Source organism: Onychostoma macrolepis, chromosome 18 (assembly GCF_012432095.1).
Source record: "Onychostoma macrolepis isolate SWU-2019 chromosome 18, ASM1243209v1, whole genome shotgun sequence".
Classification (NCBI taxonomy): Eukaryota; Metazoa; Chordata; class Actinopteri; order Cypriniformes; family Cyprinidae; genus Onychostoma; species Onychostoma macrolepis.
Window position 1 is genome coordinate 12,108,476 of NC_081172.1, and position 57,512 is coordinate 12,165,987.

The 57,512-nt window shown below is 41.1% G+C and overlaps 1 protein-coding gene across 1 annotated transcript; it reads left to right on the forward strand.

The window, feature by feature from the left end:
• Positions 1 to 19,138: 19,138 nt before the first annotated feature.
• Positions 19,139 to 46,703, forward strand: tle3a (TLE family member 3, transcriptional corepressor a). Its single transcript, XM_058750927.1, is given in 21 exon segments — positions 19,139 to 19,651; positions 20,115 to 20,274; positions 20,933 to 21,033; positions 21,850 to 21,913; positions 23,324 to 23,368; positions 29,460 to 29,522; positions 29,678 to 29,782; positions 36,358 to 36,559; positions 37,060 to 37,067; positions 39,249 to 39,371; positions 39,464 to 39,514; positions 39,654 to 39,806; positions 40,465 to 40,594; positions 40,913 to 41,076; positions 42,246 to 42,319; positions 42,587 to 42,836; positions 43,008 to 43,255; positions 43,351 to 43,498; positions 44,375 to 44,525; positions 44,753 to 44,829; positions 45,256 to 46,703. Coding segments are annotated over 20 exon segments (2,289 nt in total). The 5' UTR covers positions 19,139 to 19,651; positions 20,115 to 20,250; the 3' UTR covers positions 45,364 to 46,703.
• Positions 46,704 to 57,512: the final 10,809 nt, after the last annotated feature.

The following is a 57,512-nucleotide window of genomic DNA, read 5'->3' on the forward strand; positions in this document are numbered from 1 at the left end:
TCATTAAATCCTCATCATTGTGTTTTTATCCTCCACACACCACTGACTGCCTCTGGTGACCTCCAAATGAAGCTGCACGTTGCACGGGTCGACACCGCCTGGCACAGAGGGCAAGCCGGTGGCACCTCTATTAAAGCAGTCTCTTCTGACATGGTAATTGTGGCAGTATGTTTTAGCGATAAGTTTTCAAGACTTCGCACATAAATTAGAATTGTATTCACCAAAATTCAACCGGTAACATTTTGGTGGCACTTTATTTTAAGGTGTCCATAATACAAAGTACTAAGCTACTAAGTACTTAATTAGGTAATTACTCTGTATTATGACACCTTACAGTGTTACTGATTGTTTATATGAACGTTAGTTAATGTAGTAGTTAACAAGAACTAACGATCAACAATCAGGGCTCTCAGGAGGATGTTCTTTTGTGTTTTTTGGAAAATTTTGGATTTTCTTTAAAAACATGTTACTGGTTACTCTAGAAAAGGATGCTGTATATATATATATCTATATCTATCTATAACAAATAATAATAAACAAACAAATATAAAAAAAACACTTGAAAAAAAAAAAACACACACAAAAAAAAAAAAACACTGGCCCTGGGCCAAGAGACTGCCTTTATTGTTTAACTCTGACTTTGAAATGCTTTTAAAAGATTGATTAATCATAATTAATGTTATTATTTATTGTTGTTTATTATTTAATTATTTATTTTATTTAAATTTGAATATGTTAACATTAGTTAATGCATTTAAAAAATATGAACAATAATATATTTATGCAATAAGATGATTTTTTTTTTTTTACATTTTATATGAAAGCATTATAAAATATACTTTTAAATAGTTATTTAAAAATATTAATTTTAAAAGTTTTTAGGACAAGCACCAATTTTCTTAAAAATAAGTAGATAAATAAATAAATCTAGCCTTTCTTTGCAATAGTGAATATGACAAATGGAAATCTTTTGCTCTTGCTAGCAGCATAATTGTTACAATTTTTTACTGTAATTTATAAGTCTAGACTGCATGAGTAACTAATATCGAGTTATTAAAATGCAGAATATTCCATAATTTGAAGTAGATAGACACATTCCTATTGCATAATGCATGCAGGGAAAGATCAAAGGGAAGTCATGTGTGAGACATGGTGAGATTGTCTCCTGTTGCTAACAGCCCCCGTGTAATGGTTTCTCTGGCTGTTAATGGAGGTTTTGCTCTCCTGCACTCCCCTGACTGTATACCTGGGGGGGAGGGGGAGAGTTTAGCACCTGATGAGCAAGAAGCCCCCTTTTTCTCTCTCTCTGGAGAGCACGGAGAGACTAGTCATCATGTAGCAATTCTTACAGGGACAAGAGATGTTGCCCCCTCTATCACGCCTCATGGGGAGGGAGGGGTGACAGCGGGGGCAAGGACGGATGTTGCAGGGATCAATAAAGCTGGAGGGGTGGAGGAAGTGCTGGGATGGCAAGGACAGGTGTGGGGGGTTGTTCTAATGCCATGCTCCATTAGAGACTGGAGACTCTCGTGGCTCACTAGCAGACAGCCTGATAAACAGCCTGGGCTCTGATAATAGTCTGTCTGATCAATAGCCTGTCCTCCCTCTCTGTTCCCTGGGGGGGGGGCTTGGGAGAGGGGCAGGGCTGGCTGATGACCCTGGGGTCAGAGGTCGTGGATGCTTAAGGAGTGGAGGTGAGAGGGAGGAGTCAGTCATAAACATCGCTCCAGGCCTGTTTCTCATCACACCACAGCTCTGATCACATGTTTTCTTAATGTCTCTGCGTCTCTCCCATATCCTTTTCCCACCGCACAATCATCTGTCCTTGTTATTATTGCTTCGCCCCTTTCAGCTTATTGATCATGTGATGAAGAGTCTTCTAAAGGAAGAAGAAGAGTCATCGTGGCTCCACTGATCTAATGGTTTTCATTTTGCCGCTGTGGATCTATGGCGCAGGTTATTGATGGATGTTCTCAGCTCCTCAGTCACTCCATCCATTTAGTTTATTTCCAGCACAGTTGTTGGTTTGTTGTGTTCTATCGCCATCCACCTGAGCCAAAATTCACAAAGTTTATATATAATCCACATTTAGACCACTTTAATGCGAAGTACAAAGTATTTAATTTTATGCGCGTTTTTAATCAAATTGTCAGTGGTATTGTGTATGAAGAGGATACAAATGTATCATATCAGGGCTAAATGGTAATTTTATTAAAAAGGGCATACGGTTTTACTACAAGTAGTTTACTTGTCCTGCAAACATTTTCAGTAGCCCCACCACAAAAGAATAATTGATTTGTATTTAGCAGTGCATTTTGGAGTTAAATATTTATATATTTTGTATGAAATGTTAAATTTTCTAACGTTTTTGTTTTTATTTTGCTTGTTTTTATTATTTTATTACTATCTGTTTATTATTTATGTATTTACCCTAGCGAAAAATAAATATAATAAATTTGAAATACATTTATTTCATGCTAAGTATACTACAAATACATTTCCTTATTTATGTACTTAATAAAAATACCCTGCAATTGTACTTTTAGTATACTAAATTGGTATACTTTATTTATGCAGTAATGCTGAGATCCAAATAGAGAAGTATATTTCAGTATATTTAAAGAGCGATATTATTCAAAGATCATACAATCCGCATCAAAAGTGACATTAAAACACATTTTAGGCTTAATATGAAGTTTAATTATAATTTTTATATCAGTAAGTCTCGAGTGATATGTCAGTAAATATATTAATAGATTTGTACTATACTTAGTATGAAATAAATGTATTTTAAATATACTACTGTATAATTATATAGTATATAATTATTTATTTTTATTCTTGACAAAAATGAAATAATATGTTAGAAAATATACAAATAGACTGTAATTCCATAAAGTCATAAACACATGGCACAAAAAGGCATACAATGCAAAACATTAAACTTAGTAGTTTGTATTTTTTAGTCTCAAACTGGATCTTATTGTTCAGCTCTATACTTGAGTGTTTCAATTAAAGTCAAATTTTAAAGATTAAATCCATAGATGTGTGAAATTTATTGATTTGTTTACAGAAGTCATGAAGGTCAGGCTGCATTTCCTCAAAATAGCCGATTATAAATTCTATGTCAATCTATGTGGGCACTAGTTTCAAAACAAACAAATTCATATAAGGCATTGTTTTTTTTTTATATAGAGATGTTCTGAACTTTCTGAACTGCTGGTAAACAACGGAGTTTATAATTAGATATTTCTGCGTTGGTTTAAAAAGGTCAGTATTTTGGTAGTTTTCACAATTTAATCAGGCATGCTCAAACATTGTGCAGTCAAAGTAGCAAGCGATTTCAAACCAAAGATGCACTTTAGTGGCCTCGCTGAGTCTGTGGAAAATTATTTGTCTCGTTTAATCGACTTAATGATGTTTTAGCATGCGTATTCAAAGAGGATGTCATATGTGGCACAGCAGTGCTCACCCCGCTGCTTGTTTTACATGGGCCGGATGGAAAAAAGTGAGTCAAAGAGGCCAGCACTTGTATCAAGTCATGTTGCGGTGTCAAAATCGTGAGTTTAGCAGAACTAACGAGGTTAAAAGAACAAGTTCCCTTTCTTGAGGGCAGAGTGTGGGAGGAAGTTAAATCTCCAGAGCGCGAGTTTGCAGCCTTGCACTATAACTCAGAACAGGAGGCGGAAAAAGCGCTAGCTCGCACAAGTACACAAGCTCGTGTTGTCGCTGAATGAGTTGCGACCGCAAGACTGTTTTTAAAGTCCCCCCCCCTTTTTTCCCCTTCTATCGCAATGCGCCGCTGTTATCTCTGAGTGACAGTTGTGGCTTGAACGGTGGCGATATATCCTGACTGGGAAAGTGAGACACCATATCTTGAGAGAGAGAGAGAGAGAGAGAGAAAAACAAGCCCACAGACCATAAACCACATGCGAGCAGCGTCTGTACTGCAGCGCGCCTCAACTTCAAACGCTAACAAGTTGGAATAACATTTTGCTTGGGGAGGCTTCTGCTGGCGGTGGTGGCAAGCTGATTTGAAAGAAGCCAGATTTATTACATGGCTTGTAGACCTCAGATGCAAGCAAAACCGCACTGCATAAATAGCGGGGGTTGGGGGCGAGGGGTGTCGCTGGTGGAGTTCCTGATTGCTCGACGCAGACCCTCAGTTTTTCACTTCCATTTCCCTGCATCTTTTTTGTTTGCTGTATATTAGGCCGGTCCTCTTGGGAGAAGGTGAACGCTTTCATTTCGAGCTGCGCGCAAAAACATAAAGGCGCGTTTTACTGGCGCATCCGACGAGAGAGAAAGAGTTCTAGGCGCGTCTGACTCTTTCTGAATATGCTGACAGGGAGGTAAATTATGCCGAAGGGGGGACTGGATGTGTCAACTCTCTGTGGCTAGGTCGCAGCTAGTTCTGTGACAGCATGGGGCAGAGTGCTAGGCTCCACACTAAATTCCACTTACGCTAACTGGCAGGGCTGTCTGTTGTCATGGCAACAGCCAAAAATTTTCACAACTGACCTCCCAGCATTTCTTGCCAGAGTGTACCGTTTACCACGCTTCACAGATTTCTATCTCTTTATCTCCTTTTATCTATGACTGCCTGTTCCTTAAGCTCACTCTCATTTCTCTCTCTCCACACCTCTTCCACTCACACAGTTTCTCTGATGTGATAACAGGAAGTCGGAGCCAATGGGATCCAAACGTCTCCGTGCACACACACATCGCAATCGTGCCATTGCACGTAAGAGCTTGCTCTCATCTGCACCCACATAAAAACCAAAGCAGCTAAACAGACAGCAGGGCCTAATGCGATAACTACTCGCACATGTCTGAACAAAGTTGCGGCTTTGCTGGTGGGACATCGACTCATGCGCCATCTGAGATGCCTGCGACACAGTACGGAGCAAGTGTGAAAAATGTAAGCGAGAACACGCTAGTTTAACCACACCACACTAAAGGAAGTGGCATGGAAAGTATGGTTGAGACGTAAATGCTGTTTGTTTTTGTTACAGAATAAGGTCAAGATCTGAGTGTGTTTTCGGTTCCTCTGTAATATGATTCTGATCTATTTATGTTTTTCCATCACACAACAAAAGACAGAGATCACACCACAGAGACAAGTGTAGCTTTACCTTCACCTCGGGCTTTGATAGTAAGGTTAAGACACAGTCTTTCAAGAACACTTCAGTTATTTGGAGATGCCTCCTTTTAGTGGATTGTGTATGTTGCAGTATGTACAATATGACATTCTTGAACCTTCGCCAAGTATCTCCGTAGCATGCCAGCGTAGTTCAAAAACGTTATAGACGTCTCTATTTAGATTCTTTTCTAAGGATGAAAAAGTAGGTAGAGGCTGGAAAAAGGCAGCGGAGGCAGCTTAGACCACCCACCTTGTGACGGAAGTATAAATCGGGCAGAGTGTGGTCTGGGTGAAATGAAGCCTCTAACCAGATAAGTCTGTGCTTTCATCAACCACATTAGAGGAACCTACATCTGCAGAACATTTCCGCCTTCATACAACTCAACAAAACTCTCCATTTAGACATCACAGAGTTGGAAATTAATGATTTTATTGATGGTGATAGGAAAAGGAGCACATTTAGTTTAATGCCCAAATGAACTCTGCTGATGTTTCCGGGTGTATACGAGTTTTAAGTCAGATAAGCATTTTCATTTATTTCATTCATTCATCTCAACTGAAGATCATGAGGGACATTCTGTGAAACAGTGTATTTTTAGGTTTGATAAGGTTTGGGACAGTATTCTGTCAGACAAGTAATGGTAAAATTACAGCAACAGGGCTCAAAAAAATTCTAAATCTTAAATGGCAGCATATAAACAAAATGTTAACTCTTATTTCCATATATTTTGATTTGATCAAAATGTGCGCTTTCTTTTTAAGAAACCACACGGGCAAGGATAGTACATCTTTATGACAACAGTAAGAGAAAAAAAATTGCTACTGCTGAAAATGCTACTGGATTTTTGTTGATTTTCTTTATCAACGGTAAAGGTTGACATCAGCTATTCACTAATAAAATTAGTTATATGCATATGATAGACACATATTGTCATTTCTGTACCACTAATAACTTTGTTTCATGCAGGTTTTCTGAAGATAATCTTACATTGGTTGGACAAACGCTGTTTCAGGTATATGAGGGATGGAGAACATCTTGTACATAAATGCAGGTGCCAACCTAGTTTTGAAATGAACTGTGTAATTTCTGCACTGCTACTGTTTCCAAACAGGTTTCCTGAACAAGTCTCACCCCAAACAAAAGTTATCGGCCTAGTTGGCATTCTCAAATGATAGCATCAAAAAGCCATTCGGGGAATGTTTTTGTTGTATTAATACAGGAGAAAAATTTTAAAAGGATTGTTTCCATTGTACTTTTCTTTCTTGCTTTCTCCTTTTTGTGAGGACAAAGACTATCTGCTAGGTTTTTCTAAAACTCTCTTGTCATGGGCAATCAATACACAGCCATGATTGTAGTGGTTAAGAGCTTCTCTGTTGACATGCTGAGACCTCTCCTATTCTTATTCTTGAGTGGTCACACCACAGTGTTCACTGTATTGGATGAATGGCCAAAGTTCAACCCAAAGTGGGTTGAAGACGGCAGAGAGATGAATTATGGGAGCTTGATGTCTGTGTGGTTTTTATCCTTTTCGTATTTCATTGATTTACAGCAGCGAGGCAGGCTCATTGTCCCAGCCACTAAAAATAACAGAGAAGGAAAACAACAACAGTGACACGGCAGCGGTATTGATTTTAATGGCCGGCCGCAGCCTCCCAGCCGCCCCAGGGTGCTTTTTATCGAGAGCAGTAAAATAACAAAGGAGATGGGCTGGAAGTTTTCCATGTATACCAATCAGAGTTTATAAATTGCTCCATTACCTTCATTTCCCTTGGTTACTCTGGGAACATTAGCAATTATTTTCTCGCGGGCTTCGCCCATGAAACTAATAATCTGGTGATTTAGTGCCTTGTGGCATAGTGCACCCTCTCCTGCCTGCCTTAATCCATTCATCTTGCCACCTATCAGTTTGACTTTTGTGGGGACAAATTGCTTTTCTGAGTACATCCAGGAGAAAATGGGTCAATAGGTGTCTTCATGATCAGTCTGAAGGTAATTTCTCTTATAAAGCAAGGAAATTGTTATGGACTGAAATCATTTTCTCACACTGTCCATCTCTCTCGAAGGAGAACCCCGACATTTCATAGCAAGAAACAAGATGCAGTTGTCCGTCTTCATGATTCAATCGTTTGGTGAGACATCCTTTTCGTATTTGTCACTGGCATCGAATTAGTTTTGTATTCGTTATAGTTGGCATGTTTTGAGTGAAAGTAGTGGTGGAAAACATTTTTATTGATTAAAGGAAATTGTGTGTGTCTCCCATATAGATCATATACAAGCAGAGAGGCTTATACATGGTCTGTTTGTTTTTGTGTGATTATCTGCGAGTACGCTAGTGTGCAGGGCAGCGGCTTATTTTAGTTCTGTTAGTACAGTAGATGGATAGCAGGCTGCGGGAGCGGAGAGGGCAGCTGCAGTGTTGTGGCTGCAGCATGCTGTCCCATTAGCACACCCCTGGGGAGGGACAGACCTGGAGGACAAGGAGACAAGCCTGGATTACCTCATAAATCACAGCCCGGGGGACCTACGAGAGGCTGTGACATCATCATTTAGAGACAGGCGACTGCTCCACACAACCCGGCTCACTGCACACTCTATCTATCTATCTATCTATCTATCTATCTATCTATCTATCTATCTATCGATCTATCTATCTATCGATCTATCGATCTGAATTAAGTAGCAAACAAGAACAACAATTTGATCATTTGAAATGCCTTGATGATACAAGGTTTATAGGCCTTAAGGACTGAGAGAATGATAGAACAATAGAATGATATCTATCTAATGTTCTATCTATCTATCTATCTATCTATCTATCTATCTATCACTCAATCGCTCTATCGTTCTATCATTCAATCGTTCTATCATTCTGTCTATCTATCTATCTATCTATCTATCTGAATTAAGTATCAAACAAGAACATGAATTTGATCATTTGAAATGCCTTGATATTACAAGGTTTATAGGCCTTATGGACTAAGAGAATGATAGAACAATAGAATGATATCTATCTATCTATCTATCTATCTATCTATCTATCTATCTATCCATCCATCCATCCATCCATCCATCCATCCATCGCTCTATCTATCGTTCTATCATTCTATCGTTCTATCATTCTGTCTATCTATCTATCTATCTATCTATCTATCTATCTATCTATCTATCTATCTATCTATCTATCTATCTATCTATCTATCTGAATTAAGTATCAAACAAGAACATGAATTTGGTCATTTGAAATGCCTTGATATTACAAGGTTTATAGGCCTTATGGACTAAGAGAATGATAGAATAATAGAACGATATCTATCTATCTATCTATCGTTCTATCTATCAATCATTCCATCCATCCATCCATCCAATTTTTCTATCATTCTCTCAGTCCATAAGGCCTATAAATTTTGTAATATCAAGGCATTTCAAATGACCAAATTACTGTTCTTATTTGCTACTTCATTCGAATACAAGAAATTAATTGGAATTTAAAAGGCATTCAGTTCAATTCTCAATTGCTATACAGTACATACAGAAGTCTGTGTAGATTGTAAATATTTATTTTGGAAGCTTTGAGGTGGATGTTTCAGTCCGTTTTTTTTTTTTTTTCTTTGACTAGGGGAGTTTGTGTTTAAGGTTGGTGTGCGGGATGTGTTTGTTTTTATGGAGGCCTCAAATTTGTCCAGTTCTCAGTCTGTAATAAGGCTTGTGGGTCTCCCTCCTTCACACAAACTCACACACATGGATCTGTGGTAAGAGAGTGATCCAGCGTTGGCTGACGGCCCTGACCTCAGCTCTTCCCAGGCTGGGTGGGATGGCGAGCGCTGCCAGGCCGCAGTTTTACCAAAATGGGCCGAGAGCTCAGACACCACAATGTGCGTATGTGTGTGTGTCCATAGCACAAGGGGATGTGGTTGTTCCACCAATGACCCTGTTATACCAATGCCACATACCAGGTTGGCCCACCCAGGAGCTCCTGAACACCAGTAACCTAATTACCCGCCCAGCACCTGGCAGCGCCACTGCAGCGGCTTGGTACGTGGCTGTGCATCAAAGGTAAAGGGCTTGAGCAAATGTGGTGCTTTCTGTCCACTGTAATTCATGTCACCTCCGAGGCCTCTGCGCTCACCGTAACAGCAGCACAGTGCTGTGGGATGAAGGCTCTGTGTATAATTGGAGTCGACACCCTGCTCTTATACCCATTGGCTGGGGGGTGATGGAGTGGAAGAGCGTTTCTCTCCTAGGTACCGCAGACCCAGATCTCTCATCGAGCCGTCTCAAGGCGCTGGGGGCAGAAACTGTGTGTCACCCAGGCACGACTCACCACTCTCTCTCTTCCCTCTCCCTACGGGTGCTGCCCTTTGTCCCTGTCATATTCTGTTGATAGAATCTCTCAGACTAAACTGTACATTTGCACAGGATCTAAGGCTGAGATAAAATTCCTCGAGGGTCTGACTTATCTGGAGGTATCAAAGGAGAAAAAGCAGGAGTCGAGCTAACTTATCTTCCCCCTTTGTCCCACTAGGCCTGCTGTGTTGTCTGACCATAAATGCAGTTTTTGTATAAAAAGAAGGAAAGAAGAGCTTGATATAAATATTAACAGCTGTCACAAGTTTACTGCACTGCACATTCCCACATGTAGGATTGTCTGCACAGTGTTTTCTGTGTGTTTGCAATGAGCGCAGATGAGAGACGAAAATGTCTGTCTGCCTCTGGGTTTGCAAGAGCTACTTTTTACAGCTTGCTACCATATGAAATATCAAAACAAAGTCTGAGCAGGAATGAAAATAAGACATCAGAGTTTAAGTAGCAACAGCACGCTCATCTGAATATATCCTGTGATCCTGATTCCTGTGGAATCATTATAATAGTCTATGTGTTACAGCCGAATCAGTCGCATAGCCATAGACATTGCACACAACCGCAGGGGCCCAGGCACCACTCAGCACTACCGCAGTCCCAAATACAGGGTAGCCGGCTCCACGCTAAACCCCATGTTAAGCGGCTTCCCGACCTCAGCGCTAGGGGTCAGAAGCGGGGAAAAAACATCACACAAGAGCCACAATTACAGCCCTCAGACATGAAAAGTGTCTCTTTTTATTCCCTGACAGGGCTCCCGTTGTTAATGGCCGGTTCTGCATGCTGCGTAAACAAACAGGCAAGCCGAGGCCCGGCCGCGTCTGTACTGGCTGCCAGCAGCAGCGGCAGTGGTTTCAGCGGTGGGGGCCAATTACAGGATGCAGCATGGGCTGTGGCTGAGATGGCACACAGTCCAGTCCACTTTGGGCTTCCGTCACATTGTAAAGTGCTGTCTATCTGTCTCTGTTTTTCTCTGACCCTCGGTCTCTCACATTCTCTCACTTCCTATTTCTTAATGTCTGTATTTATCCGTGGTTCTTGCTAAGGGAAACATCACTAGCTGCATTTACATGCACCCAAATAATCTGTTTATAATCACACTGATGGCTCAATCGAACTGAAAAGCCTTCATGTAAATGTCCCAGTCGATCTGATTGAAAGAGGTGGGCTTAAATAATACGATCAACAGGATTCGAAAACGTGCCGACTAGGCATTGTGCATGCACTGAATTTTTGTTGAGAATACATGTAATAAACATCTAAATGATTGTGTGAATTGGATTTCAATGTTCAGGGCTCATATAAACAGAACTCTCAAAGTCTGAAATCATATTAAATTCATTCTGACTGAAAATTAGTGCATGTAAACGTGATTATAGTTACTATTGGTCAAAAAAAAAAAAACTGAAATAGAACAACAACAACAAACCCCGAATGGTTTATGCTCAGATTATGCTGAGAAGAATTGTGGTATTATTTTTGTAATTTTTTTAAAATAAATTAATTTTAATGGGAATATCTGGTTGAAGTTCGGATGTTTTTTTGTTTTTTACTTTGAGGCTAGTAAACAATCACATAGCAATGCTCTAGCAACCACTCTAAATACTATAGCATCATAGAGGCAAATTTTGCAAAGCAAACACCACTCATATTTTCTTCAGAAAACTGGTTTTGCTTGATGTTTCTCTTTCTCTCTCTCACGTTCTCTCTCCCTCTCCCTACGGGTGCTGCCCTTTGTCCCTGTCATATTCTGTTGATAGAATCTCTCAGACTAAACTGTACATTTGCACAGGATCTAAGGCTGAGATAAAATTCCTCGAGGGTCTGACTTATCTGGAGGTATCAAAGGAGAAAAAGCAGGAGTCGAGCTAACTTATCTTCCCCCTTTGTCCCACTAGGCCTGCTGTGTTGTCTGACCATAAATGCAGTTTTTGTATAAAAAGAAGGAAAGAAGAGCTTGATATAAATATTAACAGCTGTCACAAGTTTACTGCACTGCACATTCCCACATGTAGGATTGTCTGCACAGTGTTTTCTGTGTGTTTGCAATGAGCGCAGATGAGAGACGAAAATGTCTGTCTGCCTCTGGGTTTGCAAGAGCTACTTTTTACAGCTTGCTACCATATGAAATATCAAAACAAAGTCTGAGCAGGAATGAAAATAAGACATCAGAGTTTAAGTAGCAACAGCACGCTCATCTGAATATATCCTGTGATCCTGATTCCTGTGGAATCATTATAATAGTCTATGTGTTACAGCCGAATCAGTCGCATAGCCATAGACATTGCACACAACCGCAGGGGCCCAGGCACCACTCAGCACTACCGCAGTCCCAAATACAGGGTAGCCGGCTCCACGCTAAACCCCATGTTAAGCGGCTTCCCGACCTCAGCGCTAGGGGTCAGAAGCGGGGAAAAAACATCACACAAGAGCCACAATTACAGCCCTCAGACATGAAAAGTGTCTCTTTTTATTCCCTGACAGGGCTCCCGTTGTTAATGGCCGGTTCTGCATGCTGCGTAAACAAACAGGCAAGCCGAGGCCCGGCCGCGTCTGTACTGGCTGCCAGCAGCAGCGGCAGTGGTTTCAGCGGTGGGGGCCAATTACAGGATGCAGCATGGGCTGTGGCTGAGATGGCACACAGTCCAGTCCACTTTGGGCTTCCGTCACATTGTAAAGTGCTGTCTATCTGTCTCTGTTTTTCTCTGACCCTCGGTCTCTCACATTCTCTCACTTCCTATTTCTTAATGTCTGTATTTATCCGTGGTTCTTGCTAAGGAAACATCACTAGCTGCATTTACATGCACCCAAATAATCTGTTTATAATCACACTGATGGCTCAATCGAACTGAAAAGCCTTCATGTAAATGTCCCAGTCGATCTGATTGAAAGAGGTGGGCTTAAATAATACGATCAACAGGATTCGGCGTGCCGACTAGGCATTGTGCATGCACTGAATTTTTGTTGAGAATACATGTAATAAACATCTAAATGATTGTGTGAATTGGATTTCAATGTTCAGGGCTCATATAAACAGAACTCTCAAAGTCTGAAATCATATTAAATTCATTCTGACTGAAAATTAGTGCATGTAAACGTGATTATAGTTACTATTGGTCAAAAAAAAAAAAACTGAAATAGAACAACAACAACAAACCCCGAATGGTTTATGCTCAGATTATGCTGAGAAGAATTGTGGTATTATTTTTGTAATTTTTAAAATAAATTAATTTTAATGGGAATATCTGGTTGAAGTTCGGATGTTTTTTTTTTTTTTTTTTTTTTTTTTTTTTTTTTTTTTTTTTTTTTTTTTTTTTTTTTTTTTTTTTTTTTTTTTTTTTTTTTTTTTTTTTTTTTTCAAATCTTAATGACAGCTTAAATAGGCCTCCTCACAACACCTATGGAAAATGTTTGATGTGGCTCGGATTGAATAAAAACTGAGTATTTTCATTTCTCTTTCTTTCAGTACTATGAGATGTCCTATGGGCTGAACATTGAAATGCACAAACAGGTATGTAGCCCTTTGATCCCTGTTCACACAATCTCTGAGTCACAGAGGATCCGTGCGCTGTGTGTGTAGATGTCAGTCAATGCAGTCACACTGGTGTGTTAGGAGACAAGTGAAGTGCACTCTGTAGAGATGATGAGAGAGACTGTGGACTGTGTTCTTTTGAGCAACAGTTAGAATCAGCCTAGAAGTCAGGACATTAAAGTACACACACACACCTCACTCACACACTCCCTTATCACATCTCCTCACAGATCCACACTCTGAGGCACAGCTCATAATTGGCTTGGCAGCTCTGTTGTGTTGGGGAGGGTAAGGTTGCAGGTTCAAATCCCAAGCGGAGCTCTTCTATATACCATTCGCTCTCCTGCCAATCTCAAAGGCCCCGAGTCTCAATATACAGCCAGCTGTGCAAATAATCCGCAAAGCTGTTAGCAATTATACTCACCCCGAATAAGGGCCTGTGATGGACATCTTAATAATGATTTACCCACTGGAAAGGGCAAGCTTTTGGAGCATTCCAGACTTATAAATAAGCCTTTAGTATTGATATTTACTTATGGCATGGCATTAATGACCTGCTGATAATTCTGAAAGGTTGTACCACCGTGATCGCTGTACATAGCCAATAACACCTACCCTTTCCACGTCAAGCAGGAAGAAAACATGTCAGGATTCTGGAAGAATGATTGTAAAGAGTCATTGATTGACTGGTGAGGTCTGTCAAAAGTTGGGCGGTGTGTGCTCTAACAGCCATTTGAATAATTCATTTCTTCTTGTGGACGCTAATAAATTGTGGAGGCTGGGATTTTTTGTTGCTGTTTTTTTTTTTTCAAATCTTCCTTTGTTGGATTTTGGTTCTATTTTTCCCTCACTATGCAGTGAGAACGTTCCATAATGCATCGTGAAGCAGCGCTTCGTTCTGAAACTTCATCTGTGTGGAGGGTATGTGAAAAGTGTACATAATGGAGTATTAAAATGCCTTTTATAGATTTATATTTTGGTGTCCTGTTACACTTGTGATGGTTCTCTTTCTCTCTCTCTCTCTTTCTCTCTTCTCCTCCCTCTCTTCTCTCCCATATGCAGAATGACAAATCCTCCACGCCTGGTCTCAAGTCCAACACCCCCACGCCTCGTAACGATGCCCCTACCCCGGGTACTAGCACCACCCCTGGGCTGCGGCCCATCCTAGGCAAGCCTCCAATGGAAGCTCTTGGTGAGTTCATAATCAGCGTCTGCTGAGATGTTGTTTCACTCTATACCATCACCTCCTGCAAGCATAAAGCGCAAATACAGCCAATATTGTAAGCAAAAGAGAGCACTTTGCATATGGAAATAATCCAAAGCTTCAGCAAATTTTTAGGCTTGCCTTTTTAACAGAGCTTAAAGCAGCTTTCATAAAATTCATCTTTGAAGCAGCTCAGTGTAGGCAGGTCTTTGATTGAGATTTATCTCCCTGCTCCCGAGTTCAGCTCCTTTCCCCGTGGTTGACTGATGCTGATTTATGATTGGCTGTGTGTCTATGTGTCTGCAGCCGCCCCTGCTCTGCGCACCCCCCTCTCTTACCCAACTCCCTTTGCCATGATGAGCCACCATGAGATGAATGGTTCTCTGACTAGCCCTGGAGTCTATGCCGGCCTTCACATTTCTCCCCAGATGAGTGCGGCCGCTGCTGCTGCCTACGGACGCTCGCCCATGGTGAGTATTTGTGTGTGTATATATGTGAATAAGCACCTTCAAAGTTGGGGTGCAGAAAAAAAAAACATTTACGGATACATCATGATCCTGGATCATTCTGGAAGCATTCACAATTTGATTTTTTGAATTGATCATCAATATGGTTTTTAAAAACAACATTTATGGTTGCTTTAATATGGAATTACTGCACGAAACAAAAGCAGAACTAGTTATTTTATCTGCTTATTCTGCTTGATTGGCAGGTCAGAGCAGGCATATTTTTTATACATGATATTTGGCCACGGGCCCACCTTAACTCCCCAAAGATTTGTGCTGCTGTGCTGCAGTTGAAAAACTGAGATGCATTGAGAATTTTTAATCAGATTGTGACTCTTTGAAACAAAATTTAATCAAATACCGAGGTGCCTAAAGATTCCTAACCTCTACACCAAAGTAGGCCCCACCTTACCTTTCTCTCCCAATTTCTTCCTCTCATTTCTTTTTATTTTTGTGCTTGATTTTAATCTCTCTCTTTCACCCAAAGCCCCCAACCTGAGAGTGGAGGGAGAGCGTGGGGTGATGTAGTGTGTGTGACTGGGTGTGAAATGAGCGTTACATTGACTGGGCTCTCAGGCTACCTGACTGCCTGCCGTCTGATTGCTTCATCCTTTCGGTTAAATGAAGGAGCAGGGCACGAATCATTCCTCTGTGGTTGCATGTTCAGTTTTGCACTATAGCCATACGTTGATCTAGTCAAGTTAAAGGAATAGTTCACCTACAAAAATCTAAATAGTCTAATTACCCTTTATGTTGTTCCAAACCTGTGAAAGGCCAAGGTCAAAATTGTACTGGATGTTTGGTTTTTTTTCTGTGCGTAAACAATGAGTGGGGACTGAGGCTTTTAAGCTTCAAAAATGCAAGTCAATAAAAATGATCCAAATGGCACATTCGCTTCTGAAACCAGAAGTAGCGCTTTGAACTAGATTCAAAAGTCACACTCACTGGCCCTGTGAACTTAATCAAAACAATGATAAATTTTTCCACACACAGCTATTGTATGGCTTACATATAGGGCACACGGGTTAATCTATGCACAGGTTATATTATTATTTTTAAGTATAAAATAATTTGAAATCATTTATATTATTATTTTTAAGTATAAAATAATTTGAAATCATTTATATTATTATTTTTAAGTATAAAATAATTTGAAATCATTTATATTATTATTTTTAAGTATAAAATAATTTGAAATCATTTATATTATTATTTTTAAGTATAAAATAATTTGAAATCATTTATATTATTATTTTTAAGTATAAAATAATTTGAAATCATTTATATTATTATTTTTAAGTATAAAATAATTTGAAATCATTTATATTATTATTTTTAAGTATAAAATAATTTGAAATCATTTATATTATTATTTTTAAGTATAAAATAATTTGAAATCATTTATATTATTATTTTTAAGTATAAAATAATTTGAAATCATTTATATTATTATTTTTAAGTATAAAATAATTTGAAATCATTTATATTATTATTTTTAAGTATAAAATAATTTGAAATCATTTATATTATTATTTTTAAGTATAAAATAATTTGAAATCATTTATATTATTATTTTTAAGTATAAAATAATTTGAAATCATTTATATTATTATTTTTTTGTATAAAATAATTTGAAATCATTTTATATTATTATTTTTAAGTATAAAATAATTTGAAATCATTTATATTATTATTTTTAAGTGTACAATAATCTGAATACAAAGGTGCAAAATTCAGAAGTTACAGTAGGAATCTGTGTGATTGTGAGTTTCGCGTGAAGGCGAAATCCCGTGTGGTTTGAAAGTGATTTGTGTGAGCGGTGTTTCATACAGTTCTACACTATTGACAGTGTATAAATGGCTTTTTTTGCACACAAAATTTAGCTGAAATTTCACTAATGTGACTGTACTGTAAGATTGTGTCATTCTCATTTGTGTACAGTGCAACGCAGAGACAATGCATTTCCGTTTGCTTGCAGCACATAGTGCTAATGCCTGTACTTGAAGCTTTAAGATATCAATGAGTGGCTGTTGATGTCAGAGAATTAGAATTTCAGAGTAGTAATTGGCTCTGTTTCCCCGCTGCTGGCTGCATTCAGCCTGGACCGGAGCCTCTGCCAACGGCTCCATCCCTTTTTGTTTGGCGACACTGTTCATGTCTGCATTTGTCCCTTTTGATAAGGCCTTTCATCCTGTTTGCATTGATTACAGCCTGACGAGTCACCCTGATACACTGTGGGCCATTCAATTCCCTTCACCACACACTGGGCCCATTGTGGGCTTGGAATGCTTGTGTGTGCGTGTGGGAACCGGGCAGCAGTTCAGGTTGAGAGCAGGGCGGGCGATCCTTGTTCTGTGAAGAATTAAAAGCACCTCTGCAAATAGTGGCATGTGTAAATTCTGGGGGGTGGGTGTTTCACAGTGGCTGGGGTTTCCGTGTAAATAAACAGTGAGGAGGTCTGCGTGGGTGGAGGGGCCCTGGCCTTCTCCCTGGGGTTAGGCCTAGTCTTTTGTTGCTCTAAATCCAAGCACTTTCTATTGAGCGGGATGGGGGGTTGCCTGGGAGAGATTAGTGTGCCAGTTCTGACACCCACACACACATACATTTGGCTTCTTTTTCAGCCAAAAGAACAGCCCTGATAAGCACCTCCTGATTCTTCTCTCTCTCTTTTTTTATCATCAAAAGGATGGACAGAATCAAGAGTATCAGTCACAGGCCAACCACAGAACATGACGTGTGTCTCTATGCATGACACCCCCAATTCAAAACCAAAACCACAGTCCATAAATACTAAAGACTTCACATCACTGAGCTGTAAGCAGTCCCAGACCTGGAATAAACATTAAGCAAATTCATGGTGCATTGCATTTTTTTTTCTTTAAAAAAATCCTAAAAAGACCACCCTGGTGTTTGTGTGTTGTAGATTGTGTTATTTTGGTATGCATATTAAAAAAGATTATAATATGTAAATCCAGGAACAAGATAAAAAATAGGAATAGAAAAAAGACAAATTCGATCAATTTTACATATTTGTTTAAAAAAAAAAGATAAATAACAGTACTAACATACAATATTAAATGTCCTAATCATAAACTAGTAATTACTGTCTGAATACTTACTAGCTTGTTTGTAAACAAACATGTTCAGAAAGCATTTTACTTTTTCTTGCTTTATTCCTTTTTTCAATAAATAAAGTTAACTTATTCTGTTATAATGTTGTTATATTGTCTGGAAGATGCTTTTAAAAGGTATATGTTTGTGATTAAAAACATCAGAAGTAGATGCACCTTTAATAATTATTAGGATCTCTTGTAGATGACATTAATATGACTTTATTGGTATGTGGGTAACATGTGATTATGAGTGAAGGGATTTTTTTTTTAATGTTATTAAGTGTTTGCATGCTCCTTTGCTCCTTTGTTTTATGTAAGGCTCTCATTACCACGTGGTAGTAACAGATTGTTTGAACTGGAAAGAAAAGCCATTCGAAGCTAATTAAGCAGCCATTCCAGGCACTATTCACGGGCAGAAGAGCGAGAAGCACAGGCATTTGTCAGCGCTTGACCCCGCGTGGTATTGATTGACAACAAACCTTCTTGAATGACAGCCTTAACCTTTACTGTCCAATTGCAGTCGAGAGAATATGAATGCTGCTCTGTGATTGGCTGAGAAGCTGTAAAGCCGCAAAGGGATCCCACGTGGGTGCAACAGAAGAAACTGCACAGGATTGGGCGCTTCTTCTGAGTTCAGACATGGCCGTTGTTCACGGAGATCAAACCTGAACAATCATCGTATTCCCAACGCTAGCTATCTGTCCATCTTGATGATAGGTCATATTCGTATAGATGTACAGGATGGGGTGCAAAATTATGTTATGAACGGGACAATAAGCTTGAGAAATCTGAAAAAAAGTCCTTTTGTAAACACCGATTAAAACCGCATTATTTAAATAGGAAAATAACACAATTTTACGACTAATTCCAAAATAGATAAAGGGAAATTACGACGTGTTATATATGTCAACTTTAAATTGTTATTTTAAAATAATACAGAAATAACACTACGAGAAAAGGGTTAGAATTAATATGTGTGTGTGTAGTCGCATCGTCATCATTTCATAGATTGTTGTCTTCTTAAAAACTGTAAGGCAGAATGCTAACTTACTTCATGTAAACATTTAACGTTTTAACCGACATAAATAATAAATAATCTTCATTTTAATTCAATATGTCGTTGTTTTCCTGCTCAGAACGACGTCTGTGTCTATACTGTGATTGCATTAGATCTCCAAACAAAGACATTCACTGTGACATCGGACCACTTTGTTCAAAAATACCTAGAAATGTTCAACGGCTGCATTACGAGCTACCTGTTCTGATCTAAAATGGCGAGTATGATGTCATGCATCAGGATGCTGTCCCCACGTGGGGACACGGCCCTGCGATTGGCCAGCAGACCAAAACTCTCGGTTCTCTCATCTGATTGGTTAGCAGGAGGTGCTCTCGCAGTGGCTCAGCCCTCGTGTCAGTAGACTGTCTGTGTGTGGCACAGGGTTGCATTGCTGGAAGAAGGGGAAATGCTCGAGAGGCGAAGAAGTACAACGTTACACTTTTAAACGTTCCAGACCTCTTCAAAATCGGAAGTACATTTTTGCCAGTGTTTTCTGGGGATTACACGAACATTTTTTCGCGCCGTGGAGTTTGGCGTCTTTTAATTTCTTTGCCTCGGAGAAGCTGATTCTCACCGAGTCGCTTCTTGTGATAGAGCGAGCGAGCGCACGAGAGATGTTCGCCACCGTTCGCGTACACCAGGAACCATATCTTTTCCTCAGATACTGAAGCGGTGATTAACATTTCAGAAGTTACTGGAACAGTGGAAGTGATTCGGCGGTTCGGACGCACAAAGACAGGTACAGTGGGCTAGCAGGTTAGCTAACGACAATAGCTTGTTATCCAACCAACCAAGACTTGAAACGCTTCTCACACTCACACACTGACTGAGCTCCTCACTTATCACTTCGTCGACTCCTTTACGGTCTCCTTATTCGGTTTCTTTCAAGTAATGTGAAGTGCTAGATGAGCTCCTGTCAAAGTATCAGTTGCCAAACAAAGAAACAACGCCAAATTTCCTCCTAATTTTCATGTTTTTCTTTTATAGTAGAGAAGCTGTCGTTTCGCTCGAGCGCTCCGCATGTAGTTTTTCTTTCTCTGACACAATGAACCGAGTTGTTTTTAAGAGTGCAGGTGAAAATGCGTTATTAACGCTTTTATAGAGTTCTTCTCAACCGCAAGTTTAAATTTCCAACCGTCAGTTTGAATGTAACGGTCTCCTCCTCGTCTGTGTTTGTTTATTTTTCATTGTTTGGGTTCCAGCGGCGGAGATCTGAGAGGATTTTTGCCCCCAGCGTCCAGTGGGCTTCGTGTCCGGCTGATTTTTACAGTACAGTGGCGTGCCAGTGGACACCCCCCCACCAAATAGACCTCCAATAAATAAAGGATACATTTCAAGATGTATCCACAGGGCCGGCATCCGGTAAGTGCATCTTGAACTGATATGGAACATAATTGCTACATCTGCATCAGTTTAGCTGGAGAGCAAGGGCAGAGCCGCCCGTCCATGACGAACGACATCCTGATGTGCACCTTCATTTGATTTGCTAAGCCCTGGTGCCTGTGATAATGCTTTGAAGTGAAAGAACAGGGCGGTTGGAAGCACAATCAAGTGGGGTAAAAACCCCTAACGCCTCTTGTCAATATAGTAGACGTTGAATGGTAAAGAAATCATCTTTGTTCTGTAGTGCGTTTTCGTGTTTTTCACGAGCACCTGGTTTTAAAGAGAGCGAGGCAGAAAACAACAGCATTTTTTACAGGCGCAGTTTGGCACGCTCAGACCCATCCAAGCGAGGCGACCCCATTTCTCCCGCCGGTGTTTATGTGAGGCACTAAAACAGCGGACCCAGAACTGTAAAGATCCCCCCCGCCTCTTTTGTCAGAATGCTACTGGTGCTCCAGCTATCTCCCAGATGTCACTGTAGCGTGGATGTCACCCCAGCCCTCATTCAGGCTGAAATATTAGAGCTGCTCTCCCAGGGCCCAGAATGCATTAGAGCCTCGCTCTGCAGTCGGTGGAAAACAAATTTGGTTCTCTGAGGATGTAATTGAGTTTGATTGATGTGATGGCTGTCTTTCAGGCGCCCCACCAGCCTGGTCAGCCAGGCTTCAAATTCACAGTGGCGGAGTCCTGTGACAGGATCAAAGACGAATTTCAGTTCCTGCAAGCCCAGTATCACAGGTAATAATTTAGAGTTATGAGCCCGTAAAGTAGCTTGTACAATTACCGCACCTAATTGTGTTTCACAGGCGAAGGGAGGAAAACTAAATCTAATTCATGTTTAAAAAATGTGTGTGGTAAAAAAAAAAAAAAAATAATAATAGTTTTGATCATATGAGGTAGTGATGCATGATGTATCGGCACCATATCGGTAATGTCATGGATATTTAATTGTAGATGTTTTTTCTGCTTGTTTTTACTTTATTTTAACAACAACCTAATGATCATTTTAAATTGATAGTGCTCGATTACAGTGAATATTTAACCTTTAAAACTAATATTTTTGTTTTCCTGTTACATCAAGGACTTAAATTTAAGTTTTTATTTTATTCAGGTGTTTTTCTTTTAGTAAATTTCAGTGAATGTTGCTTTTTTTCATGCCTGAATTCACTTTTGCATTACAAAATCTGAATGTTTAGTCAAATGTCAAATTACTAAATTGTTATTTGATGTGTATATGATGTATTAAAATTATTGCTTTAGAAAATATAGTTACATTTTTAATATCGGCCATAATATGAAAATTATTGTATTGGCTCAAGTATGAAAACAGTAATTGTATTTGATAATATGAAAATAATAATTTTTATTGTCCAGAATTTTAATATTGGTGCATCCCTAATGTAAAGTGTTAAAATTGATTTTACTATTTATAACAACCCCCTGTAAAATGTAACTCTGTTTGTTTAGCTTCATGTTTGCAGTGTGAATTGTTTTTGTGTGTAAGCAGTGAAAACACATCTGTTCAGTAACTGATGTGTTTTGTTTTCCTCCCAGTCTTAAAGTGGAGTACGACAAACTGGCCAATGAGAAGACAGAGATGCAGCGCCATTATGTCATGGTAAGATTAACCAATATGTAAGCTGCCATTAGCTAGTAGCTGGGGTGAAGGTAGATGCCTTGTTACGTGTCTCTCTGTATGTGTGTGTTTTAGAATGTGTTTGTGAAACCCCCTCTGGTGCTTTTAGTTCAGCCTCCTGCTTTATTAAAGGGCCCTGACTGACTGCTCTTAGCCTCGGGCCCTTTCATACACCAACCCTTAGCCGTAGGGGTCAATGACCACAGCATTGTCCCCTCTTCTCTCTCCCCCTCTGTTCTCCCCCTTCTCTCTACCTCCCTCTGTGTGTGGATCTGATTATTCTCCAAGGAGACGCTGCTCTCAGACAAATGCATGGCCGTAAATTGGGTGAGGGGTGATGGAGGAGTGCCAGAGGCGTCTGTGGGAAAATACTCGATCGCAGCAGAAATCCAAAGTCTCTGCAGTGTTCTGTCTTTGATGACCAGATTTTGCGCACAAACAAACGGCTACATAAATTCAGTGTTAATCTTAATCATGGGCTTAATCATTTACACAACACCAAAGCCCTAAATTCAATCGTAGACATTCAAGAGATCAAAACAGCCTCATGTTAGGATTTATGATAGGGAGAGGAAAAACAAAGCTTTTCGTGGTGTAACTAAACAAGGTTAAACTGTGGAAGTGTATTCTCTTATCTTGTGTAAACACGCAAGCAATGACTTTAACCAATACCCAGGGACGCTAGTTAAACATTCCATTCACAGGAAAAAGCATGTCAGTCAGAAAGGAGGAGGAGAGGTTAGGTAAACACCATGTACAATCCCCATGCTGACTGTTTGAGTTGATAGTGTCAGAATCTAAACTTGCAGGACTGCACTGAGATCAGGGTGTTTTTAATCTTCTTTTTTATTATTATTACAATTGTTAAAAAATGTATTAGGTTTATTTAGGAAAATATGTCTTAAGCATGAAAATGTTTTCATTATTATTATTATTATTATATAATAATTATAATACGAAAACTTATACACATTTCTGTTCTCCGTATGTTCTTTTTTTCTGCTTTTTCTGGATGCAGAACATTTTTTGGCTAGAGATAGATTTTTATTTTTTTTTTTTTGCAGAAATCATCATCATTATTATTTTAAACGACTAAGATTTATTGAATTTTATTGGTCAAAACTTGTGGGATCTCTGACCTAAAATACAAGTGGGATTTCCATTGTGGGATTTCATTGGTACCATACAAAGAAGGAGAAGCTGTGCAGATATGAGACACTGTTATGGGACATGATTTTGAAGTACGCATCAAAAGCCTGTTCTCCTCTTTTCCCCTCATGTTTCGCAAGAATCTGACTTTCTTTTCCCTACTCTGTGATGTGAGGTGAAAATGTTTGATGTGGCTCGGATTGAATAAAAAAACTGAGTATTTTTCATTTCTCTTTCTTTCAGTACTATGAGATGTCCTATGGGCTGAACATTGAAATGCACAAACAGGTATGTAGCCCTTTGATCCCTGTTCACACAATCTCTGAGTCACAGAGGATCCGTGCGCTGTGTGTGTAGATGTCAGTCAATGCAGTCACACTGGTGTGTTAGGAGACAAGTGAAGTGCACTCTGTAGAGATGATGAGAGAGAGACTGTGGACTGTGTTCTTTTGAGCAACAGTTAGAATCAGCCTAGAAGTCAGGACATTAAAAGTACACACACACACACACACACAGAGTCAAGTCTCTTTTCCTGCTTGTGCTGAGTAGAGTGTGGTCAGACAGCTTTGATAAGATTAAAGTCAGGACTTTGGCAGGAGGGGCCGTGTGATTTAATGACTAAAGGGTGCAGAGTCTGAGAAGTCCCTATTATGTCAGCACATTTAAGACACCCTTTATAAATTAACGCTAAGGGAAAAATAGACCGCAATAAATTCATCCCTTCCAATCAATTTCTACCCTACATTTTCTCTAGGGCAGCAACTAATTTACATTTTTGATAATCGATTAATTGGTTGTTTATTTCTTTGATTTAATCGGATATTCCATGTCTTTTCCAAAAAGTGCCTAAAGCCAGCAACATTGCCACATGAAACTATATGACCTATTATGACCTTCTTTGAAGCGCTGGGCAAATTGTGTTGTGACCTTTTTTCCGCCTCTGCCATTTTTACATTTTTCCCCACAGAAAGAGTTTTTTTTTTCTACTTCTTCAAAGTGACATCACTGACAAATATCCGTTAGTGTAAGAACTGACTAATTGACTATATTTATATTATTATCAACTAATACACTACTCTGCATCATATTTGCTGAGAAAAATCCAATACTTGTTTTTTTTTACTAATTTCAGAGTGCTGATTAAAACATTTCTGCTCTGTTTTGCTTTAGCATGTCACATTCTTACAAAATACTGGGTCATGATTTCATTTGGGTTATGAAATATGATTTCAGAATTTTAGATTTTTGACAAACATTGTAAGGTGAAGAAATCTTTTATTATCCCTTAAGCACAGAAAAATCGCTACCAAGTCATGATTCCTTTCTTCTGGGATAGAACCATTTGTTTCATTCTCAGCCCATTTTTGCATGTATGAATGACTCTGAAGACATTGTTTTATGCTTAATCTTGAATCCAAGGTTAGAAATATGGTCAGTGACAGAAGAAAATGCAAACATGAAATGACAATGTTTTCTTCTACATCTGTGGATGTTTTACTACATCCCAAAATTACATATTTTACAGGTTACCTATTTGTAAACTAAGGTTTCTATAACTTTCTTGAACATTAAATTAAAGACTATTTGAACACATTTTTCCACATCTTTGCAGATTGTAAGTTAAATTATACATTTAAATACTTCCAACTTATTTGACTGTCTTTGTTTATTTGCTAAGTGCATTGAAAATCTCCATTCTTGTTTGTGAAAAACTGTACATGATGGAAAGTTTTTATCGATATTTTTGAAATCAGTTTTGGGTAATATTAGGCAAATGGTATCTTGTAAATAAGCATTTTTTTTAAAGCAGGGCTGTGTTATTGATTTTGATTTATTTTTTCCATTCTAATTTTTGTCCACCTTTACGTTTTTGAAATTGTCCTTAAAATTTAGGTTTCCCTTCCACCGTATTTACAAAGAGTAATCTCATATATCCTGACAATATTGTGACGCATCACACATTTCCTGTCCCCCAGATAATAATGAGATTGTGCTGTGCACCAGATGTAGTTAGGCCACCTCAGAGACAACCCAGCTCCCTCAGCCTGCTCCCCTTCTCCACCTTATGAAGGTTAATGGCATCAGGGAGGAGCTGGTGGATGGCGATCCATCAGTGTCCACAGTGTGAGTCTCTGCACTCCTCTGTCTGTCAGGGCCCTTGCCCCTGCGATGCCTCCTGTTAACCACTTATCTCCCAACTGGCAGCTGAGGGACAGAGGAGTGAGAGAAAAGGAGTAAAAGGGTAGAGGGTGGGAGGGCTGGCCTTGTGTAAACAGGTTAATCGACTGATCCATTTTAGCACCTTGACTTTTATCAGGAACTGCCACAGAGCCCATGGATGCACTGTTGAATAATTCATCCGACATTGCCTCTAACCTGTTAAAGAGGAGGGAGGTAATGGTGTTCGTAAGCAAACACGCAGATCCCCCACCCTTTTATCCAGGCATGTTGATCCGGGTTAAACTCAACCCAAGAGCGGATGCCAGGTGGGGAGTGGTTAACCAACCGAGTTAGCGAAGATTGCCGGATCTGCACCCCATTATTCTCAGCGCTGAGGGTTTAATTCCGACCGTCAGGCAATCCATTTCTTCTTCCATTCGGTCGTCTCTGGGCGCTTTGTATTTTAAACAGTCGCGGCGTAATGCGGCTTTCAGGATGCACGCTTGCGTCTGATACCTGCAGACAGCCATAGTGAGGGAGGAAATGCAGCTGTAATGGCAGCTGCTCCACGTCAATGAGCCGCTGTGATGACTGAGGCGCACTCACAGCGTGGCTTATTTTGTGAGTTTTTCTCACCTGTTGTGAGACTCCGAGGGAATCTCCTCCCCTCTCCTCGCTGTCAGACCCAGATTGAGCCAGTCAGGCCCGGCTTGACACGGGGACGCTGATAAATGATTTATAAGGGGTGCCCTAGGAAGTGTTTGCTAACTGCTGGATTGTCCTTCTCTATGTGAGCCAAAGCAAACTGACTGGCTCAGTGAGGTGAGTACACAAAGCCTCTGTTAAAGAGGAGGGAGGATTGGGAAGCACAGGCCCGCTCCGTCACACTGTTTATGGTGGTTAGGTCATGAAACCAGGTGAACCTGTACAATGACACTCCAAACATATGCATAATAGAGCAGGGCTGTTGTAACGGGGCTATTTGGAGAGGCTGAGTATTTGAGAGATGGAAAAAAAAAACAATAGAAAACACAGACTAGCCACCCGTGTAGTTCTACTAACGCCGATCAATTCAGGTAAATTTTAATGCCAGTTCTCAACAGCACTGCAAGTTAACAACCCTGTTAAGCTTGTGCGCTCACCTCTGGCACGCACACATATAGACCTTGTTATACCTTTACTACAGAGCGCGAGGCTGTCAGAGAGCATTACCACCCTCTCACCCCGGCAGAATACAGGGGCCCATCAACCCGGCTGGGTCAAGTATTGTTTGTGATGGAGACACATGCCTGGAAGGGCCAGTTGTTTTCCTCTATATTCAATGCTCATCAGCGTCTCACTCCATTCCGCTGGCGCTGATGGCAACAGACAAATAGCTTTCAGCATGCCATTGACAGCCTGGCCCTGGAGTGCTCTTGAAATGGTGCTAGACAGGTCCGAGTACCTGTAATTGTGTACCAGAGCGTGAAGCTCGCCACTTAAGAGGCAGGCTTTCATCTGCTTAAAGTGACATCCTATTTTTATCCGCAGTTGTAGCTAAAAGCTCTGCTTGTCCAGCTCAATGCACAGCACGACTTTCATCATAGATTCATACATTATGTGTGGCGTATGCCGGCTTTTTGCGTACGTCACCACCATCGGACATGTTTTCCCCCGACAGCGGGATTGTTTTTGCAAGATAAAGCATGAAGCTTTAGAGTGAGTGTCAGATAAGACAACCCTTGACCTCACTCGGCCAGCTGTCAACGTCGCGTTAAGCCCTTAAGGAATGTGTTCGATGCTCTCCAGGCCTCTCAGCAAATCCTGTCAAATGTTAGGCTGCTATTGACGCGGTTTATCTTGGCAAATAAGGATTATACACTGAGCTGGCTTTTCAACCAGCATTTTTGTTGATGCATTCTTCTAGTAGTTTTTTCCGGAGTGTAGTTTGGTGTCTGAAAGCTAAACTGGTACCCTGCTTTGATCCTGTTGCTTTGGTGAAACGCAACACCCGGTCTTGTCACACCAAGTTTTACTATAGCTTTAAAGCTGATTTGGGATGTAACCGTATAGATAACTTTTTTCATTATTCATTTTCTTCAATTTTCTTCATATTTAGTAGCACTTAATATAGGGTAACGATTCTCACTATTAACTAGTTGCTTATTAGCATGCCTATTATTAACATAATGGCTGTTTATTAGTAAAGCACGTGTTCTGCATGACCATATTCTGCGTCCTTAATCCTACCCAATACCTAAACTTAACAACTTCCTTACTAACTATTAATAAGCAGCAAATTAGGAGTTTATTGAGGTAAAAGTCATAGTTAATGGCTTATTAATAGCGAGAATTGGACCTTAAAATGAAGTGTGACCTCATATTTTTGTTTTATTTGTTGTTACTGTTATGTGGTCCTCTATAGTATTTTATGGTCTGCCAGGCTTTACTCAACTATAGCTTGACCCGACACACGTCTGTATTACTTTGATGGGAAGGAGCGAAACTTTCTCGGGTGTTACGGAGTATCTTGTAAAAAAATATTGTGTCTGGCTCCTGCAACTGCTTGGCATTTTCGGCAATATGTTATAAATAATTTCCTGGTCGGTGCAGCGCTGCGTGTTTGCCATTGAAATGAAAAATAGAGCTGAAATCCCTGTGATGTGTTTGTGCTCCGTTCTGGCCCTGGGTTGAACTGAGCCTCATAAATTCTATAGATGATGTATCTGTAGCCGAGTTATTTTTCAGAGGCTTTCCTCCCCTCTCTCCTTTGGTCTCAGTCAAAGCCAGTGCCAGACCTGTGATGTGAGCTCCTTTCATCACTGGAAGAGGCTGTGATGTCGGCCGTGCTGTGTTCCTGCTGGCGTCTGATGATGGAAAGGAAGAGGGATGGAGTACATCCTACTGTAGCTGCGTGTAGCCTTTGGGTGGAGAGCCCTGGCTTTGCCCCCACCCCTCCTTTTACTGTCATGTGTTCTCACAAGGACCCCACATCATCCTCTGCTATTGCTCGCCTTTTTATCCACCATTCGTGTGCGGTACTCATCCGATCGACAGGCCGAAAATTCAATTTAATGACCTGCCTGTGTGCACGTAATATGATTTTACAGGCTGTTACGGTCAAGCTGAGGTACCATTTGCATAATGATCGGCGCGCGATAGGAGATGAGGCCTGCTCGGCTACAGTTGCCATGGCAACGGTCAGGCGGGTGGAGAGAGAATGAAGGTCGGGTCCCTGCGGTGGGCTAGATGAAGGGGGGACTTGGGGGTGGGTTGCTGAGAAAATGAAAAAGGTGGGGTCTGGAGAAGGCAAAATAGGCCTCGGCTCCTGACAGGTCTGGACGCAATCCACCTTTGTTCATTAGTCAGAAGTGACACATTATTGTGATGTGAACATTTTCTGTTCCGTTGTAAAGGCTCGTCGGAACACAAATGTTAAGGTGTCATTATTGCTATAGACATTTGTGCCTAATTTTTAAATCATTTGTGCATTGCTTAACTTTATTTGAATTTGATGTGATTAAATGTGTTTTATTTCCCCTTCCCTTTTTTTAAATTATTATAAAAGCACTGAAGCTCAAAGATGCTGAATATCCTTTGGCTCTGACTGCTATTTAGACCATGTGTGTACAATTTTTGGATGGTGGAAATTCATAAATTTGGGATTTATAAAACAGCTTTTTTGTGGTCAGCCCTAAAGTCTTTTATCACATTCGTCTGCTTCCAACATGTCCTCAGGGACTGTCTGCATTATTTAACATCTGCTAAACAACAGGAGTTGGCAGTCATTTTGTTGTGGAGACATGTGAAAAAATCAACTTCTGCAGCTTTTTCTTTTTACTGCAATTACATATCAGCGGCGATAATGGTTGAGGTGTGAATGTGAAGCTGAGAGTGCAAAAGAAAGTCTTGTGTGCTAGTAGACTGTACCTGCGGGCTGATGGCAGCTGAAGTGCAGTGCTGCTCTTAACACAGCTCCAGTGTATCTGGCTCGTTCTTCGTGTGGTTTGGAGTATACACTCATCGCAGCTGTGCTCTCTCTCTCCCCTGGGCTCTCATAATGTTTTAAATATTTCACATGTCAATATCACGCAGTTTGGAGTGTGCAGAGTCAAGCGGTTCTGATTGCCGTGGTAATTGGCTTAATCGTTGGGAAATGCTAAAAAAGGCTTAGTGGTGCACTTTAACAGAAGTAAATTAACCCTTTTTTAACTTTTCCCCCTTTCTTTTCCTCTTCCAGACCGAGATTGCCAAAAGGCTCAATGCGATTCTAGCCCAGATTATGCCTTTTCTGTCACAAGAGGTGAGCTTTATGTGAATTTTCAAAGCTTCATTTTAGTTTTAGATGCAGTATTATTGTCCTAAATTGTACTATTTATTATTAGCATTAAAGAACTTTTGGGTTTTTGAATTTGCATTGACTCTGAAATCTAACCACATTTTCTCTCCCTGTTGCAGCACCAACAGCAAGTAGCACAAGCTGTTGAACGTGCAAAGCAAGTGACAATGACTGAACTGAATGCTATCATCGGGGTACGTGGACTTCCCAATCTGCCTCTCACCGTGTGTATACCCCTTTAATTACTTTATTTGACCCTAATATCGGGGCAAACCGGCATTGTTATAGATGCAAAATAATCCTATTAACTGATTTACCGATTAATTTTGAAATTAGTAGCTTATTTCAATCATGTGCAGGTTTGCCCCTACAGTGAATGCCTTTTTAAATGTTTTAAAGCTATGTGCATGTATCATGTGAGCTTATTAAATGTATTTGTGGCTCGAGTGAGGAAGTGTATGTTTTTATATGTGTTTTAAGATCATTTGTCATTTGCAATATTTCACAAAACAGTTCAAAAAGAGAATGGCTAGCAACCTAGTCCATTAAAGTGATGGATAATGATTGTTTGTGACAGTCTCTCTGATTAGTATTTCATTGCTTTCGTTTACCTTTTGGCCCATAGCCACATTTTTGTTTATCTAATGTGCAGCCGTACACTGTTGACCAAGCTTTATTTAGTCTCCTCTATATGTGGCATGAGTGTGCTTAGCATCCTCAGTCCCCTGAGTCTGCATCTAGAAGCTGTTCAGTGCTCTTTTTAGAGCCTGGATACCTTTAATTAGATCAGGTTTTACAGGAGAGGCTCATTCCTCTTTGCTGACCTGGATTGCGCTGGGAATTAAAGACAAATAGGATCTTGCACACACATCCCTGAGCTACTACAGCTATTCCTTTCCAAAAAACACCCACATCTGCCTTCTAACAGTCACTTATTGATCAGGGGCAAGTGGCCTGGATCCCTATCAATATGTAGGGAAAAACAAATCTGACCTCTGTGTATCCAGTAGTAAGGCTAGCTCTGATCTGATTACAGACATTGAGCCTGCTTTGATTCATCTTCTTAAGAATTGCTCCACAGCTGAAGAATCTGATAATAGTGAGGTGAAGGTTTAAGGTTGAGTTTGTTTTGTCTGATATCGGAATTCAATTAGATCCTGAGCATTGACACTCACTTAGAGATAATTCCTGGAATCAGGTCTGAATGGGGCAGTCATGCGGTCGCTCTTAAATGCCACGTTATCTTCAGGAAGGATCACCGTCTGATAGGTTTGATGTTATGTTACAGCAGACCAAAGCCATTTACAAGTTGAAAAGCAGAAGAGATACTTGCTTGTCTGAGGTTTTTTTTCTTTTTCTTTTTTCTTCCTTCTTTGAGTAGGTGGACATTTGTAATTCACACAGTAGGCAATGTGCACTCACGCAGGTGCCAGAGTCCTCATAAATAGTATAAGGCATAGGTGAGATGTGAGCTACACACACACACACACACACACACACACTCTCAGAGCAGAAACCACCAGCATCTCTTATTGATGAACCTCAGGGCTAGTAATAGGATGCATCTAGGGCAGCGGCTTTTTTTTTCTGCTGTGCTATGACTTTGATCAGAGGTCTTAAGATGGCCTCCTCCGGCAGCTCAGCATTTCTGCCCTCAACAACAGTTTGTGTGTTTATCAACCCTAGCCCTATTTATTTTAGAAAAGCATAAGCATTTCTATCCACATTTTATACCGTTTTCAGTTCTTTCTCCGCATACTTAACTCCCAGTTCTGTTTGGACTGTTCTGGTTATCACAAGTTTATAGGCTGTGGTAGTGTTTGGAGCTTTTAGTGGTATTGAATATTTATTTGCTGGCAATATAAAACTAAGCCTCAGTGAATATCTTGTTGATTTTAATGTGCGTTTTATTTCTTCATTAAGTTTCCTGTAGAGCGTGTCATTAGACTAATTTGCGATCCCTCTTTGTCTTGTGATTTTTAATAGCATCTTTGATTGACTGTTTAATATACATGGCATTATTGTTGGTGGTATGTTAGATTCATTTCTAAAAATGTAAAATGTTTTAGTAAAAAATTGCTGTTTTTCCTACAATGTATTGTTGTATTGTACATAAAAATAAAAAGACTACACTTTCCTTTTGTTTATTTAGTGAAAAACAGTAGAAAACATTTTTACTAGATATTTACTGGTTTACATTTTAGCCAGTTTAATTGTTTAGTTTAGTTTAATTGGCTGTTATATGAAATAAAATTTCAGAAAGGAAAAAAAAAATATATATATATATATATATATATATATATATATATATATGTGTGTGTGTGTGTGTGTGTGTGTGTGTGTATGTATGTATGTATGTATGTATAATATATACTTTTCGCTCCATTGACTTCCATTCATACGCATGCGAATGTGTCAGACCTGAAACGCAAGCCCGTGCGAAAATGTTCACATTTCGCTGCTTTCCAAAGTTCAAGCTTGGTCTTGATCGGGGGTGAAAGAAGGAGAAATGAAGATGACACAGATATATAGTTTATGTACGACCTGGAAGTATTTTTTCAGCGATCGGAGCTAAAACGTCATCTGTACGGAACATCGTTGTGTACGGAACATGGTTAGTCTACGTTACCCAAAAAAATTCCTATACAGCAGAAAGTTCCAGGGATTCACCTCCTTCGGCCATCATCCTACACACAGGTGACTCTCACTGACTGCTCGCGCCAACCAGAGGAGGAGGGGTCGTGTGACTCGTTATGCTCTTCTGCACACAACTGAGGAAGTCCTGCACTTTCCGTCTTTGCCGACACGTAAAAACACTGTGCATAACACAGGAACGTTATAACAGAAAATTGTGGTTTTGAAACCGTGACTTTTCCAAACCGTGGTATACCTTGAAACCGGTTATCATCCCATGCATATATATATATGTCAGGTCCATAAATATTGGGACATCGACACAATTCTAACATTTTTGGCTCTATACACCACCACAATGGATTTGGATTTCAAATGAAACGAACAAGATGTGCTTTAACTGCAGACTGTCAGCTTTAATTTGAGGGTATTTGCATCCAAATCAGGTGAACGGTGTAGGAATTACAACAGTTTGCATATGTGCCTCCCACTTGTTAAGGGACCAAAAGTAATGGGACAGAATAATAATCATAAATCAAACTCACTTTTTAATACTTGGTTGCAAATCCTTTGCAGTCAATTACAGCCTGAAGTCTGGAACGCATAGACATCACCAGACGCTGGGTTTCATCCCTGGTGATGCTCTGCCAGGCCTCTACTGCAACCGTCTTCAGTTCCTGCTTGTTCTTGGGGCATTTTCCCTTCAGTTTTGTCTTCAGCAAGTGAAATGCATGCTCAATCGGATTCAGGTCAGGTGATTGACTTCGCCATTGCATAACAGTCCACTTCTTTCCCTTCAAAAACTCTTTGGTTGCTTTTGCAGTATGATTTGGGTCATTGTCCATCTGCACTGTGAAGTGCCGTCCAATGAGTTCTGAAGCATTTGGCTGAATATGAGCAGATAATATTGCCCGAAACACTTCAGAATTCATCCTGCTGCTTTTGTCAGCAGTCACATCATCAATAAATACAAGAGAACCAGTTCCACTGGCAGCCCACGCCATGACACTACCACCACCATGCTTCACTGATGAGGTGGTATGCTTAGGATCATGAGCAGTTCCTTTCCTTCTCCATACTCTTCTCTTCCCATCACTCTGGTACAAGTTGATCTTGGTCTCATCTGTCCATAGGATGTTGTTCCAGAACTGTGAATGCTTTTTTAGATGTCGTTTGGCAAACTAATCTGGCCTTCCTGTTTTTGAGGCTCACCAATGGTTTACATCTTGTGGTGAACCCTCTGTATTCACTCTGGTGAAGTCTTCTCTTGATTGTTGACTTTGACACACATACACCTACCTCCTGGAGAGTGTTCTTGATCTGGCCAACTGTTGTGAAGGGTGTTTTCTTCACCAGGGAAAGAATTCTTTGGTCATCCACCACAGTTGTTTTCCGTGGTCTTCCGGGTCTTTTGGTGTTGCTGAGCTCACCAGTGCGTTCCTTCTTTTTAAGAATGTTCCAAACAGTTGTTTTGGCCACGCCTAATGTTTTTGCTATCTCTCTGATGGGTTTGTTTTGTTTTTTTCAGCCTAATGATGGCTTGCTTCACTGATAGTGACAGCTCTTTGGATCTCATCTTGACAGTTGACAGCAACAGATTCCAAATGCAAATAGCACACTTGAAATGAACTCTGGACCTTTTATCTGCTCATTGTAATTGGGATAATGAGGGAATAACACACACCTGGCCATGGAACAGCTGAGAAGCCAATTGTCCCATTACTTTTGGTCCCTTAACAAGTGGGAGGCACATATGTAAACTGTTGTAATTCCTACACCGTTCACCTGATTTGGATATAAATACCCTCAAATTAAAGCTGACAGTCTGCAGTTAAAGCACATCTTGTTTGTTTCATTTGAAATCCATTGTGGTGGTGTATAGAGCCAAAAATGTTAGAATTGTGTCGATGTCCCAATATTTATGGACCTGACTGTATATATAATAGAATTTTGCAACAAAAAAAAAAAAACATGGAGATATAATTGGTTTATGTTGTCCAGCCTAGTGCAGTGTGCAGCCTGTTTTACTGTAAGTCGTCTGCTGTGGATGTATTGATAGATCTCTATTAAGACTGCCCCTGCTTGTGCTGTGGGCCCAATTAAGTGTGTTTGTGGCCAAGAGGGCGAATCATGGGGCTTTATGTTTTTGAATTCCCTCAGGCCTGCATGTTGCATGGTTACAGCACTAAACTCAGGATGGGGTTGCTTAACATACACACCTGAGACTATAAGCAGGTGCTTGTCTGATTTAGCCACTTATCTTTTTTTTTATATGTCCATTGTTAATTGTTCACACAAGGCCTGAGTTCATTGTTTTGCTGTAAGAGGGAGAGATTAGCACCAGTTGAGACGGTCTTTATGCAGGAATATTAAATTACTGGAGACATTTTATTTCTTTATTTTCTTGTCTTCATAGCCAGGTCTCTAATGAGGGTTCTCTTATTGTCCATGCATATTACACATCAGTGGCTCATTAGCTGGAATGAGCAGGGAGGGTTCTCCCCCATGAATCAACGGCTTCTTTAATTTCCCATGTGGTCAGTCGTCATCTCTGAAGCCACACACACTAACCCCCTCCCCTCTTTTTTTTTTTTACTAGCGGTTCATTTCACTTCCTGACACATCCACACGAACACCCTAGCACCAACAGTGTTTCTGTCTTACAATCACTCACTTCCACTCTTGTCTCACTATCTCTCTCCTTTTCTCTTGCCCTTTCACTCTCTCTTCAAGAACATGCGCCCACCACCCACGCTCAGTGCCTCAGTACACACACACACCTCACTCACACACTCCCTTATCACATCTCCTCACAGATCCACACTCTGAGGCACAGCTCATAATTGGCTTGGCAGCTCTGTTGTGTTGGGGAGGGTAAGGTTGCAGGTTCAAATCCCAAGCGGAGCTCTTCTATATACCATTCGCTCTCCTGCCAATCTCAAAGGCCCCGAGTCTCAATATACAGCCAGCTGTGCAAATAATCCGCAAAGCTGTTAGCAATTATACTCACCCCGAATAAGGGCCTGTGATGGACATCTTAATAATGATTTACCCACTGGAAAGGGCAAGCTTTTGGAGCATTCCAGACTTATAAATAAGCCTTTAGTATTGATATTTACTTATGGCATGGCATTAATGACCTGCTGATAATTCTGAAAGGTTGTACCACCGTGATCGCTGTACATAGCCAATAACACCTACCCTTTCCACGTCAAGCAGGAAGAAAACATGTCAGGATTCTGGAAGAATGATTGTAAAGAGTCATTGATTGACTGGTGAGGTCTGTCAAAAGTTGGGCGGTGTGTGCTCTAACAGCCATTTGAATAATTCATTTCTTCTTGTGGACGCTAATAAATTGTGGAGGCTGGGATTTTTTTTGTTGCTGTTTTTTTTTCCTCTTTACTGGTGGCTCTGCTAAGTATTATTTAACCTTGCTTTAAGCTGCTCGCTTCCCATGCTGAGTGGTTTTTAACTCTCATCAGTTTCCTCCAAGCTTTTCAAATATTGATGGAGGTATTGGAGGCTTGAACGCATGCCAAAACAGGACCCCTTGCTTTTGGCTGCTGCTGCCGCCGCTCAACACGCTCACGCACACACAAAAGCTGGGCCCAGCTGCTGTTGGAGTGGTGTTTAAAGTTTGGTTTTCTTGAGTGACTCATACTTTGTGTAATAACCAGACCCAAATGTGAGGGGAGTAAATATAGCTGTCCAGCGTTTTGATGGGGCTAAGGAGCAGGTGGTGTTAAGCCAATGAGCTGACAGCATTCCAACGCCTGCTGTCTTTAAACTGTATCTTAAATAGGGCTTGACGACTCTGGAGAGTGTGTGAGTGTGAGAGTTTTATTACTTAATGAGTGAATTTGCATGCTTTTTGTATGATATTCCACAGAGTTTATGTTACAGTTGAGCAGGAAACCTGTAATGTAAACTGACTAGATCCAGAATACTCCAAGATTTTATGTTTTCAGGTTAAGATCCAAGCAACATAAAGGCTGTTTTGTTTGCAGGATCCTCAAATATGACTTGCATGTACGTGAGGATATAAATATCCCTGTACCCCCACCTGTGCTTCTGAATTGGACGCCCAGAAGCTGTGTGTATAGTTTGTGGCATGGATTTCTCTACTTTTTTCCCTCTGGCCCACTTGTTGTATGTCTCTCCACAGCAGCAGCAGCTCCAGGCCCAGCACCTCTCTCACGCTGCCCATGGCCCCGTGGCTTTACCTCCCCACCCTTCTGGCCTTCAGCCACCAGGAATCCCACCGGTCACCGGCACTGGCTCGGGCCTGCTGGCTCTGGGAGCCCTGGGAAGTCAGCCACACTTGCCAGTGAAGGATGAAAAAAACCACCATGACCTAGAGCACCGAGGTAAGGAGCAGACACACACACACATACTGCTCTCATTTAAAGCCAAGAGAGTGGAACATTAGTCGCTCAGCCATATAGACCTCTTGTGTGAATCAAACATTTGTTTCATAACACCCAAACCCCCCCACCCTGTTCATTATTATTACAGCTCTTATAGACTGCTGACATTATTGACCTTAGGTTTGCTTTATAAGAGTACGCTACTCTCGTGGCTTGCCATTTAAGGATGTAGCCTATTTTCAGAAAAGAACTGAGTGTATAAAGTGATTGAACATACACATGACGTTCTCTGTGGCTTGAATGAATTGGCGAGGTTAATAAAGGACGCATGATAATGGTTTGCTATCTGTATTGTGTACATAAGACATATTCTACCTACTGATGAAATCTACTCTTAACTCTGATTGTCAGCCGGTCAGGGTAACTGACTTTTGTTTATCTCTGTTTTGTCTTGCCGTTCTGCCTGTCTTTCAACACCAACCGGGGTCTGCTGACTACAGAGAGCACGGTGAGTATCATGTTTCCTGTTGTCTCAGTTGTCCTCTTCCTCTTAATAGTTCTGTTCCAAAATCTAGTTAGCTGCCTACATAGACAGCAACTCTGCATGGGAGATTTGATTCAGTTGTTTGGAGTATGCATGTTGCTAAACATTGGATAATGTAGAGATAAAATTTTCTGTATTGAATGAAATATGACTCTACATTTAATACATGTTTTTCTCAGTTTGTCCACCATTTTGGTTTTATTTAGTATTTGGCTTAAAATAAAGTGCCTTAGGAAGCGACGTAATTAAATTGCATAGTGTTTTGAACAGCCTTCATGTCAGGAGCGCACCTTAAATGATGCCTTAATGTTGCCTCCGTAGGCGGCTCACTAGGTTTTGAAACGGAGCAAATATGTCTTGGTTTTACTGGGTGAAAAGCACCTCTTGGCCCATTTCATGCCTAAGAAAATTTCCATTAATGTAAATGTCAAGTAAGATCCTTCATCCTGAAGCACACGCAACTCGTGCACGAAATGGTAATCTGCGTTCATTAAAATGACTAATAGAGAAACAAGCTTTTTATGAAATAAGCACTCACATCTCTCCGCAGATGGGAAATGACTCGTATTACAGCGCACAGATTAGCGCGGCTCTATAATTTCATCACAATTAAAGACGACGTCGACTCCCTCCCTCCTTTGTGGGATTTATTTTATCCCTCTCCCGTCCTACCCACCCCTCCACTATCTCCACTTGTTTACCGCCCTTCTCCGTTCTCTTTTGCTAGTGCGATAAATATGTATGAGCACAGGCGCAGGAATTGTTTTCCTCCCTCTCATCTCCGTGCCCTTGTAAAAGGCATTTATTCGACGGGGCTTAAATCTCTCTGATGGCTGATTGTGGCCGTGAGATTGGGTTTCTGCTGGCCCGGCGAGGCCTGAATGGGTGCAGTCATGTCTGAAGGAAGGGGAGCTCCTCTGGCGGTTAGCAGTCCAGGCGCTGTTGTGTATTCTCTGCTGCCGTTGTCTAAGGTCATCTGATAGCACGCTGGTGACTCTCCTTAATGAGTCACGCTAAGCATCTCTTTAGAAGGTCAGACATCATGCAACGAGAGCGAGAGAGACAGAGACTTTTGGGCGTTCGGCCCAGTCTGCTACTTCATCTTCTCAGCTTAGTTTCCTTTTACGCTTCCAGTGATCTGGCCGCATTTTCCCTCTGTGAATCTTGTTGCCTCACACTGAGTGAAGGCTCTTGGGACGCGATTAGTAAAGCTCTAGGAGCGGAATTGTTTTGAGAAAGTGCCCAGAGAGCACTCAAAAGTCCTGTTGCATATGGAGCATGCTTGCTAAATACTATGAATTCATGAAATATTCTTACACGTTATTGTGTGAATGGACAGTGGCCACAGACAGAGGGAAGGGGACTGGGTGATGTCCAAACATGCTACAGGAATCAATGACTATTACATGCCCCCACACACACAGTCCGAGTTGGACTTCTCACAGATAATGGGCTGTTGTTTGACACTAACATGTCTTCCTGAAGCTGTTTGTTGTCTCTTTTAGAAGATGGAGGGAGTGAGGTGGGGGAAGGAAGGGAGAGTGATGGGGCAGTGAAAACAAGCCCCTCTTTGGTATGGTTAACTGTGTCTACTCTGTAGTGCAGCCAGCACATTTTTCTGTGTTTAGTCTACTGTGGGTTGTTAGATACAGCTTGGCGAGTCTCACTGTATTATGTTAGGCCTGTTTTAGGTTTTTGAGTTGGATAGCTGGAATGGATAAATCGCTTTTGGCTTTTTAAGTGTGTGGTTTTGGAGTGATAAGAGCTACTCTGTCCTTTTTGTTTTTTTGTTTTTTTTTCTCCTTGCTGTTGACTTCTCAGCTTGGATCTCCTTCAGATCCGACAGCTGTGAAGTACCTGTCATTGTAATGGTAATTGTTTTTGACTCTGAACTCAAATAATTCATTTGTCACCAGAAATAAACTGGAATCAGGTTTGGATATAAATATCTTGTGCTGAAAGGAGTTGATGGGGCCTACAGGATATTTTCAAAGCAATTTGAGGTCTTGTGGAACAAAACACAGTTAAAACCATCCATAGATCTGCTTGTATTGATGATACAATCAGACATTACTTTTTTTGAGTTGGGCTAAAGTCTGCAGTCTGTTGGCACACTTTAATATTTCCCTTCTTTCTCCTCCTCAGAACAACTCGATTTCTCCATCAGACAGCCTGCGCACAACCAGTGAGAAACACCGCGGCTCCTCCGATTATAGCTTGGACTCCAAGAAACGCAAAGTGGAAGACAAGGACAGCATGAGCCGATATGTGAGTAATGTGACATGAACTTGTAATATAAGATTCTTCTATAACACAATCCCAAAAAGGGATACTAACTAGTGGGCTCGTTGTGTTTTCAGGACAGTGATGGAGACAAAAGTGATGATCTGGTGGTTGATGTTTCCAATGAAGTAAGAAATGCATTTTATGTCGCAACTAAATTATTAGAAATTGAATGTAAAATTAATTTAAACTAAAATGTATTCGGTTATAGCTTACATATGTTATTTTCGATATTTAACTCATTCCTGTTATATTTTTGTGCTCTAGGACCCTGCCACACCCAGAGGCAGCCCTGCCCACTCCCCTCCTGAGAATGGCATAGATAAGCCCCGCCCAGCAAAGAAGGATACGCCCAATAGCCCCGCCTCTGTGGCCTCCTCCGGCAGCACCCCCTCCTCTAAAAACAAGGAGCACGGCCATGTACGACACTCTCTCTCACTCACACACACACACACACACACACAGGCTACATTTAATACCGAATGCTGCATTTACGTGTATCAGCTCTATTTATCTGGATTTTGCTACTGTAATAATCGGCGGCGCTGCATATAAGATTTGATGGAATCTGGGTCTGTGCCATTGAAGCAGAATTATAGGATATGTTTGAGGAAAAGTTTTTGATGGGAGGGGGCAGCTAGGGAAGCTTGAACGCCCTGTGATCTTCCACTCTCTCTAATGGCTCAGGAGTGAATGTCTGTTTCCCAGCCTCAGCTTTAAATACATCTGTAAATGTCAGGGATAATGCATTCCCATAGCTGGATCAGTCGTGTCTTCCCTGCTAATAACTCAATGCGTTTAACCATTCTGGGCCTCTGCATCAAAAAAAAAGATTAGAGGGAGAAGCGAGGGAAGGATAAAACGAGCCTCATCTCCATTGTAGCAGTAATGGGTTTGGGGATAAATAGCAGGGTTTATAGTTTCGTAGGAGTAGTGAGTTTGTCAGAATTGGATTGGATTAGGTTCTGCCGGCACTTAAATCTTCTGCCTGGATGCTGCCTCGTTTGGGGGGATTTTAACTCTGTTTTCTCTATCTCTCTTTCTCTCTTCTCCTCCCTCTCTTCTCTCCCATATGCAGAATGACAAATCCTCCACGCCTGGTCTCAAGTCCAACACCCCCACGCCTCGTAACGATGCCCCTACCCCGGGTACTAGCACCACCCCTGGGCTGCGGCCCATCCTAGGCAAGCCTCCAATGGAAGCTCTTGGTGAGTTCATAATCAGCGTCTGCTGAGATGTTGTTTCACTCTATACCATCACCTCCTGCAAGCATAAAGCGCAAATACAGCCAATATTGTAAGCAAAAGAGAGCACTTTGCATATGGAAATAATCCAAAGCTTCAGCAAATTTTTAGGCTTGCCTTTTTAACAGAGCTTAAAGCAGCTTTCATAAAATTCATCTTTGAAGCAGCTCAGTGTAGGCAGGTCTTTGATTGAGATTTATCTCCCTGCTCCCGAGTTCAGCTCCTTTCCCCGTGGTTGACTGATGCTGATTTATGATTGGCTGTGTGTCTATGTGTCTGCAGCCGCCCTGCTCTGCGCACCCCTCTCTTACCCAACTCCCTTTGCCATGATGAGCCACCATGAGATGAATGGTTCTCTGACTAGCCCTGGAGTCTATGCCGGCCTTCACATTTCTCCCCAGATGAGTGCGGCCGCTGCTGCTGCCTACGGACGCCGCCCATGGTGAGTATTTGTGTGTGTATATATGTGAATAAGCACCTTCAAAGTTGGGGTGCAGAAAAAAAACATTACGGATACATCATGATCCTGGATCATTCTGGAAGCATTCACAATTTGATTTTTGAATTGATCATCAATATGGTTTTTAAAAACAACATTTATGGTTGCTTTAATATGGAATTACTGCACGAAACAAAAGCAGAACTAGTTATTTTATCTGCTTATTCTGCTTGATTGGCAGGTCAGAGCAGGCATATTTTTTTATACATGATATTTGGCTACGGGCCCACCTTAACTCCCCAAAGATTTGTGCTGCTGTGCTGCAGTTGAAAAACTGAGATGCATTGAGAATTTTTTTTAATCAGATTGTGACTCTTTGAAACAAAATTTAATCAAATACCGAGGTGCCTAAAGATTCCTAACCTCTACACCAAAGTAGGCCCCACCTTACCTTTCTCTCCCAATTTCTTCCTCTCATTTCTTTTTATTTTTGTGCTTGATTTTAATCTCTCTCTTTCACCCAAAGCCCCCAACCTGAGAGTGGAGGGAGAGCGTGGGGTGATGTAGTGTGTGTGACTGGGTGTGAAATGAGCGTTACATTGACTGGGCTCTCAGGCTACCTGACTGCCTGCCGTCTGATTGCTTCATCCTTTCGGTTAAATGAAGGAGCAGGGCACGAATCATTCCTCTGTGGTTGCATGTTCAGTTTTGCACTATAGCCATACGTTGATCTAGTCAAGTTAAAGGAATAGTTCACCTACAAAAATCTAAATAGTCTAATTACCCTTTATGTTGTTCCAAACCTGTGAAAGGCCAAGGTCAAAATTGTACTGGATGTTTGGTTTTTTTTCTGTGCGTAAACAATGAGTGGGGACTGAGGCTTTTAAGCTTCAAAAAATGCAAGTCAATAAAAAATGATCCAAATGGCACATTCGGCTTCTGAAACCAGAAGTAGCGCTTTGAACTAGATTCAAAAGTCACACTCACTGGCCCTGTGAACTTAATCAAAACAATGATAAATTTTTCCACACACAGCTATTGTATGGCTTACATATAGGGCACACGGGGTTAATCTATGCACAGGTTATAATGTGTAATTTATGCTTGTGGTGTTTGTAATGTGTGTTTTAATACAGATCACTGCTCTAATGCTGCATGTTTTGTTTATTTCTGTAGGCGGGTTTCGAGCATCCTCATATGAGAGCTCCCGGCCTCCCTGCCAGCCTCACCTCAATCTCTGGAGGAAAACCGTAAGTGTCCAACAAAGATTAAATGATCGTGACTAACTCATAGCCGCACTAGACCGGTCTCTTTCCCCACACTATTTATGTAACAGTTCCGCGAGAGTGCTTAAGAGCACAACCTTTTCCACCTCTTAATACCTCATTTCAGACTACTTACTCATATTGCTGTAATTGATTTAATTAACCTACTTCAATCAGTGCGCTGTTGACTACTTGATTACTAAAGAGGTCTCTCTCTCTCTCTCTCTCTCTCTCTCTCTGTCTCTCTCTCAGAGCCTACTCTTTTCACGTCAGCGCTGACGGACAGATGCAGCCTGTGCCCTTCCCTCCAGACGCTCTCATTGGTCCAGGGATCCCACGCCACGCCCGTCAGATTAACACACTCAGTCATGGAGAGGTGGTGTGTGCTGTGACTATAAGCAATCCCACTCGCCATGTATACACTGGTGGCAAGGGCTGTGTTAAGATCTGGGACATCAGTCAGCCTGGAAGCAAGAGTCCAGTGTCTCAACTAGACTGCTTGGTAAGGGCTAAAGTCATACTTGCTATAACTATTGTTTTTATTATAGCAATAATACTCTACATACTACTAGCCCCTTTTTAGTTGCTTCTAAAAAGTAACAATTTGGAATGTTGGAAGTCCAGATGTTTGGAATATATTCTCACATTGTTTTTTTTTTTTCTCCATGTACAGAACAGGGACAACTATATTCGATCCTGTAAGCTGTTGCCTGATGGCCGCACTCTTATCGTTGGAGGGGAGGCCAGCACTCTGACCATTTGGGATCTTGCCTCTCAGACACCCCGCATCAAAGCCGAGCTGACCTCCTCCGCACCGGCCTGCTACGCACTGGCCATCAGCCCCGACGCCAAGGTGTGCTTCTCCTGCTGCAGTGATGGAAACATCGCCGTTTGGGACCTCCATAACCAGACTCTCGTCAGGTGGGCCTTTTTCAAGATTTATTGAAATTTTCTTGTATACCTTTAAGATTTAAAATGGTGCCATTGTCTAAAGCCTTTATTTTTGTCATTTACAGGCAATTCCAAGGCCACACAGACGGTGCCAGCTGCATTGACATCTCCCATGATGGCACCAAGCTCTGGACGGGTGGCCTTGACAACACAGTCCGCTCCTGGGACCTGAGAGAGGGGCGGCAACTCCAACAGCATGACTTCACATCTCAGGTTAGGCCACAGCACAAAGACTTTCCCTGATGGAGCTTTAGGGAATGGAAGTAGCGACAGATCTCAGACATATGTCACACGCTTACAGTTAGTACAAAATGCCGCAGCCCGGCTCCTAAAAGGGAAGCGTAAAAGTGAACACATCACACCGGTTCTGATTTCACTTCATTGGTTACAGGTCAAATACAGAATTGATTGCAAAGTCTTGTTATTTGTATTTAAGTCTTTGCGGAACCAGGCACCCCTTTACATTCTAGATTACTTAGATCTAGGGACTCTGATTTACTATATGTACCTAGAACCAGACTTAAAAACGGGTGATCGCGCATTTGCGGTCATCGGTCCTATGTTATGGAATAGCCTTCCGGCCTACATTAGATCCGCCCAAACTTTGTCAACTTTTAAATCTGCTTTGAAAACATACCTTTTCTGTGGCTTTCAATATTCCCTGATTCTCATTGGCATTGCTAATTTTGATTCCAGCATTTCTCCTCTAATTTTGTTTTAATTTAATTTATTTTAGCCTGTAAAGCACTTTGGTCAACACCAGTGGTTTTTAAATGTGCTATACAAATAAACTTGTATTGTATCTTTTCTTCTTTATTGCGTACATCTGAGTTATCAGATTATTGAAAAAAAAATGTAGGGACTTGGTTAGATGCATCAGTTGTTGACTGGAGTTTACGATTTGGCCAATGCATTCCAAAATGGAGCACCATAGATCAGTCTGTCAGTTTGACAACATATATACATGGATGAATGGTTTACGATGAGATATATAACATGCATTAAGAAAACAAATGGTGAATTTTCATTTCATACTGACTTGAGTGCAAAGCAGTGGTGCTCAACTTGTGTCTGTTCCTCCAAACGCAGATCTTCTCTCTGGGCTACTGTCCTACGGGCGAGTGGCTGGCTGTCGGCATGGAAAGCAGCAATGTGGAGGTGCTCCACCACACTAAACCTGACAAGTACCAGCTGCACCTTCACGAGAGCTGCGTTCTCTCTCTCAAGTTTGCCTACTGTGGTAAGTGACTGATTCAAGCTTCATGCATTGAATGTAGGAACTCTGTACATATCTACACTAGAGCTTTTGCACTCTCTTGAAGTTATATGCCAGTGCACAACATACAGCACAACATTCAACAGAACCTTGACTGTCCTTTTCTGCTAAGCTGTCTTTTATTTGGCTTTCTGTGCATATCTCCTGTACTCTGAACGGAGCTCTAATTACGTTTGATTTCCCTTGACAAGGTAAATGGTTCGTGAGCACTGGGAAGGACAATCTGTTGAATGCATGGAGGACTCCCTACGGCGCCAGCATATTCCAGGTACAGAGATCAATACAGACTGTCTGCAGGAAATGTGTGGGCTGCCTGAGTCAGTAGAAAGGGCACAGTGACCGCTGGCTGACAGGCCGGGCCTCGATCAGCGGAAATGGGCTGGAGTATGTCATTAACGCTGGGTCCTGACCACTTAGTGCGGATGTGGGTCCGCGCGTGTAGCTCGCATCTACCAGCTTAAGAGTAAATAATGATAACCCTTCAAGTGTTTATGACTGAAGGGGCTTGGCATGGAAGCTAATGCATTGTTTGGTGGGGGGGAGGAAGTGCTTATGTATACATACAGCTGTCAGCATTTTCTTTGAGTAGTAGACAATGTCGGAAGAGTTTTATGCAGGCCCTTTCGAAGTTAAAATTCAAATCTTTTTATTTCGCCAGATTTATTGTGGATTTTTTTTTTTCTTCTCCTTGCAGTCAAAGGAATCGTCCTCAGTCCTGAGCTGTGACATATCAGCCGATGACAAGTACATTGTTACAGGCTCTGGAGACAAGAAGGCCACGGTGTATGAAGTGATCTACTAGACTGAGAGGTAACAGACTGGAGCAGCTCAGGCCTCTGGAGGAGGAAGGGGGGACACACAACTTCTCACTCCAGTGACTCCTAGTCAAACAGACAGGAACAGCCCTTGTCTGTCTGTCTGACTGTCTGTCTCACACTCACTGACTTTTAACTGACTGACCACAGACGTGGAAGAGTGGACGCTGGGGTGACCTGGACTAGGACACAAATGTGCAGCCCTACAGACCCCACACACTCGGCCCAGTTCATATGGCACTAGAGAACACTCGATGTTTCCTTCCTTGCTGTTTTTTTTTTTTTCAAATCTTCCTTTGTTGGATTTTGGTTCTATTTTTTCCCTCACTATGCAGTGAGAACGTTCCATAATGCATCGTGAAGCAGCGCTTCGTTCTGAAACTTCATCTGTGTGGAGGGTATGTGAAAAGTGTACATAATGGAGTATTAAAATGCCTTTTATAGATTTATATTTTGGTGTCCTGTTACACTTGTGATGGTTCTCTTTCTCTCTCTCGCTCTCATTCTCTCCTTGATGCTTCGTTTCCCCTTCGAGGTTTGGAAATTAGATTAAGACGTTTTTTTCTGAGGATATTCTATTCCGTTTTTTCCCCCCCTTTGAGAAGTTCATTTTCCAAGCTGACCTTTTATGGAAATCTAATTTACTTTTTTTCCCTCCCTCCTGAAAAACAATTTTGAGCTAAATCGCATTACAGAGGCGTTTTTGTAAAATGTCCTGTGGATTTTTCTTTTGAGTGGCTTAAACCCCATGCAAGGCACCTGAGACTGCAGTCGAGGCTCCGCGGGGAGGGGCGGATCAGTTCCCAAACAAACTCGCTGACTGGCCGCTCCACCTTCCTGCGAGAACAGAGACCTCATTGGGGCACACGGACCTGGATTTTGATATTTACCGATTAGTAGAGGACTACTCTCGAACCTGTGACTTCATTGTGCTGTTGTATGACCAGGACATGACATCTTGTCTTGTAGTGGAAGAAGTGGAATTTGGATCAATTGGTTATACCCCCCCCGTCCTGAGTCCCAAGTGACATACACTGTGTTTTGTGTGCATAGTGTTCCATATACAGGAAGCACAGAGTAAAATGTCTGCCGGACTGTAACTCTCTAGCCTAACGCACAGGCATTTACTTACTGTCCAGCTTGTTTATAGCATCACACTGTTAGTATTTCCCTTCCCAAAAATAACGCGAAAAGAGCTGCAAGAAATGGACACGTCTCAAAACACACACCAAAGTATGTAGCAAACTGTGTTGTCACTGAAGATATGTACAGTTGTTGATAATTCAATAAACTGTTTTTGTAAAAAATGAAATATTTAAGAATGTCTCAGTGTTATATACTAGTCTCTGACATTGGCCTGTTCAGTGGGTATTGTAATGGTGCATCAATGGAGAGCTGAACTTCAAGCCACTTGAAGGGAAGCATGACGCAACCCCTGCTCTTCGGCCTCTCTCTGAATGTTCTGTTGGTAGTGGAGCACTCTTATTAGCGGTCAGCTGAGATGAATGCCCTCTCCAGCCCTTATTTTCTGTCTGTTTCTCTGTATAGCGAGGGGCTCTCTTTGAGAACTCCATCCCCTCGCCTCTTTAGTGATGTTTTTGTAAGACTATAAAAGCAGAGACGGATGGTTTTGGCTCTGAAACGCTCTCGCTCTGCTTTCCTCTGTTGTGTTCGCTCTCTGTAATGCACCCCCATATATAGGCACAAGTGTGCATTTCCTGATTGCATCTATATAGCAACCCCCGTGCTCTTCTGGAACTTTCTTCCTCTCAATCAAGAGGGTTGAGGGGCCGTACAGGGGATGAAAGCTTTTGCTCCCTCTCAGTGCCTGACACTGGACGAGTGGATGGGCTGTCAGTCGTTTCCGTCCCTTTTCATGTTTTCAACAGATCTGCTGGAGATGGAGACAGCTTTTCATTTACATCTTGTATTTCTTATTGACAATGAAATCAGGTAAGGCTTCAGAGATCTGTGATCTTGGTTTCAAGAGAGGCTTGATCTTTGTAGCGGTAGCTTTCATCTGATTGGTGCATGAGAGAGAACATCCGTTTTCGATACTTTTGCCCGGTTTAATCCCAAGTTCTGTTTCAAAAACAAGTGAGCTGCTTCTGTAGGCAGAATTTCAAGGTGAGGTCCAGAAATTGCAGTTTCAAAAATCTAATATACTTTATTGTGGACAATCCTTTTTATTTATATTAATTTAAGTCAAAATGTTTTTAATGGTCAGTTTATATCTATTTTAAACTATTTAAAATGAGTGTCCTATAGTTTATATTTATATAGTGATCAAGAAATATGTGTTTAGAACTGCTGCTTCATATATTTGTGGGAACCATAAGTTGTTGTTTGTTGGGTTTTTTTTTTTCTTTGAGTTGAAGGTTTCAAGGAACAGCGTTTAAAAATGTTTTTTTTTTTTGGTCACTTTTGATAAATTTAATGCATTTTACTGTATAAAAGTAACTTTTTTTTTTTTTTTTTTTTTGGTGCCAAACTTTTAAACGGTAGAGTGTTTCCAATCAGTCACTTCAGGTTCCAGATGCTGCCTACATAGTCAGCAAGCCACCTCACTAGGTTTTAGGACTAAGTTTCGGTTTCTAATTGACAAACCTCTTATTCTGGAATTAATCCCATCTTGAATGAAGTAGGCTTTTTCTTTTCCAGCCTCAGTAGTAACATGATTGCCAGTGCCAAACTGGATTTTTCCTGCCCATTTTGTGGTTTTGAAGGATTTGCTCCTCATACCTTGTTTCTGAGCTTACAGTTTCAGCATTTATGGATATGGATCGTCGGCAACGTGCTTCTGCTGGCGTGAAGTTACCTTCCCTTGTAGCCAGTGGAGATGGACGATGTTTCGACTGGCAAGGTTCTGGCACGGGGCTGAAAGACTGTAATAATGGCCTAATCACCTGAGCATTGCCAGGCTTTGGCTTTATCTGGCATGGATGCGAAAGCCCCCTCGGTGCTGTGTGATTACAGCGTTTGATCTGGGTAATAATGTCTTTACTGTGGCCCTGTCTGAGCCCTGCGGGCACTGCTCTGCACTAATCCACATAGTGCATTCTAGTGGAATCGCGTTACACAAAGACCACCAGAGTTCTCTGCAGAGAGTGGGGAAAAGGGGGCGATGACTGTGGTTGCTATGGAGACAGATCCCTTTTCTCTGCTTTTCAATCTCCCCTCCTCCTTTTCGCTCCCCTCTGCCACCTCCTCGCTCTTTCCCCCCTCTCCATCCCTCCCTCTCTCTCTCTCTCTCTCTCTCTCTCTCTCTCTCTCTCTGGGGACAGATAAGCATGAGGACAGGTTTCTGTGTTTACTCGACACAGTAGGGCCCTCCAATCCCTGAGCAGGGCTGACCCTGATAACACTGCCTGTTACAGCAGCAAACCACTGACAGTTGATAAGCTGCGGTGCAGGCATCTCCTTTCCCCTTTCTCCCTGCCCGGGATAACCACAGCAACGCACGCTGTGTTCATTTGGATTAGTGTGGATTCAATTGGATTATTCCTCCTGTGTTCAGAATGTTGATGTCCGAAAGCACGGCACTGTTGCTTCCTTTTTTGGAAGGCTGGAAGGATGAGCTAAATGTCATAGTGGAGAATCTGCAGTGAAGTTATCAGCCGACTTTTCCTCATTCCTTTTCCTGGATCGTGTGGTCTAGAAAAGCGGCATTCCGCAGACACCTTGATGTTCTTGTGAATAGCCTGCATTCCTGAATGTTTATCTCTTTAACTGCTGGCCTGTGACTGTAGTCATATGACGGTCCTTTCCTTCCTCTTGACATGGGGCTAATATGCCTTGATCAGAGTCACACAGTGTGGCTGTAAAAGATGAGGTATTTTGAGGCCGGGCTGTTAGACTTGGGCTTTGTGTTCCTTCCAAGTAAGCATTGAATTCCAGGCAGTAATTAGATGTTGTCTGTAATGAGATTTGTGTGATACGTTTGCTGTGAGAAGGTACCGGCACTCACTCACTTTGATGTCGAGATTAAGACGCGCACAAGAGTGCTTTTATGGCGCATATTAAGCCTACACGGTAATTACATTCTCTCACAAATGTTGAGGTTTTAGGCCCAGCTGGGGGTTAAAAAAAGAACAAGCTTAATTATTGAAGCGAGAAACAGATTATTTCATGAAACAAATGCTCTGTTTTTATTTTAAAAAACCCTAGCTTTCTGGTGTATGAGTAGATTTGATTTGTGAAATAATTACTTATATTTATCTAGATGAGTGTACAAATGAAATGTGATTTGATGAACTATAGGCTGTCTTGGCAATTCCACCTATATTGCTGCTTGGTCTTTACACCCTTTTGAGGATATTTTTGTAATAATTTTCTGCTTTATTTGTTCTTTAGTGGATTTTTTTTTCTTTTTTCATCTTAAGGTGGTAAATTATTGTCAGACATTATAAAATGGCACTGCAACCAACCATAAATAGTTTAAACATTAGAATGCTTTCAAATTGTAAAACAGATTCCAGATTGTTTATTTAAGCTCATTCCATTTTTAGCACAAAGTTCATGGACTCTGAACTACCAGCAATATGGAAATACTTAGGGAAACAGAAAGTGTTCAGTTCAGGTCATAATTATCTGTAATGAGATTCTAAGAGAGGTCAATCCACGCTGCACACTGGCTAATTTCAAATAATTATAGATAGGCTCATGCTTTTTTTTTTTCACCCTTCCATTTTGCATTCTTTGTGGTTTAACATCATATTATTGCCATGAAGTTTTAGAGCTTAGGATGGCAGTCCTAAAGCCACTTGGATTTGAGAGGCAAATTTTGGCCACCATTCTGTTTTCATTTTTTTTTTTATATGCAGGCAAATGTTCTATAACAGGTAAATAGTAACTTCCCTCTGCATCTGGACATTGTTACATGAGAAGTTCTGCTCAGATTTTTTTGTTCTGTATGAATTATGATATTCATGCTGAATTATGCAAATGTACAGTGGCAAAACGGCAAGATTTGGCTTCTCAAAGATGGCTATTAGTCAATGAACCATCCAGACACACAACACTTACATTCAAGGACAAATGCACGTAGTCAAATATATGTATATTTGGGTGGAAGGAATGCAAGGTTAAATGCTAAGGGTCTTATATATTTATTGATATTGGATTTTGCCTAACAAGCAGAAGGTGGCCTTGGTTTATGTATGTGAGCGCCATAAACCTTTTGCCTTTTTTCAGTGTCCCTTTGCATCATGCACCATGTACATATTTATTTATTTTTTTATTTAATTTTAATCCACATCGGTAAATAGTTCTACCAAAGTGTTCCTGTAGCTCAAACAGTAGATCCAACAGAAGAGTCATAGTTTTAATTTGCATTTGTTAAATGCATCATATAGGGAATTATAGGGCTTCATTTGAGATGGTATATCTATTTTTTTTTGTTTTTGTGAGTTAATACAAAATTGCAAGTGTCTTTTTTAGAGTGGCTGGAATTTATTTTAGGTCAAAATACTAGAATATTTGTTTTGAATCCTACACTATTTATTTAAATGCCAACTTTTCTTTGCTAATGGTATCTGTATCCTGAGGCTGTTTCCCAGTAACTAATGCATTTATTCTTCTAATTGAGCCATAGTGCATTTAGGTATTCCCTTTCAGTGGCTTGGCAATTAAACTGCGGTGTCAACACCTTAATACAACTGCTTTTTGTTTTGTGTCCTCCTGCCAGGATTGCAATTACAGCCGCTGGTAATGGACACATACTCTTTGCTTATGGGTCAGTAAAATGACTCAATAGACTTAAATGCTCAAATCCAAGTTGGTGTTTATGATTAATGTCTTTGGGCCATTTTAATGTTTTGCAGTTTAATGGATGAACCCTGTATGGACCGTTGCTTTAATAGGCAATGGGTTCTTTAGCATTACCCATGTCTGCTCACTTGCACAACCTAATTTTGACTCATCCCCATCAACCATGATGCATCTTTTAATTGGCTTAGACATGGATTTGATGGCTTGTACTAGTACACAGTCTAATACTTTAACCCATGCAAGCCCACATGGGTTTCTAAAACATGAGGGGATATAGTGTAATTGCTGTACCATGATATTTAAAAGAATATGTAATTCAACTGTTTAGTATTAGATTCAGCATAGCCTCGATGTCTACAGTAACCCCTCTGTTTGCTCATTTATTTTATAGAGACAAATGTTCTCGCTCTCAAATGAGCTAAGTGGCAATATTACAGACTCTTTTTAGAAGTTAAGGCCAACAGGCGAATTGTTAAACAGAACAATACCAAGATATTATTCATCTGCATAGTGTAGCATAGCTGGCCAAAATTTGCCCATCAAATGCGAATGAATATGAGACTGACACTTTGTAAATGTAAAGCACTAATGGAATGTCACACATTTAGTCTTTTTGTTTTTTTTGTATAAGTGAATAATTCTTGCCACTGTTGATTTCCCTTTTCATTTTAGGGTCACTTTAACTGACCTCAGTGGGACTGCAGTTCAAGCTGGGTGGAAAACGCATCTACCGCTGTGGTGATGTATTTGTGGCTGTGGTAAAACCTCTCCAGGTGCCCTGTTTGATTCATTGGCGCATCTGTCATCCCCTGCCTCTCCTGCTGAACCAGACAAAAGCAGAGCCATGCTAGATTGAAAAGGCAGAGGAGCAATCTTTTAAATGGATCTCTTTTCGAAAATATATTATGACATAATCATGTTTTCTTCTCGAAGCCCAAGGGAAGGCTGCCTGTCAGACTCTGGCCTTCTCTTCACTCGCCTTCCCCTGAACAAAAAGCAGCAAAAGAAAAAAAAAAGAAAGCGAGAGGGAGGGAGGGAAAAAATGTGGTTGTGTGCTAATAGAACCCAGAGGCACTCTGAAACCTTAGACATTCTGCTTTTCTGCTCTCAGTCGGGAGATTAAAGCTGGGGAAACGTTACAGGAGGCTGGATAATTGCCCCTGTGTCTCCAGCAGACAAAAGCCAACGCTTCGACAATTCCCCGCGGTAAGTCGTCAAGAGAGGCTCAAGGATCCTTCAAGGCTGCAGCAAATTGTATAGTCCTGTCTAACAAACTACCAATCTCTGGATATTATGAGGCACCCATACAATCCCGGGCGTAATGACAGCTTGCACTGCCATAATGGAGTGGAGGCACAAAATGTTTTTTTCCTTTTCCTTTTTTTGTGAGTGCACTTCAAATGGAAAAAAAGCTACACTGGCTACTGTTTTCTCCTCTTTCCGTTTTCCCGTTTGTATTTTGATTTGCATGTCTCTTTTTGTCATTCTCAGTTTTAAATATTCATTATCACTAGCTGCCACCACCAACAGGTGATTGCAACCTTTTCCCCATAGGACCACTTGATCCTTTGCCTGAGAGAAATCTGCAAGCGGCTAATGAGTTGCCTAGCATTGGGGTGGCTATAAATTAACAAGGGTTTTTGGTGCTATTTTTTATTTTTTTCCCCCTTCTCCCGCTCTCACGTTTTTCGATTTGCTCCCTCTCTCTACCTGCTTCACGCCTCATTGCCGGCAGCAGCAGCGGCGGTGTTGTCTGGCTCGGAGCAACCCTTCTTTGTCGGTTCGGTTCATGTTTAGAATTAGCCATTTGACAAGAACAAAAGAAATTAATTGGTGGTTTAAGCCCTAATGAGACGGCTTTGAAATTAACAGGGCTCATCAATGGAAACAAACAAAATCCTTCAGGGCCGTTGTTGAGGGAGCATTACTCTGACAGAGCTTTTGACACAATGATGAATAGCAGGTCAGGAGAGACCATCTGTGCTTATTTAAACCCCTGCAGGAGAGGGGAGGGTTGCGGCCTGGCTGGAAGAGATGGCGATAAAAAGAGAGAGAAAAGGGAGAGGGGGCCGAAAATAAGCCGAGAAAAGCTTCAAATTCACCAGCTTTATTCATCGCCCTTCAGCATGACACCACTGCCCAACTAAGGCTACAAAGGAAATAAAAAGCACTCACATTTGCATGTGAAAGGTTCAGGGACTCTGACTATGCATCCAGAAAGCCAAAGAGCTCTGATTTCAAGGGATATTTAACCTCCATTCAGACTGCAACAAAGGCTTGGCTGTCGGGCTGAGAGCCCCGGCTCGGGCTGATTGGGTAAGGGGGAGGGTGGTGTGGGGGGTTCGGGATCACAGACCTCATTTGTTCTCCCTCTTTACTCTGCCCCGTCTCTGTATCCGCAGAAGAGCCCTAACCGCTCCCTCCCATTCGTCTCCACGGGCACAGGGCCCTCCTCGTTTTGTAAAGGCGTCATTTTGCGGCTTTAATGTATAATTAACACATTAATAATCAGTTTGCCGCACGAGGGGTTGTTCTACGGCAACACAAGCGGGTGTTTTGCCGCATGATTTCGAGGCGGTTGTGGAAACGGTGCAGAGTGTTATCTTCCGGCACAGCTCAGACTCAATGGCCCAGCCCCTGATCCCCGGGACTGTCCTCCCAGCATGCCTCAGCTCTCCCCTGCCAGCTTGTTTGTGGATCACAGGGGAGTGGTGATAAATAAACAGCCCGTGTGGTTGGGGGGGAGGGCAGTGTGAGTGCTGCGGTGTCTGGGCGATGTTTAGCTCTTCCTCTGTTAGATAAGGAAATGTTTGATGAGGTAAGAAGGAACTAGAACGATTTAGGTCATCTAATCTGATTCTCAGAGAATTGGTTGAGCCTCAGTGGGGAGCAGTAATTACATAGTAGGATTAGCGGGTAGGCCTCCCCCCTTCCCTTCCAAAAAGCGCTCATGCCCTGTAGGGGTGGCCTTTTGAGGGGTGGGGGGGCTCAAGGGGAAGTTCAACATGTCAATCAGAGTTCAGTCTGGGTAAAGCTGGGGGGTGGTGATCTAATATTATAAATAGGTAAATCCTTTGCTTGCTAAGGTAGGGATTGTGCTGTAGCCTAACAAGGATTAGCCCAAAATATAACATCTGATGCTTTTTTTGGTTGGTCAAGTAGTTGGTATTAATCAAGTGCAAACTGATAGCTGCTTAGTCTCTTAATTTATCTGGTTAGGAGGAATTATCCAATAAAGATTCAGAGGACACTCTGTTTTAGTTAGTTGAATTGTACAACCAGGGACTTCTAATTGTATTCATCTGTTTTTGTCTGTCTGGTTTACCAATGTTTTCAATGTTTTCAATTAACAGGTTAGTAAAAATAACTATGGAAGCCTGTTGGTGTCTCATAGTAAAATTAGAAAACAAGTAATTGTAAGATAGTTTAAACAATAAGAAATAGGTATTTATTTATTTTCAATCACAATACTGATAAGTAACATTTTAGAATTGAATATTAGTTAATGCAGTAGCTAACAATATTACAATTTTTACAGTATTACTCTTGGTTAATATTAGTTTTAATATATACATTCAGGTTGTAAATTAACAATGACCAATAGTATATTTATTAGAGATGTATACTATTTTGGCCATTGGTTATCTGCTGTTATAATATTTTGTTTTGAAACCCTAATGTTTGAACTTAGATATTTGTTAATGTTAATTTTGCTATTTTCACATTTAGATTACCTTCGCCATCACCTAATGCTTGTTAACTTAAAAAAACACTAATAATTTATGCCATTTAAATGTAGTCTTCAGAAAATATCAAAATGAATTTACATGTTCAATAATTGACATGATAATATTGTGATTGCTAAATGCATTTGTAGCAATTACAAGTTTTTTTTTTTTTTTTTACAGATTTTGAATATTTGTTATTTTATTGTTTATCACCCCTATGATTTATTAATAGAAACCTGGAAAATTATGTATTGTTAGTTCCTGGTACCTAGTGCTTCAACTAATATTAACGATTTGAACCTTACTGTGGTTCGCCAATTTAGTTCAAATAACTTTGATGGCTAATGTGTGTCTATGAATATAAGTATCCAGTATAATGTATGTACATGTATCTTCATATATTACATGTAACATTGAAAAGCCCATCTTTAGGCTCACCATTGGATCTGTAGTCTCACGGGACTGTTTGACAGAGCGCTTTAGCATACAGAGACATACCCCGTGTATGCATTGCCCTTCTGCTTACCTTCTGTCTACACCAGAAACAGTCATCAAAGTGCCTTTTGCATAATTCCCAACTGTCAGTCCATTGCAACCAGGGTCAACTGGGAGTTAACTTGCCCCCAAGGAACATTATTTGCTGATGGATACACACAATACATATTGAAAATTTCACTGCGCTCCACCCTCCTCCGTTCCATCCAGTTGAGTGAGCGCAAGTGTGTGCGTTTGAATATTGAGCGGCTACTTTAAATCATGCAGAGAATGCATGCGCGCGTGTGACATGACTGTGTTTTTAAATTGCACACATAAACGAGTGCGGCCCTATGAGAACAGCAGCCTCGATTGCAGAAATGCCTGCCACGCATGGCTGCCGTTTGGAAAGGGTAATCCACTCATTGCCGTTTGCATTCAGTGCTGTGAACCGTGGGGCGCCCGCCCGGATGCCCGTGCATAAATTACTGCCACGGAACATAAAGTGCTGGGAGGATTTTCCTTAACGATCGCCCCGGACCGCTTTAAACGCTTCTGCTTGAGCAGTCGATACTGCGCAGCCCATTCAATTATGCAGACGGCAGTCCCTCATTAACAGAATCCCGACCTTGACATGTCTGCCCTATTTCTCTCCCCTGCCAGCCTGTGCTGTCTCCCCCGCTACACTCGCACACGCACGCCCAACCGCTCTGTTTGCCTCTTCGCTGACCTGGAAATCCATGAATATCGATTAGTTGTTTGCAGTGTAATTGAAAATGTCAGTTATGAGGCCTGCACAGATAAAGATCAACACCGGCAGTGGGGGCTTGCTGTACTACTACCTGCTGCCCGTGTTTGTGTGTGTGCTAGAGCAGGAGATGAGGCCGCACTTACTGAGGCACCCTAAATAATGTATTTCATTGCCTTGGTGTAAATGCACAAATGGAGATGTATGTCTTAGGTTTGTTTTCATTCTAATAGAGAGGTATGTATGGAAAATTATTCATTGAAACTCTCTGGAAACTTTTTTTATTTTTTGCCCCCATTTCATAACCTTTCTATCATTTCATAACCTTTCTATCTTGCTGCTGGGTTTGATGAATTGACAGCTTGTCACTTGATTTGAATTCAAAATCAGTTTCCGAAAGGTCAAAGGTTAGTTAGCATTCAGTTCACAGAGGGCTCACAAGGGGTTTAAGATTATGTTGGGCATGTAGATGCCTCGTGTTTTCATCTTCAGGCCACACAAGACCAGGTACTTAATCTGATATTTACTTTTTTGGGTTGTAGTTCATGTTTGTTCGCTTTGAAGCTAATCTATATGCTAAAATCCTCTGAAAAGTTGCTAAAATTAGCATTAGCCATATACAGTGGGGCAAAAAAGTATTTAGTCAGCCACCAGTTGTGCAAGTTCTCCCACTTAAAAAGATGAGAGAGGCCTGTAATTTTCATCATAGGTATACCTCAACTATGAGAGACAAAATGAAAAAAAAAATCCAGAAAATCACATTGTAGGATTTTTAAAGAATTTATTTGCAAATTATGGTGGAAAATAAGTATTTGGTCAATAACAAAATTTAATCTCAATACTTTGTTATATACCCTTTGTTGGCAATGACAGAGGTCAAACTTTTCGCTGGGCAACACGGACTCCAAAGATTTTCGATGGGGTTGAGATCTGGAGACTGGCTAGGCCACTCCAGGACCTTGAAATGCTTCTTACGAAGCCACTGCTTCGTTGCCTGGGCGGTGTGTTTGGGATCATTGTCATGCTGAAAGACCCAGCCACGTTTCATCTTCAATGCCCTTGCTGATGGAAGGAGGTTTTCACTCAAAATCTCACGATACATGGCCCCATTCATTCTTTCGTTTACACGGATCAGTCGTCCTGGTCCCTTTGCAGAAAAACAGCCCCAAAGCATGATGTTTCCACCCCATGCTTCACAGTAGGTATGGTGTTCTTTGGATGCAACTCAGCATTCTTTCTCCTCCAAACACGACAAGTTGAGTTTTTACCAAAAGTTCTATTTTGGTTTCATCTGACCATATGACATTCTCCCAATCCTCTTCTGGATCATCCAAATGCTCTCTAGCAAACTTCAGACGGGCCGGACATGTACTGGCTTAAGCAGGGGACACGCCTGGCACTGCAGGATTTGAGGCCT